Genomic DNA, 72,089 nt, shown 5'->3' on the forward strand with positions numbered 1-72,089 from the left:
ATTCCTCTAAGAACTTTAGAATGATTTTTTTCCAGGAATGTTCTAAGGAATTCATCCAAGGATTTTCTCAGGAATTTCTCTATAGATTTCTGAAAGAGTTCCTCCAGAAATTTCCGGAGGTATTTATCCAAGATTTTTCGAGGGAACTCCCCAAGGAATTTCCGAAGGAATTCCTCCACATATTTTCGAAGGAATTCCTTCAGGAATTTCCGAACGAAATCCTTCAGGAATTTCCGAAGGAATTCTTCCAGGAATTTGCAATGGGATTCCTCCAAGAGCTCTGAAATTTTTTAAGGAATTCCTCCAGGATTTTTTGAAGGAATTGCTTCAGGAATTTCCGAAGCAATTCCTCCCGGAATTTCCGAATGAATTCCTCCAGGAATCTCCAAAGGAATTCGTCCAGCAATTTCCGAAGAATTCCTCCCGGAATTTCTGAAAGAACTCCTCCAGAAATTTCCGAAAGTATTCATCCAAGATTTTTCGAAGGACCTCGCCAAGGAATTTTCGATGAAATTCCTCCAGTAATTTCCGAACGAAGTCCTTCACAAATTTCCGATGGAATTTCTCCAGAAATTTCAGAAGGAATTCTTCCAGGATTTTGCGAAGGGATTCCTCCAAGAATTTTGGAAAGAATTCCTCCAGGAATTTCCAATGGAATTCCTCCAGCAATTTCCGATGGAATTCCTTCAGGAATTTCCGAAACAATTCCTCCAGGAATTCCTAAAGGAATTTCTCCTGGAATTTCCGAATGAATTCCTCCGGGCATCTCCAAAGGTATTCGTCCAGCAATTTCCGAAGGAATTACTCCCGAAATTTCTGAAAGAATTCCTCCAGGAATTTTTAAAGGAATTCTCAATGGAATTTCCGAAGGAATTCCTCCCGGAATTTCCGAAAGAATTCCTTCAGGATTTTGCGAAGGAATTCTGCTAGGAATTTCCGACGGTAATTCTCCAGGAATTTAAAAAAAATCTAAAAAGAATTTCCGAAAAAAATCCTCCAGGAATTTCTGAAGGAATTCCTCCAGGAATTTCCGAAGGAATTCCTCCAGGAATTTCCAAAAGAATTCGTCCAGCAATTTCCGAAGGAATTCGTCCAGTAATTGCCGAAGAAATTATTGCAGGAATTTCCGAAGGAATTCCTCCCGGAATTTCCAATGAAATTCGCCCAGCAATTTCCGAAAGAATTCCTTCAAGAGTTCTTAAAGGAATTCCTCCTGGAATCCCGAAGGAATTCGTCCAGCAATTTCCGAAGGAATTCCTCCCGAAATTTCTGAAAGAATTCCTCCAGGAATTTCCGATGGAATTCCTCCTGGAATTTCCGAAGAAATTCATCCAGAAATTCCGCTAGGAATTTCCGAAGGAATTCCTGCAAGAATTTCCAAAAAAAAATCCAAAAAGTATTTTCGAAAAAAATCCTCCACGACTTTCCGAAGGAATTCCTCCAGGACTTTCGGAAGGAATTCCTCCAGGAATTTTCAATGACATTCGTCCAGCAATTTCCAAAGGAATTCCTCCAGGAATTTCCAAAAGCATTCCTCCGGGAAGTTTGGAATTATTCTGTCCAGGAATTTCGTAAGGAATTCACCTAAGGATTTCCTCACGATTTTCTCTTTGGATTTCTGAAAGAATTCCTCCAGGAATCTCCGAAGATATTCATCCAAGATTTTCCCAAGAAACTGCCCAAGGAATTTCCAAAGGAAAAAAGGAATTCCTTCAGGAATTTCCGATGGAATTCTTCCAGGAATTTGCGAAGGGATTCTTCCAGGAATTTTGGATGGAATTCTTTCAGGAATTTCTAAACGAATTCCTCCAGGTATTTCCGAAGGAATACCCTCAGGAATTTTCGAAGGTATTCCTCCAAGAATTTCCGAAGGAATTCCTGCATACATTAAAAAAATACGAGGATGCAGGAGAATTTTATTTTTACTAGTCAAAAACAGCTCTGATCATCTAAGTTTTTCGGTTAAGTTAGAATATAGTTGATGGGTCAGGGGGGGGCCACGGCCCCCCCCTGCCCCCCCCTGGCTACGCCCTTGAATCCAGTCATGCTTCTTAAACTTAGGACTATGTACAACACACTTATCCACTTCCTTGGGCTTCGTCGAATGATGCTTAAAACTATTCTTTGGATGGATCAAATCCAACAGCGTCTTCGGCTTAAAACTCGGCATCTGTTCCAAACTTCATGTACTCAACTTCCAACCATTTAGAAAAACTGTCCACAATGACCAGGAAAACCTTGTTGTCGAAGTAGAAGAAGTCTGCATGAATACGTGTAAACGGTTTTGTTGTAGGAATCCAACTGGAACTTGGAACTGGCTTTGCAACTGCATTCATCTGGCAACACACACTACATGTTTTGATGAAACTTTCGATGTCACTGTTCATGCCATACCAGTAAACTGTCCTTCTTGCAATCTGCTTGATCTTGGTGATTCCTGAGTGATTCTTGTGCAACAGCTTCAACATCTGCTTTTGTAAACTAGCAGGAATAAACACACGATCCTGGTACAATAAACAACCTTCGACCAGTTCAAGATCTTGATGCTGTGCATAAACGTCCAAAAAACTACGCTCCAACTTCTTCGGCCAACCATGCTTCATGTAAAAAAACTATTGTCTGTATAAACTCATCCTGCTTTGACTCGCTGGCAATTAAAACATGGTCCAAAGGAAACTCATCGTAAACGTTCAAACTTTTGATAAACTCTCGTTGCAACGAAACTGGAACTTCATCTGGCAAAGGAAACCTTGAGCAAAAGTCTGCATTGCCCATCTTCGCTGACGGTCTGTAAACAATGTCGAAATCGTAGATATTCAGTTCCATTACATATCTCTGCAGACGCGTTACGAACAACGAATTTTTGCCTTCTTTACCAAATATGCCTATCAACGGTTTGTGATCTGTATACACAGTAAACTTTTTCCCAAACAAAAACTTGTGAAATTTCTTTATGGTACTCACAACGGCCAACGCTTCCAAGTGTAAAATTGGGTAGGACTTCTGCGAGTTAGTTAAACTGAAGGAGGTAAAACTAATGGGCCTCTCTTCTCCATTGATTTCGTGAGCAATCACGCCACCTAACCCATAACTGCTAGCATCTGTTACAACAACAACAGGCTTTTGTGGATCAAAAAACTCAAGTAGCTTTGAAGACAACAAACATTGCTTACTTTCGTTAAACACTCGATGACACTCATCGTTCCAGACAAACTTAACGTCTTTCTTTAGTAAACGATACAAACAGTTTAAACGTGAGGATAGATTTGGGATAAACTTACCGTAGTAATTTATCAAACCAAGAAAAGCTTTCAACTCGGTGACGTTATTCGGAACATTGGCATTCCGAATCGTTTCGACCTTTTCTGGACACGGCAACAAACCTCTATCGGTTAAAATGTGACCCAAAAATGGCAAACTTGTCACAAACCATTTGCATTTCTGCAAATTTACTTTAATGTTGGCTTTAGAAAGTCGCTCCAAAACCAAATAAAGCTTTCTTAAACAGTCCTCGTAATCCTCACCAGCTATTGAAACATCGTCTAAGTAGCAATAAACTCCGTCTATGCCTTGCAAAACTTGATCCATGACTCGCTGAAAAATAGCAGCACTTGAAGAAGCACCTTGTGGTAAACGATTATACGAAAACAAACCTTTAATCGTATTAATCACCATAATTTTCCTAGACTTTTTCGACAACATTAACTGTGTATACGCTCCGGCAAGATCTAAGGAACAAAAAACTTTAGCACCGGCTAGTGAAGCAAACATATCCTGTGTCAACGGTAGCGGATAGGTGTTCGGAATGATCACCTTGTTGATCGAAACCTTGCAGTCGATCACCATCCTGATATCACCGTCTTTCTTCACTACAACGATCACCGGCGATGCCCACTCGCTTGCATCGATCGGTGTTATGACGCCATCTTTCTCCAAACTGTCCAAATGTTCAACAACCTTGTCCTTTAAACGCAATGGAACGTCATACGCACGTTTGAAAATCGGTGATGCTCCTTTCTTCAACACTAGATCCGCCTCAAAACCTTTGATGGGAGTAAACAAAGACTTATCAAAAACATTGGCAAACTTACCCTTGATATCGTCCACGACACGTTCCTCCGACATCGGCAACGACAGCTGATTCAGGTTTGAATTACTGCCAAACGCATTTCTCCATTCCGGAAAAAAGATGTCAAGCCAATCTCGACCAAGTAACGGTGTGAACGAGCTCCCACAGCGCAAAACAACCAGTTTGACGAACTTCCGACGTCCGTTCAACTCCACCTGCACTGGAATCTGTCCTTCGACCACCAAACGACTTCCGTTGATCACTGCTAACTTCTTGGTACACTTCTGCATCCGAATACAGTCATGACTCGCTGGTTGGGGGCTTAATAGTTGGGTGACTTTTTAGTTGGGGCCCCGTTAGTTGAGCTGTCAGCCAACTAAAAAGTACCTGGATGTCATAATTCAATGTCAAACTGAAAATGACAACCAATCTGTAATTCCGAGGGGCGAGCTAATGAGTTTTTGGTTTCTTAAACTTTAATGATAATCGAAAAGAATTTCTATTTCATATTTCTTTAAGAAAAAAAGGATATGTACAATTACTTCGAAATAAATGCAAAACATCGGTAATCTTTATTTTGTCGATCATTGAAAGCGTTTTGTGCTTGCTTTTGGTCCGGGTGGTTTCATAAACATCTATATTTTCACTTCACCGACTAAAAATGGGTGAAAATAATTATTTCTCGCATTGGCCATATATGTATCTTGCAAAACGTATCAGTTTTGCTCTAAATGTGAAATAAATTGAAAAATTTTGCTTTTTGCTTCCAACCTAAAAATGATTAAAAAAAAAAAAACAATGCTCACGCCCCTTGTGCTGCTGTCACTTCACCCAACTAGCGAATCGAATTCGTTGGTTGGGTGGAGGTTGTGGCTCAACGAGCGGGTTCCGACTGTATCGGCGAATTCTCCCTCGTAGGTGTTCTTGCTGACTACGGAAACTGCAGCTCCACAGTCTATCTCCATGTCCAGACGAATCCCCTCGACCAACACTGATCGGAAACACGGCTCGTTGATTTTGCCGATGGAAGAGATCATCAAGCACTCCATGTCCTCATCGTCCGAGACAGATCTGTTCAACCGCCGACGTAAACTCTTCGTGTACTCCGTCATCTTCGGTTTTTCTGCAGGAGAATCCACAAACTTCACTGATTTCTTCTCTTTGTTCTTCAGGTCGTACCAGAAGCGACGTGTGTGACCATCTCTGCCACAGAAACTACAGTGAAACTTCCGTGATCGGGATGATGAACGATTTCCACGGTTAGACGAAACTGGACTACGGCTCCTGTACCGCTTATTTGCTCCACGGCTCCGACTCCTACTGCGGTATCCACCACGTGAAACTGCTGACTCTGGTCGCTTTCCAAGCCTGTTCAAAACACTCACACGACCGGATTCACGAGAAACTAGCTTTCGGTTCGCTCCAGCTAACTCTCTGTTGATGATGATCTTCTCCGCCTTGGCTAGCGTCAAATCTTCCTCATCGAACAAACGCTGTTGTACATCCGGGTCGCGAATTCTACACACAAGCTTGTCGCGGATTGCGATGTCCTTTAACTCGCCAAACTCACACATCTCCGCTTGCAGCTTCACAGCTAGGATGAAATCCTCCGCACTTTCGGTAGAACCTTGGACTCGTTGATAAAACTTGTAACGTTGGATCATGTCGCTCTCTGTCTTGTCGTATCGCTTCTTCAACGCATCCGTAATCTCCTTGAATGACACTGTCTTCAAATCCTTTCCGGGAAACAGAAGCTTCAACTCGCTGTAAACTTCCTTGCCGCATGCCGCCAAAAACGATGCTTTTTGTTCATTCGGATCCGCCATCTTGTTGTCGATGAAGATCCATTCCATCTGCTCCAGGTACTGGCTAAACGGAATCGTACCGGGCACGTACGGCTCAACGTGATTCACTAACGGCATACTGACAGCAAATAACAAACGACGAAAACTAGAAAACGATTTGATGAATTATTACACAAAACCAAACTAGATTTTTTTCAGTGTAATAATCAAAAAAACTGATCAAAACAAACAGTTGATAAAACAAATGCAAAAACTTAAAAACTTTTTGTCCAATTTTTCAACAGTTTTGACCCACAGTGCAAACTATGTTGTTACTGTGTCAACATGAAAACTTTCAAACTGTTTTCAAATGATCGTACTCAACGACAAACTTTATCAACGAAACAAACAAACAATAAACAAACAAACCAAACTGTTGTCGTCGCTCAAAGCTAGCATAAACTATTTCTGCTTTTTCCTCTGAGCATAAACTATGCAACGATGTCGCACAACAATCTGAGAAACAATTTTTGTTGCGGGGAAACTTGACGCAACACTGTGTGACAAACTACAATGTTGGATGAAACAAACTATGTACTCGTACGTGACAAAAATGTTCGGCTGCGACTAAAGTCGATCGTGTTTACAACACACAAAGCCAGATCACTGTACGGAAACAAAATGAAACACAATTTCTTTGCTTGCTAGGCAGAAGAAAATGGTTCAGAAACTCACTTTGTGCATGCAATTAAAACTCAATTTCTCCGTATATTTCCACTTATCGTAGGGACTAAAGACACTATACGCAAAGACACGAAATGTTCCAATTGGAATTCCAAATATGCTGTCAATGTTATTCCAATCGAGCAGGAGACCTGTCAAACGCGCTTTAAAAGCATTGCTCGACAGCATCATCGTCATGACGCGACAATCATCATCAACAGCAACAATCATCAGATTTCGTGTCTTTAGCATACAGTGTCTTTAGTAGGGACAAACTTACGGTTTTTGCAGCAAACTTGGGTAAAGTGATAAAACAAACCAACTCCGGGGCAGTGTAGGTGCTGCACAAACTGTTGCTGTTCCCTCCGCCGTCGTCGTCGTCGCAAAAGGATGAATGGGGAATGGCTCGCTGTAAAACGCCCAACAGTGAAAACCACTAAATTCACTGCAAAACTAGCACTTTTCGCACTTCCCGGGTCGCGAAACTACTCCACTTCTCGTCGCCACTGTTATATACACGATTGGGAGTGTTGGGTTCGGTAAACTAATCGATTACTTAATTAATGAATTAGGACCGAGACTTGTGATTCGGATAAACGATAGTAAATGATAACGCGCGTCCGTCCGGGTGTGCAGTCAGTAAGTAAACTGATGTTTATTATTCTTTTGTATCACTGCTGTTCCAGACAGTCAGTGATGTAGCTAGGGGTGGATGCTACAAAAATGTATAAAAAATCAAATTTCAAAAAATCTCAATTTCTTCGTGTTTTTTGCCTCATAAACCTTCCTTGGGTGAAAACTAACCAGGGGCGGATCTAAGGGGGGGGGGGGCGGCGGGGCTAGGGCCCTGGGTCCCCACCTTTTTAGGGCCCCCCACAAAAACCTTTTTGCTTGCTTAACATTACCAAAAACAAAGCTCATGAGCCCAAATTTTGCTCATGGCATTTGTACCTCCGAGAGGCCTCCGCATCCATGTCGCACACTTCCATTATTCACCATTCCAAGCATTTCATGATGAAGAGCTGTAGAATATCCAAACTGCTGCTGGCCGATAGACTTTATGGGGGTTGTAGTATCAGAAGGCCGGCTCCAGAGACACGTTATCCTCCATTTGGGACATTTGTGCCATTAAATTTCGTTATATTTTTGTAAACGAAACAGCCTCAGCTTAAACATCAAATAGGTATTTATTTTGTGTTGCTATATGCTAATAATTTGACAGTCTCATTCCGCTTAGCCAAGTATGTATGTCTTTTACTATAGGTGAATTCGACGGAAGCTAACAATCACTCTTTTCTCTGGTGGCAGGAATGAGAACCCTATGAAACACGTGACTCCGCCAAAATTTACCATGGCGCAGCATAGGCAAAGTGCACTTTTTTCACTTTTTCATATCGTATTCCGCATCGTAGAGAAACAAAGGAGCACTTTTTGAAAAGAAAATTTGATTCTCTTTCAGATGCGCTTAGAGCAACATTAACGGCGGCTACTATTCGAGCAACCCGCGCAGCGCTACCATTTTGACTTAACCACCCTTTTCCACACCGGTAGCAATCAAATTAGTCACCCTGATTCGTATCGGGAGGGCTGCCATATTCCCATAGAATTTTTAGCAGCGCAACTGTCCCGCTACTATATTTGGTCACCCACCCATAGCGCTACTATTTTGCGAGCGAAATCCTCTACATAGAGATGAGCGGAAGTTACATACCGTCGATGGGGGTGACAATGGGTCTGGGGGGTGAGATTGGGTCAAAACGGAGAAACATAAAATTTGAAATAGCTCATCAACTATCGCTAATTTATATTGAAAACTTTATATTATTTCAAAGAGGAGATGTTTTTACACGTCATGATGCAGAATAATATGTTTTGCAATAATCGTTTTTTGTTAAATTTGTGGCTAAACTTACATGATGAAACTACTAGTAAATCACTCTGAAAAAATTTCTCCTTCGTAATGTTTAACACAAGTACCTAACCATAAATTTTCTTATAAGTGGTTAGCTGTAGGTATTACCTGGTTGATGTAATGAAATAAGCGGGCTTTCATTGCTCTTTTTATTTAAAAACTCAATATTTTCGACCCTATGTCTAAATATTAAGAATGGGGGTGAGATTGGGTCAAGCAAGTTATCGAGTGCATATAACCTTAACTAAAAATTCAACTTGTTATCCAGTCCCCATTTGACGTTAGAGTGGTGCCATGTTCACCGTATCTTCATAAAAGCACGCTTTCTTTCAAAAATATGTCGAGAAGTGTCAAACGAGTGTGTTAATACGTTTAGTGCCTAAAATTATTTATAACAATACACCCATGCGTTTGGAAAGCTCCTCTAATCATCAGCTAATCTTTAGTGTGCTGCAATATTGTAAGCTCACATAATAGACTTAACATAATATTTGAACGACCCTCTATCTTGAGATGGAGCGATTTGCTTTACCAATATAGAGGCCAATGATCATGTACATAAGAGTTTATAACGGAGGGTTTGGTTAAACATTTCTTATGCAGTATACTAAAACTATCATGTTTTTTGTTTTACAATCAATCTTTCTATGCGCCCCTCCCTCATTGTAATCTCCCCTCCTCTCATGGAGGTTGAACCTCTTAATGAGGATGATTATGATGGCTAAAAATGGTGATACAGTATACAAACGTTATTTTTTTCAAATTTCAACCATTTTTTCGGTTGTATTAGCCTTTTTAGGTGGATTAATCATCTTTTAAAATTACCTAAGCTTTAATTTGTCAAGATAACATTATGTTTTAAGTAGGTTTACTAGATATGATCAATAAAATTAATTTATATTCTTAGATAGGTGATCTCGAATACTTTGACCCATTCTCACCCCCTCTAAGGGGTGAGATTGGGTCAATTTTCAATCATTTGCAGTTTACTAAGCAATTCATATAACGTGATACTTTCTTGCTAAACTATCATTACCACATAGGAGAGTATACATTAGTATGGTACACGCTTGTATGGAAAAAATAAATCCTCGCTCCAGTCGACTTTTTAGATCCCATTTAGGTCCCATATGAACTGCGCAAAATTTCAGCGCAATCGGTGAAACTATAATTTAGCGCAAACGGTTCAAAGTTTTCATACACTGAGGATACTGCAACTCCGAAAATCAAACGAATCAACTATGATTTTTTGCCACAAGAATTTCTTGCGAAAATCATAGCTACGAACTATGATTTTAGATTCAAAGCGCCAACTATTATTGTCATACTGTTACTGTATAAATTTCATAGCACTCACGTATGAAAATCATACCGATAACGTATAAAAACTGAAACTATCTCGTATGATTATCATGCATATTTTTATGAAATATTTTGCACAAATTAAAAAAAAGCGCAACCTGGAATCGAACCAGGGACGACATGGTTGGTGAGTGCGTGCTTTACTCATACGCCCATCGACGCTTCGGAAGTTGAAGTGATTAGAAGCCAATAAAAGCTTTATTGTTTTTTAGCAATGGTGTTTCATAACACATCTCTCTCTCTTCTTGGCGTAACGTCCTCATTCGGACAAAGCCTGCTTCTCAGCTTAGTGTTCTATGAGCACTTCCACAGTTTTTAACTGAGAGCTTCCTCTGCCAATGACCATTTTGCATGTGTATATCGTGTGGCAGGCACGAAGATACTCTATGCCCAAGGAAGTCAAGGAAATTCCCTTTACGAAAAGATCCTGGACCGACCGGGAATCGAACCCGTCACCCTCAGCATGGTCATGCTAAATACCCGTGCGTTTACCGCCTCGGCTATATGGGCCAATTCATAACACATCTAATGATTTTCATACGATGCTTCTTATGAGATTTTTCATACGACAAATCTTATGGATTTCGCATTTCAAAGTATGAAACGCATACGAGAACTATGAAATGATGAAAAAAATAAAAAAATACTGGTTCATAAGATGTAAACTATGAAAAACATACGAACAGTATCCTCAGGATTTACTATGGGAAAAGTTACACTTTCAGATAAAAAATCCCAGAGGTCGTCCCTTGTCTCCTTAATTCAAATTGATCAATGTTTCTTGTAGAAAAATCAATTATGAAACTTTCCTTCGAAGACCGCATAACAATAGGGTCCTAAAATTAAAGACGAAATTTCGCTTATATTGAATAATACGATCAAGCATGGTATTCTAATCGGAATTGGCTTCTTTAGCGGTGTTGAGATAATTCCATATTCAGATTCTGCATGCAAAACTGAGCCGAAATCCAAATTTTCATGAATTTTGGTGCCCGGAAAACTTTTTAAAAATCAGTTTGAAGTTTGCATGGGAGCGATTTGTCGAATCACCCCTCGTCGCATTTTGTACTGGGCGGAGCTGTCAAGCAGTTGGCCAGCTGTCAAAAGGTGATTTAGAAAAATTCCTTCGAAATCGATTTTAGTTACCAAAATGAAGTTCTAAAAATCTGAAAAAAATCATGGTGGTTCAGAAAAAGGTGCTCTTTCGTATAAAATCAAAAAATCAATACATTTTTCTTAATTTAAAAACCCAATTGTACTTTACTCGAACTTGAAAAACAAAGGAATAATGAGAAAATTCGAAATAAGTAAAATGGTAAATAGTTCTACTTTGACATTTGAGGTCAACCTTGTGTGACTGAGCTCGACATTTTTCGCACTGGGATTTAAAAAATGTTCCTATTTGACATACACGGCGAAAAAAAATCACTCAAAGTATGTGTTATAAGCTAGGGAAGAGACAGAAGGCTAAAAAAATAAAAATTATATATTTTCAACTACGGTTAATAAAAACGTCAAAAAATGAGTAAATATGTACTCTTGAACCATATATTGTGGTTTAAAACAAGAATCCCGATAGGACTTTAGGAGCCTATTGGATGCTTGTGGAAAAAGTTATTGAATTATTACCGATTAGTGATCCAAAGAACGGCTTTTTATTTTGTTTTATCAGCAGCACTGCTGCTGCCGTTGTTGCATGGGGTGGCGGGAGGCATCACCACCCCTAAAGACACTGTATGCTAAAGACACGAAATCTGATGATTGTTGCTGTTGATGATGATTGTCGCGTCATGACGATGATGCTGTCGAGCAATGCTTTTAAAGCGCGTTTGACAGGTCTCCTGCTCGATTGGAATAACATTGACAGCATATTTGGAATTCCAATTGGAACATTTCGTGTCTTTGCGTATAGTGTCTTTAACCACCCCCAGAAACAGCAGCAGCCAAGGCAGCAGCTACAGTGCTGCTAATAAAACAAAACAAAAACCCGTTCATTGGATCACTAATCGGTAATAAATCAATAACTTTTTCCACAAGCATCCAATCGTTTTGCGGTCTTCGAAGGAAAGTTTTATAATTGATTTTTCTACAAGAACATTGATCAATTTGAATTAAGGAGACAAGGGACGACCTCTGGGATTTTTTATCTGAAAGTGTAACTTTTCCCATAGTAAATCCTATGAAAACTTTGAACCGCTTGCGCTAAATTATAGTTTCACCGATTGCGCTGAAATTTTGCGCAGTTCATATGGGACCTAAATGGGATCTAAAAAGTCGACTGGAGCGAGGATTTGATATTTGTCCCATACTAGTATACATACCAAATAAAAAGATATTCCGACTTCAATTTTATTTGTTATTTAACAAACAATCTTTGAGTATCCTTTTTTGACCCATTCTCACCCCCAACGACGGTACGTCGATTCGGCAACGCTGTTTGTTTTGTTTACAACAGCTGCCAACACTTGCTACAAAGCTAGATGTTCAAACTTTGTGCGTGACTTCGTTGTGGTTCAAGTTGTTTTGTTTACATTTTCTAACTATGGAAGATTTTTTTCCAAAATTTTGTTGAAATAGCGGAGCAATCGAAGAAATCTGAAATTCATTACAAAAGTGTTACGCTCATCATATCGGCAGAAGTGAAGCAAGAAGCAGCAATGGAAGTTTTTTCGACAAGTTCAACAACAAAAGTGTCGTCATAAGCATGAGCTTTTGAAAGCAGAATTAATAAATTTTTATCTTTTTACCAAACATACATATGCCGCCAATTTCTCGATATTAAAAACAAATAATTTTTATTTATTTAGTTCCGATTGCAATACCATTCAAACGACGCCTTCCTACGAACGATAAGCATGTTCATTTGGCTCACACTTTTAAAGTTCTCTCTGCACGATTGACTCACAATGGGCCTTTTCATTTGACGTCTTAAATCAGCTGATTGTTCGGGCGTTTGACAGTTCTTCTATGAAGATGACACGTTCTTGTTAGCAGCTGTTGTTCAAGCTTTGTAAACGAATGCATGCACGGATCTGTCACATGAAAAGGCCTATGGCCGCCTCCGCAGATTTCTATAATGTAGGATTACTGGTCATTCTCATACCATTAGACAGTGGAATCTCAACTCAGAATGTTCGAAATTCTTTAGGAATTTGGAAACTAAATTTGGATTTTTTCATCCCCCAAGAGTAAACAAAGCAACCACTTGCGCAATCTTCAGGCCAACACTAGAAGCTCATCCCCGTTTATTAGATCAAATTTAGATTAAAAATGGTTCAACTTAAGATAACATTCTCCAAGTAAGAATCCCTTAAATTTGATAATTTTATGACAAATAATGCGGAATATTATTCGGTTGGTCGATTCTACGATAAATAAGCTTTCATTTGACGTGTTCACATGTTGCGTGTGATACAATGCATGAGCTGTACGAGTGCACCGAAAATGTGCTTTCTCTTGGGGGAAATGGGTGAAATCACAGTGATTTTTAATTGCCTGTTTTCCATGACAAAAACGCTTTTTTCAATGCTTTTAAAGTCCATGTTATCAGGTTATATTACGGAAAGCTGTTTAACATCTTTTTCGGGACAATATTTGCCTGAAAAGTACGTCGTTTTAATCCCTGGGCTTGGATTATGTCTTCCAGGAAGCTTTGAATTCAGGCATGTGGTCGATGTGCTTTGCAATTGTGATTGGAATAGCTGAATGTATAATCAATGGCAAACAATTCTGTGAAAATCAGATCTTCAAGTCATCTGATATAGTTATACTGATCATGCTGCTGCATAGGATATCGAACATTTGTCAAAGTCATTTATGTGCCGGGAAAATATAATTCCAAGTTGGTGAGAATATTACAAACTGAGGGAGGGTAATCCGAGCAAAGTCTGACAGCAAATCGAAAACAAATTTTGATGTTGATATTGCAAATTATGATTACTCAGATTAATGTCGTTTTGGTCGTTTTAACGGTTAAAACATCAAAAATGAGAGCAGAAAAATGCTATCAGTGATTACAAATGGATTACTGTTTTTGCTATCAGTGCGAAAAAATGGAAAAATCGTTAAATGTAGTTTTTTTCGAATAATATGGAAACATAAACACAATACGTTAATTGCACTGATGGTATATCATTAGATGCTTTGTACAAGGTCACCTAGAAGTTTTGAAATGAATTAAAAACTTTAATATTTGTAATAATTTTAAATGACAGCAAAACGACATCAAAATTTGAAATCGAAATTAATCAAGACAATTTGATATCAATTTGCTGCTGATTACAAATCGTGTTTTCGACTTGCTATCATTTTGTTGTTAGACTTTGCTCGGGAAGAGGCCCAGTCAGACCCCTGAATGGGCAATGTGGGTTAGTGTATGGGAATGCCATTGAAGGTTTGTAATATTCTCCGAGGCTTTCGAAATCCAACAGGGCGCGTCCCCGGGTTGCGGATAGGGGGAAAAGGGAGATTTTTCGCATTTGTACTGTAATCAGCCAATGTGATATTATCTCCTATGGTGTTGTAGTGTGAATGAATGCTCTCATTCTATGGGAATTCGAACCTTGTAATGTATTGTTTATTAACTCCAATTTTCTAAGCTTGACAAGGTTTTGAAGACAAACATGAGATGAGTGAATTGCCTAATAGGAAAGTCACATCAGCAAAGCTTTTACATATGCAAATGCCAACCATGGGGTCATGTCTAGCATTTAATATGTATGGCAATGACTGGTTCTTACCTAGTAGGGGTACTACAAGACTACGCGAACAATTCGATTACAGGCTTAATTGGAGATAATATATTTTCCAGAACTGAAGAGACATTTTTTCCGGGGTGACTGGTGAGTCGGGGAGGGTAGAAGCTTCCGTTTGTTATAATTGACAAAACAAACAATCGGGCGCTTTTTCTTTCTATGACTTGTTTGGCATTTTGTGGATTTTTGTTTGTTTTTTGGTTTTGGAAGGTATGCGATTAACTATTGAGCCTTAAATTATTTTGCATCTGAATAGCATTGATATTGTCAGTTTGTACCAACACCCTTATCCCACACAAAAATACCCATTTCCTATCCCATGGCGTTTATGTGGTCAGCAAAGACAATTCAGCCATTACCCCTCCTTATCATCGGCTTTGGACTGACTTGCGCTTTCATTGCCCCACCAAATGATGCAAAATGAAAATGAAAATGAAAAGTACGTCGTTTTAATGAAATTTGAAATTGAACCATTTACAAATTAAATAGGTCAAAGTTTGATTTCTTACCCTATTTGTATTTTAAATAATTCATCTGACATGTTAGTCTTAATGAATAAAATTCATTAATATTACATACATACATTTAAACGACATTTAACACAGATTTTATACAATTTGCGAAAATTCTTGTCGGTTCATTAAAAACGAAGAATTTCGCCACATCTGTAAAAGCACGAATACACGCTGAGAAGGGCTCGTAGTAGCCATACACGGTCCGGTGGGAAGTTGGTTGCAGTAACGTCGAATTTCGAAGATGTATGGTCGGAACACGGAAGTTTAATGAAGAAAGCAACGCTGGAGCATCGATTTCACTATTAAGTAGTTTTGCTACAAGTAGCGATTGTTGTAATCCCAGCAAGCACAGTGGACACTTTCGCGGAACCGAGTTTCTACCGACTACCCGTCCCGAGATTGCGTGATACGAAAAAAATATGTACAACTGCTGCGTTTCAACGGACATCTATTTACAAGGGAGACATAGTACGGACTAAAAACAATAACAAACATACATATTCATATGCTTCGTCGCTCATCTGGTCTATCACACAAATACACTTATACGGCTACTTCATTTGACAGTTATGCTGACCTCTTACAGGGGGTTGTCACTACTCAATTATTCCATATATTACCAGGGGGCTGCCACTACTCCACTCCAAAAGCGACTGCTGTACTTTTCGCCGGTGCTCCAAGGTCTCCAACCCCAGTAGTCGGCATCTGTCTGGATAGGGTGGCAAGTTATCAGGATCTCTCCAAGGCAAACTTCTCAAGGCTAAGCGGATGAACCGTCTCTGAATTCGTTCAATTCTTAGGCTCCACGTGACTTGGTACGGATGCCATACGACGGAGGCATTTTCCAAAATTGGGCATACTAAAGAGTGCACAGTAAAGAGATTTCCAACAATGCGGGTCAGAAAAATCCTTGGCTATTTTGGAAATGAAGCCTAACTGACGCGATGCCTTCGATACTATTTCAGAGCGATGAAGATCGAAAGTCATTTTAGCATCCAAACGAACACCTAGGTCTGTCACACTAGTCACGCTGTTCAGGGGATCTCCTTCAATATGATATCGATAATCAATCGGATTTACTGTGCGGTGGAAAGTAATCAGTTGACATTTTTCCACGCTAAAAGTCAGCTTATTTCTACGGCACCAATCTACGAAAAGTGTCAGCGAATTCTGAAGATGTCTGCAATCATTTATACAAGCACCACAATATACAGCTTGAGGTCATCCGCATAGATCAGCTTCAATCCTTCGTCCAAAACCAAAGCAGCATCGTTGAAGAAAATAATGAAAAGCAACGGTCCAAGATGGCTTCCTTGCGGAACTCCGGACTTGTTGGAAAACGATGATGATACACAGCCGTCGATCTTCACTCGAAGCTCTCGTCCTGTAAGGTATGTCTCCAACCAAGACACCAAATGCGAAGCGACACCGAGGCAAGATAACTTTCGTAGAAGTATTCCGTGGTCAATTTTATCAAACGCTGCCTTCAAGTCGGTGTAAATAGCGTCCACCTGGGCATTTGCTTCCATTCCCCTCAAACACTTTGATGTGAAAGTCAGCAAGTTGGTAGTGACCGATCGATTAGACATGAACCCATGTTGTTCAGTGGAGATATAGCTTTTTGTGGCATCGAAGATGATTCCACATACTATTGTCTCAAACAGTTTGGAGATAGCTGACAAGCTAGTGATTCCCCGATAGTACGCGATATTATATGGCGGTCACCACGTTTGAAAACAGGTGTCATAAACGATTGTTTCCATATGCTTGGGAATTTGGCCTGCAGGAGTGAGCGATTGAAAATATCGCACAAAGGTTGTGCCAATGCAGAAATACAACGGCAGATGATAACTGCAGGTAATCCATCGGAACCGGGAACATATGATCGTTTTAGTTTTCTAGCCGCCATGTTCGGGTTTATAGTGAACATTCCTAGATAAACGATGTCGACGGGAACATCACGGACAGCGTCTGCAATCTCCCGTTCAGAAGCGGCGTTCAGGGAAAATACAGATTCGAAGTGTTTAGCAAATAAATGACTTGATCCTTGTGCAGACATCGCACATGCATCGTTCAAATGGACGTTTGTTGGGATAGCATCATTTTTCCTTTTGGAATTAACGAAACGCCAAAAGCCACGAGGAATTCTTCTTAGATCCATTTGAACACGCAAAACGTACGATTTGTATAGGGAGGCGTTATTGAAACGGTATGCATTGCTGGCACGACGGAAGTTGCGTTTATTGATAGGCGTTCGTTGGCGATGCAGCTTTCTTTGACACGCATTGCGCGCGCGTTTCAATTTTCGTAAATAGGGTGTGCTCCAAGCGGGAGAAACAGGTGGGCGAATCCAGTAATCCTACATTATAGAGATCTGCGGAGGCGGCCATTGTGAGCCAATCGTGCAGAGAGAACTGTCAAAGTGTGAGCCAAATGAACATGCTTATCGTTCGTAGGAAGGCGTCGTTTGAATGGTATTGCAATCGGAACTAAATAAATAAAAATTATTTATTTTTAATATCGAGAAATTGGCGGCATATGTATGTTTAGTAAAAAGATAATAGTCAGCAAATAGTCAGAAAGAGCTTCGAAATCAATCATACGAAAATTAAGGGGCCGTTTCCCTAAAGGGCGATCGATCTTATCATCCTGCGCCAAACATGCAGGTAGAGATATCTCGAGTGGAGGATGGTGAGGATCAACGGGTAATAATGGATCCGAAGAGGAGTTCACATCGGCCACACAATCCGGCAAGCAGAACCAAGTCAAGAATACGATCAAGATGATTATGCACAAGCAAGGGCGTAGCCAGCTTTTCGGCCAGGGGGGGGCGAGCACCCTTACACTGAAAACCACTTTAAATATTTCTCCAGGTTATTTTAATGTAGATATTCCAGCAGAAATTACCTTCGGAAAACTTGCAGTAATTCCGTTGGGAATACCTTCAGAAATTTCTTCAATTATTCCTCCAGAATTGCCAGATTGCCTTGAGGAATTTCTTTGAAATAGATTTAGAATATTTCTTGAGGAACTCCTTCGGAGTTTTCGTGAGGAATTCTTCCGAAAATTCCTTGAGAAATACCTTCAAAAATTCTTGGAGGAATACATCCGGAAATTTCTGTGAGAATTCCTTCCCAAATTCCTGAAGCAATTCTTTCGAAAATATAGAAAAAGTTCCACTAAAAATCTCATGAGATATCCCTTCTGAAATTCCATAAGGAATTTCTTTAAAAATCTTTCAAAACTTCCTTGAAAAAATATTTCGGAAATTCCTGAAGAAATGCTTTTCGTGATTTTTTTTATTTCCTAGAGGAACTCATTCGGAAATTCTTTGTAGAATTCTTTGTAAAATTCTTTAAAAAATGCCTTGATAAGGAAAATTCAGAAATTGTTAAAGGAGTTCGTTTGGAATTTTTTTTTTGACAAACATTCCTTCAGAAACACGTTTGGGGATTATGTGAGAAAATCCTAAGGAAATTTTTTTAAGACAACCGTCAAAAATTTTTGGAGGAATTCATTCGGAAATTTTTGGAGGTATTTCAAGGCAAATCCATAAGAAATTTCTTTGGAAATTTCGGGAGGGATTTCTTTGGAAATTCGTAGAGGAATTCCTTTGGAAATTCAGGAGAAAATCCTTTGAAAATTCCAGGAGAAATTTCTTTGAAAATTCCTGGAGGAATTCCTACGGAAATTCCTGGACAAACTCCTCCGGAAACTCATGGAGGAATTCTTCGGGAAAATCCTGGAGAAATTCCCTCGAAAATTCTTGGAGGAATTCCTTCGAGAATTCGTGGAGGATTTCGTTCGGGGATTCCTTGAGGAATTTCTTCGGAAATTCCTGGAGAAATTCTTTCCTGAAATTTCTGGAGGAATTCCTTCGGAAATTCATGGAGGAATTCCTTCAGAAAATCTTTGAGCGATTCCTTCGCAAAAGTCCTGGAGGAATTCCCTCTGAAATTTATGGAGGAACTTTTTCGGAAATTCGTGAAGGAATTCCTGGAGAAATTCTTTCGAAAATTCCTGGTGGAATTCCTTCGGACATTCATGAAAGAATTCCTTTGAAAATTCTGGCAGAAAATCCTTTGAAAATTCCAGGTGAAATTCCTTTGAAAATCCCTGGAGGAATTCCACCGAAAATTACAGCAGGAATTCTCTCGGAAATTCCAGGAGGAATTCCTTCGAAAATTACTGGAAGATATCCTTCGGAAATTCATGGAGGAATTTCTCAGGAAATTCCTGGAGGAATTCCTTTGAAAATTCGTGGAGCAATTTCTTCAGAAATTCGTGAATGAATTCTTTCGGAAAGTTTCTGGAGCAATTCCTTTGGAAATTCATGGAGGAACTCCTTCGGGAAATGCTTTAGGATTTCCTTCGCAAAATTCCTGGAGGAATCCCTTCGGAAATTCATGGGGAATTCCTTCGGTATTTTCTGGAGGAACTCCTCCCGAAATTCCTCGAGAATTTCTTCGGAAATTCGTGGAGGGATTCCGTCGAAAAATTTCTGGAGGAATTCCTTTGGAAATTCATGTAGGAATTCTTTCGGAAAATTCTTTAGAAATTCCTTCGTAAAATTCCTGGGGGATTCATTCAGAAATTCATGGAGGAATTCCTTCGGACATTTATGGAGGAATTCCTTCGGAAATTCCAGGAGGACATTCTTTAAAAATTCCAAGAGGAATTCCTTTGAAAATTCCTAGAAGAATTTCTTCGGAAATTCTTGGAGGAATTCCTCCGGAAATTTCTTCGGAAATTCGTAGAGGAATTCCGTCGGAAAATTTCTGGAGGAATTCCTTCGGAAATTCATGGAGGCATTCCTTCGGAAAATCTATTAGAAATTCCTTGGCTAAATTCCTGGAGGGATTTTTTCGGCAATTCAAGGAGGAATTCCTTCGAAAATTCATGGAGGGATTTCTTCGGACATTCATGAAGGAATTCTTTCGGAAATTCCAGGAGGAAATCATTTGAAAATTCCAAGAGGAATTCCCTTGAAAATTCCTGGAAGAATTCCTTCCGAAATTCCTGGAGGAATTCCTCCGGAAATTCCTGGAGGAATTCCTCCGGAAATTCCTAGAGTAATTCCTCCAGAAATTTATGGAGGATTTTTTTCCGAAATTTCCTGGAGGAATTTATCCGGAAGTTCCTGGAGGATTTCCTTCGGAAATTCCTGGAGGAATTGCCACGGAAATTCCTGGAAGAATTCTCTCGGAAATACATGGAGGAATTCATTCGGAAAATCCTGAAGGAATTCCTTCGCAAAATTCCTGGTGGAATTACATCAGAAATTCATGGAGAAATTCCTTTGGATATTTCCAAAGGAATTTCTCCAGGAATTTCCTGCAGAATTTCTCCTGGAATTTCTGAAGGAATTCTTCCTGGAATTTCAAAAAAAAAAATCCTTCAGGAATTTCCAAAAGAGTTTCCAATGGAATTTCTCCGGAAATTTTTAAAGAAATTCCTCCAAGAATTTCCGAAGGAATTCCTCCAGGAATTTCTGAAATAATTGCTCCACGAATTTCAGAAAGAATGCATCCAAGGGATTCCTGAGGGATTTCTCCGGGAATTTCCGAAGAAATTCCCCTAAGAATTCCCGAAAGAATTCCTGCAGGAATTTCCAAAGGAATTCCTCCATGAATTTTCAAACGAATTCGTCCAGCAATTTCCGAAGGAATTCCTCCCGGAATTTCCTAAAGAATTCCTCCAGATATTTTCGAGGGAATTCCTCTTGGAATTTCCAAAAATAAAATCCAAAAAGACTTTTCGAAAAATTTTCTCCAGGAATTTCCGAAGGAATACCTCCAGGAATTTCCGAAGGACTTCTTCCAGTAATTTCCGAAGAAATTATTCCAGCAATTTCCGAAGGAATTCTTCCTGGAATTTCCAAAGGAATTCGTCCAGTAATTTCCGAAGGAATTCCTCCAGGAATCATGAAAAGCATTTCTCTAAGAAGTTTAGAATGATTTTTTTTCCAGGAATGTCGTAAGGAATTCATCCAAAATTTTTCTCAGGAATTTCTCTATAGATTTCTGAAAGAATTCCTCCAGAAACATCCGGAGGTATTCATTCAAGATTTTTCGAGGGAACTCCCCAAGGAATTTCCGAAGGAATTCCTCCAGAAGTTTCCGAAGGAATTCCTTCAGGAATTTCCGAAGGAATTCCTTCAGGAATTTCCGAACGAATTTCTTCAGGAATTTCCGAAGGAATTCTTCCAGGAGTTTGCGAAGGGATTCCTCCAAGAATTTTGGAAGGAATTCCTTCTGGAATTTTTCAAGCAATTCCTCCCGGATTTTTTGAAGGAATTGCTTCAGGAATTTCCGAAGCAATTCCTCCCGGAATTTCCGAAAGAATGCCTCCAGGAATTCCTAAAGAAATTCCTTCTGGAATTTCCGAATGAATTTCTCCAGGAATCTCCAAAGGAATTCGTCCAACAATTTCCGAAGGAATTCCTCCCGGAATTTCTGAAAGAATTCCTCCAGAAATATCCGAAAGTATTCATCCAAGATTTTTCGAAGGACCTCGCCAAGGAATTTCCGATGGAATTCCTCCAGTAATTTCCGAACGAAGTCCTTCGGGAATTTCCGATGGAATTTCTCCAGAAATTTCCGAAGGAATTCTTTCAAGATTTTGCGAAGGGATTCCTCCAAGAATTTTGGAAGGAATTCCTCCAGGAATTTCTAATGGATCTCGTCCAGCCATTTCCGATGGAATTCCTTCTGGAGTTTCCGAAAGAATTCCTACAGGAATTTCTAAAGGAATTTCTCCTGTAATTTCCGGGTGAATTCCTCCGGGAATCCCCAAAAGAATTCGTCCAGCAATTTCCGAAGGAATTTCTCCCGAAATTTCTGAAAGAATTCCTCCAGGATTTTTTTGAAGGAATTCCTAATGGATATTCCGAAGGAATTCCTCCCGGAATTTCCGAAAGAATTCCTTCAGGATTTACCGAAGGAATTCTGCTAGGAATTTCCTACAGTATTCCTCCTACGGAATTCCAAAATAAAAATCTAAAAAGAATTTCCGAAAAAAAATCCTCCAGGAATTTCTGAAGGAATTCCTCCAGGAATTTCCGAAGGAATTCCTCCAGGAATTTCCAATAGAATTCGTCCAGCAATTTCCGAAGGAATTCCTCCAGTAATTGCCGAAGAAATTATTGCAGGAATTTCCGAAGGAATTCCTCCAAGAATTTCCAATGAAATTCGTCCAGCAATTTCCGAAGGAATTCCTCCCGGAATTTCCGAAAGAATTCCTCCAGGAGTTGCCAAAGGAATTCCTCCTGGAATTCCAAAGGAAATCGTCCAGCAATTTCCGAAGGAATTCCTCCCGAAATTTCTGAAAGAATTCCACCAGGAATTTCCGAAGGAATTCCTCCTGGAATTTCCGAAGGAATTCCTCCAAAAATCCAAAAAGTAGTTCCGAAAAAATTCCTCCACGACTTTCCGAAGGAATTCCTCCTGGAATTTCCGAAGGAATTCCTCCTGGAATTTCCGAAGGAATTCCTCCAGGAATTCCGCTAGGAATTTCCGAAGGAATTCCTGCAAGAATTTCCAAAAAAAAATCCAAAAAGTATTTCCGAAAAAATCCTCCACGAGTTTCCGAAGGAATTCCTCCAGGACTTTCCGAAGGAATTCCTCCAGGAATTTTCAATGACATTCGTCCAACAATTTCTGAAGGAATTCCTCCAGGAATTTCCAGAAGCATTCCTCCAGTAAGTTTGGAATTAGTTTGTCCAGGAATTTCGTAAGGAATTCACTAAGGATTTCCTCACGAATTTCTCTATGGATTTCTGAAAGAATTCCTCCAGGAATCTCCGAAGGTATTCATCCAAGATTTTCCCAAGGAGTTTTCGAAGGAATTTCTCCAGGAATTTCCGAAGGAATTGCTCCAGGAATTTCCGAAGGAATTTCAGGAATTTCCGATGGAATTCTTCCAGGAATTTGCGAAGGGATTCCTCCAGGAATTTTGGATAGAATTCCTTCAGGATTTTCCAAAGGAATTCCACCAGGTATTTCCGAAGGAATACCCTCAGGAATTTTCGAAGATATTCCTCCAAGAATTTCCGAGGGAATTCCTGCATACATTAAAAAAAATTCGAGGACGCAGGAGAATTTTATTTTTACTAGTCAAAAACAGCTCAGATCATCTAAGTTTTTCGGTTAAATTAGAATATAGTTGCTCGGTCAGGGGGGGGGGGGCACGCCCCCCCCCCTGTCCCCCCCTGGCTACGCCCTTGTGCACAAGATTTCTTTGGACCAGGTTTAAATAGTCCATCCCATCCAGAAGAGTGCTGCTAGCTACCGGTAGTTGAGAATTGCTGCATTGAATTGAATTTTCAGCTAGACACCAATTCATATGTGGCTGATTGTAATCGCCACACACAACTACAGCATCGTCGGGTGAACATTTTCCGCAAAGCTCATTCATTGAGCAAAGATGTTCATTGAGTATGCTCGCGCATTGGCTTTTGTCCGGTGGGATATAGATTGCGCAAAAAAAGATTTTCCTACCTTTAATTGATGCCGAATTTGTCATACAAGATGGATTGTTTGTTAGAATTTAGATCTAAACATTAATGGAATGAATTGACCGCGGCTTTTATTCTGCACCGGTGTTTCAGCATGGTCAATATGGCGTGAAAACTGTAGGCACCCACATTGGTACCTTAACTTTGGCGATTTCTGTGGCCCAAACATTTCAAATTTTGACCACAACATTTCCTATATTGACGCTGCAGTGAAATTTTCATGAAGCACTTAAATTTTTCACTGAAATACGGATTTTTAAAAAAAAAGTATGTCCAAAACTGGACTTTTTCATATACATTTATAATATATAATAAATATATAATTTCAATCAATTTGAAATTTTGACCATACATTATCAATATATTGATGATGAAGTAGTAAAATTTTCATCCAAAAATATTGATAATTGCCAAAGTTGCAGCAAATTGAACATGACGGATTTTGGGAGAAAAATTCAGCTCGGCTTTTTTTTTGCTACTGAGTGTATAATACATTCACAATAGAAAGCAATGTTAACATAATAATCTATTGTTTTTCAATTGTTGTGCCCATAGCCTTAATTGTTCGTTTTTTATACGGGTACGTAACTGCTGTCAGATTTTAAGTAGCATTCAAATTGCTATTATAGGGCAGTTAGCAATCCAACTGCTATGATATGGCAGTAAGCAGATCGAATGCAGATATGAAACAGAAATACAATTTATTGAAATGCTTATTGGTTACCTGGGTAGTGTTACATGATTTTCATCAATCTCACACAAAAATATATTCTGCTAATTGATGAAAGTTAGCTGTTCAGCTATTGATTTACACTTAAACGCTTGGTTCATTAAAACACAAGAGTCGCATGTTAATAAATTTCGTAATTTAAATGCTGTAAAACACTAAGTACATAATAAATCAAAAACAAATTCTGTTCATTGGTAGAAATTCATAACTGTCATTTTATACTGATTTTATTTGTCTTATCACAATTTTTAGGGCATATGGAGAATTCCTTCCTCGGATATCGATCGACCCGGGAGTTTTTCTGCACATTTGGCCAAATGTGTGGCGATCCTCATTGAAGCGTTGAAACACAGCAATGATCATGAAACGTTGCTTGAGTTAGCTATTCAACTACACCGAAGGCCAGATACTGACAAGTAAGTACCAAATTGGGTATTTTTTTTTTCATTCCTAACCGTTTAACGTAATTTATTTATTTAGTTATTTACAGCTCTATTGTACACTAGAGCAGCGTTTACCAAACTTGGCTTTTGCGGCACCACACCGTGTCGTACACTCGCTTTCACGGTGCTTCCCAGACCGTTATTATAAAGTAAAAATCTCCATCCAATCGGTGCCCACCATTCGTTTTCTATGACTACCCTGCATGTCTGGGCATAATTTGAAAAAAAAATCGTAGGGCATAAAGCCCTATATTCAAAGAAAAAATCGAAATATTTAAGTACTCAGCCATTTCTGAACAATTTTGATGAAATATTTTCACGAAGAATCGTTATGCATTAAGTACTGTAAATTTCCGCACTACAGATTCGGCCGATTGCCGCAAAATTGCCTCCAGCCTGTTTTGGATGACACGTGCTTGCTGCTCGGTTGCTGCGATGCGAAAGAGGGCGATCGTCGGCGGCGCGGACTCTCCTGACCGAGTCTTCGTGTCGCTGACGACCGACGACGTGCGCGTCGCGACGGAGCGCGAATATTGTTGTCGCGGTTGGGTCGCGGGGTTCGATGATGCGCGAATGCTGACGATTCGCATCTCTGCGCATAGGGTGTTAAACTGGTATGCCACATCTTCCTTCTCCTCTCGACAAAAAGAAAACACAAAAAAATACCATCTCCCAGCTACATATTGTATACGGCATATGAAGGCGTCTGGAATATTAGTTCGACAACTTATTGATTTACTTAAACACAGGGTAATTCAATTGATTCTAGGCAAACCCACTAAGCCAACAACAGAAACATTTCCTTGCCAGAATCTCAGACGATCTCATGATCGTAAGAGACGTGTGCCAGTTATATTCAAAAATTTTACTTCTTAGCTGTTAAAATTTGCTTCTTCGAGGTCCTCTACGTTTTTTGAATAAACCTGCACTTGTTTCTCACTTGCAGAACACCGGAAGGGCACGTTCGCATGGTTGGAACCGCATCTCGTCATTTAGAGACGACTTTGGTTTGACCAAATGCATTATACTCCTCCATTACTGCATTTCTATGTTGAATATAGGTTGAATATCGACTCTTCCTTCACTCTATATTAACATGCAATCATAACGTTACTCAGGATGCTTCTTCCACCTTCGCTTGTCCTCACGAACCATAGCTTTTAATTTAGCTTTGTGATCTCTCTAGTTGCTGTCATGGTTCTTCTTCTTCTTTTTCTTTGTGGCTCCACGTTCTCACTGGAACGACTGCTTCTCTCCAACTTTGTGTTCTTGGAGTTTTAAATTGAAAAGGAGTATTTATTAATACGAACAAAGCATTTATTTGAGAATCCTTAAATATGTCATTATTCCATGCACGGTTTTGTTTGAAACATAATTATTCTGCCGATTGTCCATGTTTCAAAATGCCCGTGTTAAGTGATTCATACCTAACAGGAATTTCGATGACATAATCTTTTGATCGATTTTAATTCGCGAATTTATACAAGTTGTTTTCAACATTGCCTTTTATTAAAAAAATGTTACTGAACATGTATTGGCAATCTAATTGCGGTGCATGTCTTAAAAGCTTCATATAATGGTACGTATGCCTTTGCGTGGCAGTATTTTGACAGATTCCCCATTGAAGAACTTTCAAAAATGCAAACTTAGACGTAATGAATGATGTGTTAACACTTATGTGGCCGGCAGGGTACCCGGGTACCTTTTTCAATTTCAAATCTCGACATTTTAATGGTTGTTGAGACTAGGATGTTGGAACTTTGTTAGATCTTAGAACTCGTGAATATACATCTATTAATGGGGTTGACCGAATTTTAAAGTAAGGAGGGGCAGGGGGAGGGGCTCCTGCATTTTTTTATTACGTGGAAGGCCGGCAGGGTACCCGGGTACCTACGAAATTAAAATGATCATATCTCCGTAAATTTTTCATTGATTTTGGAAATTTTTAGCTCATTCAACTCAGAAACTCATCATCTATCGGGAAAATATTTGGTTAGACCGATCTAATCACCGTGGTTTTCGGAAAATCCATATTTTTGGGAGCATGTCCTTATACCATATTGAAACCCACATTTAAGACTGGGATATCTTAAAGTGGTTATGGTCAACCATGGCCCCACGAGAAGCGTGTTCCGAAATCACAGTTTCAAAGTCAACACGTTTTATGATTCCAGGCCAGTCAGATACGATATGCCAAAGCAATTTTACGATGCTTGGTACCGAAATTGCTACTAACCTACCGAAAATCCCGTATATTGTATTGTATAAAAACATGGATCCGTAAATCCGGATTTTCCGGTACCCATGGTGATCGGACCGGTCCAACCAAATACGATCTCGATAGATAATGAGTTTCTGAGTTGAATGAGGCAAAACTTTTAAAATCGGTGGAAAAATCGCTGAGATATGATCATTTCCATTTCGTGGGTACCCGGGTACCCTGCCGGCCTTCTACGGGTGTTTTTTTTGCTGGCCACACTACGGTTAAAGCCTTTATATGTTGGTTCATATACTAGTTTTATGTCCGGTTGCTACCACATTTGATATGTTACTTTTCTTGATTTTTTTTCAACGAAATGTACCTTTCATCGTGAAACAAAACTCGCCCTAGAATACTAAATTGACATAAAATCTTTCCTAAGCGAAATCGTTCTCATTCAGACGGTTGTCCAATCGGTGAGGCATGTCGGACTTCGGATACAGAGATATATCTTCACAACGCGACTACTCGGTGTGGAGTTACGAATAGGAATGAATTTTATTTTACTTGACACTTAAGAACTAAGTTTTGAGTACAGCAGAAAATAGGAAGTAGGTAGGTTAAACAAGAATGGCAGAACGACGCGCTAGAGTTGTTTGGTAAACTACTCGAGTCTTGCATATGCGTGTAATTTATTGCGCGCATATGGAAGCACTTTAAGAAGGTTATGGAAACAAGGAAAAGGTTTCGTTACTGACTGCATGTTTTGGTAGGCAAAGAATTTGGATGGAGGTTTCGGGTTTTTTTGTGTCACGCTGAGAAAGTGTTTAATTTATGACGGAAAGTTATATTGTTTTATGATGAAGTCCGAGAAATGTTGAAACGAGATTTGTGGGAGAACTGTGCCACGACACCTCCCTCCTTAGGAAGAATGGTGTAACCATTCTAAATTTTGAGACCAATTATAGGCTTTATGCGGTCGTTTTAGCATTCTGTTATTCTTGATTTTTCAGGATTTTTGCTTAATTAATCTTGTTCGATGGACTTTCAAAATATTAGCAGTTGTTTGATGTTTTATAGTAGCATTTGATTCATCTAGATCTATTATTATATAGGGACCATCTTGTACAATATCTAATTTTCTTCTATTTTCCAATTTTAAATACACTTTATCTCCAATGCTCAATTTTGTTGGTGTTACATCTTTATTTGCTTCTTCTGTTCTTGATAGTTTGACATTCTCGATTTTTCTTAGGATTTCATTGTGTATAAACTGTAGTTTATATCTTATTTCATTTACGTATGAGTCGTGGTTATAAATAGGAGTGATTTGGTCTAGATTTATCTGATCAAATGTATTTACGGGCTTTCCAAATACTATTTCAAAAGGGCTGTAATTGTGTTCCGAGTTGGGAGTAGTATTATAACTAAAGCAGTAAAAAGATAACCATTCATCCCAATTATCTTTAAGATCGTTGACAAAGATTCTCAGATATTCGTTTAAACATCTGTGATTCCTTTCCAACGCTCCCAAAGTTTGTGGGTGATATGCTGTTGCTAGAATGCGATCGATATTGAGCAGTTTACAAACTGATTCAAAGATACCTTTGTACTCTGTACCTTGATCTGTTCGAATTGCTTTCATTGGTCCGTATATCAAAATACATCCTTCCACTACTGCTCTGGCAATCGTGTCAGCTGATTTATCCGGAACAGGTATAGCTATGACGTATTTACTCAGATCGCATTGTATAGTAACTGCGTATCTGTTTCCTTTGCTACTCATTGTGAATGGTCCAATCGTATCTATTGCAACTATGTCGAATGATTTGCATGGAGTTGAAGTTTTTATCATTTTACTTTGAACCGACGAAAAATGTTTGTTCCTTTTACAAATTTCGCAGGATTTGACATATTTAGTAACTAAATATTTCATATTTGACCAAATATATAAATTTTTCAATTTTTTGTACAATCGGTTAATACCAACATGACCTCCGATTGGTGTACTATGGTAATGTTGTAAAATAGCTTGAATTTCGTTTGGGTTGTTTATTTTTCTAGGAGGATGATAAATGATAATTTTAATATTTTTCAAAACTTGATTTCCTATTGTTTTGAAATCATTGATACTTATATAATTAAATATGGTATCGCTAGTCGAAATAGCAATACACTCATTTTCGATTTTATTTTGTTTCATTAATTGTAGGGTACCCTTTTCAATCAGCTTAAATATTTCTGGCAAGTTAACATTGTTAATTGTGAGACCTAACGCTAGAGTTAGACTCGTTTTGAAATTTTTTTCGAAAAGAATTGCCATAGTTGATTTATTTTTATTTTGATGTAATGAAAATTGCAATTTTTTTTGTTTATGTATTTGTTCATTGCTAACTGCTTCATACACGTGGAGTTGATCAGGCTCCGGTACTCTGCTTTGTATGTTATTGTTGACTAAACAAGGTTTGCGTAGCATTGACCTGGTCTGTACTTGTAAAATGTTAATTGACTTTAATTTATCTGATGTAATATTAATTCTAGACAATGCGTCAGCCACAACGTTACTTTTACCTGGGACGAACTCTACTTCAAAGTCGAATTCTTCGAGATCAATCCTCATTCGCGTCAACTTTGAAGAAGGGTTCTTCATTCCAAAGAGGTAAACTAACGGTCGGTGATCAGTACGCACCAAAAATTTACGACCTAATAAGTAGGGTTGATAATGCATGATAGCCCAGTGAATAGCGGCTAATTCTTTCTCAATGATGTGCTTATTTGCTTCGCCTTTTGTAAACGCGCGACTGGCGAAAGAAACAGGTAGATCATTGCTTCCATGCATTTGGGACAAAACTGCCCCGCAAGCGAAATCTGATGCGTCTGTAGTCAATATAAATGGTTTTTGATAATCTGGATACTGTAATATTTGTGGTGAAAGTAGCATAGTCTTTAATGTTTCAAAGGCGGACTTGCATTGTTCTGACCACACAAAAACTGTATTTTTTCTTAATAATTTGTTCAAAGGACAACAAATATTTGCAAAACCAGGAATAAATCTCCTGTAATAATTACACATGGCTACAAAACTTCGAACTTGGTCTGCGTTTTGAGGTTGTGGGTAATTTTTTATTACATCAAATTTTGAGTTATCAGGCAAGATACCTTTATCAGTGATTTTATGACCTAGAAATGTAACTTCTGCTTTGAAAAAATTACATTTTGAAGGGTTCAGTTTCAGGTTTCTTTGCCTGAAACATTCGAAAACATTCCTCAAGTTTTTCAGATGGTGTTCAATTGAACAACCTACGACAATAACATCGTCAATGTACAAGAATGCACACTCGGGACTCAAGCCACTGAGTGCTATTGACATCATTCGTTGGAAACTGTTTGGGCTTATATTTAGTCCAAACGGCAATCTTTTATACTGAAAATGTCCACGTTCCTGCAACGAGAACGCGGTGAACTCTCTGGAATTTTTCTCGATCTCAATCTGGTGAAAACCTGACATGAGATCAAGCGTCGAAAAATATTTGGCTCTGCCAAGTTGATCGAGAATATCGTCAATCCTTGGAAGAGGAAATTTATCCGCAAGCAATTTTTTGTTCAATTGACGAAAATCAACTACTAATCTCCATTTCTTTTCGGAAGTAGTTGACTTCTTGGGAACAAGTAATAATGGTGAGTTGTAACTAGACACCGAAGGTTCAATTATATCGTTTGCAATTAAATTATCTACTTGACGACAGATTTCTTCCTTGTGACACTGTGCATTCCGGTAGTTTTTAATGTATACCGGTGATTTATCTTTTAGGCTAATTTTTTGTTGATAAAAATTGTTACACGTTAATAAATCATCCTTTAAACTAAATATATCATTGTATTCGTGACATAATTGTTGTAAAGATTGTTTGGCGGATGCAGGTATATCGTTAAAATTTAGTTCTGCATTCAATTTTTCGATTCTATCTGTATTATTACAGTCAATTTTAGCTATGTAAAAGTCGTTAAGATTGGAAGTTTTTAAATTAAAATTTGCAAGTTGCACAGGATATTCATTAGTGTTTATAATTTTAGCATAAGGTGCGGAACTATTCACAATGGCGTTGGCACAAAACACGCCTGGTGCAAGCTCAGCGGAATTAATTATGACATCTCCATGAACATTAAAATTGTTTATCAATCTAAATACTTCAGATCTAGCTGGTATCCACGCAGACCCATTTAGATTATTGCAAATTGGGATTTCAAGTCGGATGTTATTTACGTATGCTGCTAAAATCCACGTATCGTAATTTATTTCACATCGGTATGTAGTAAGGAAATCTCTTCCCAGTATACCGTCAGTTGGTATCGGGAAATCGTCTTCTATCAGATGAAACAGGCTATTCACAGCTGTATTTTGTATATAAGAAAAACAATTGATTGTTCCTCTGCAAGTAGCTTCACCGGGTGTTATTCCGCGTAAAACGCAAGTATTATTTTGATTAATTGATATTGGACGTGAGATACATCGTGTTTTCAATAATGAAATGTCTGCTCCTGAATCTACCAGGAACGAACAGTTTTTATTAGATACGCTAATTGGCACATTAATGAAATTGGAGGCAGCTACATTGATTGTGTATACTGCCCTACTGTTCCAAAAAAAGGTTGATTTGGTTGAGTCATATTCGGTGGTTGTACTGTATTAGCGTTTGCGAAATGCTGACCTTGGCTTTGCACGCCCGGGGGCGGATTGGGAAAAACGTTTTGCATTGGTGAGCTCGATTGATTGTCAGCAAAATATATTCTGTTAAATTGTCGCGGATAACCGCGTGCATGACCACGGTTGTCTGTTCGGTAACGGTAGTTGTTGTTATTTGGGAACGGTCTACTTTGATTGTTATTAAAACGTATCGGGTATGATCCGTAACGCTGATTACTTTGATGGGAACCACGAGGAGCAACATTATAGTTCCCTCGGTTCTGCGTTTGTCGTTTTTGCATGATTCTTTTTGAATTTACGTGGAATACACGATTCATGCTGTTACTGGACTCGACACTATCCGGTAGCTCATTTACTTTCTGGATTGCCTCTTCGATTGTCGAAAATGTTCCTGCTTGCAGTATTATTTTTTCTGTCTCGTTAGATGTACTGTTAATCAAAGTTTCCAAACCTGCTTTGGTGGCTAACTTTTTAGCGGTCGCGTGAGGAACATTCTCTCTCACGTAAATATTGGTAAGCTTATTGCAAAGAATTTCCACTTCTTGACAATATTGTTGTTTTGACAATCCGCGTTTGACTGATTTAATTTTTGCCAATATCTGTTCTGCAGTAGTTTTACTTTCACAGGCAGATTTGATGAGATCAATCATCGCATCAATAGTAGTCTCTTGGATATTGTTAGGTAATGCATCTCGGGCTTTACCTGAAATTCTCGTTAAAAGGAATAGCTTTAACGTTTCGTGTTGTGCTTGGGTATACACCTTTTTCAAAAATTTTACGCCGTCAATGAAAGCGGAAAGTTTTTCGGCATCGCCGTCGAATGGCATCAAGACCGATGCAGCTAGCTTGGCATCAAAAGGATTTTCGGTGGCCATTTCCACTTGTTTTAAATTATTAATTTTGGTTACTTTCCTAACTCGGACACTTTCTTTAATATATTCTATTGCGTTTCTTGATTGTCTAGTAAAAGTAAAAAATTCTTTATCTGGAATTTCGTCTTGGTTTTCTAAAAGAAGCTCATCTATTTCAGCGAATAAAATGATAGCCTTATTAAAATGTGCGTCAAGAGTATTACTGGAAATATTTTGATTTATAGATTTTCTAAAATGCTGTTCTATTTTTAGTAGAATTCCTACTTTTTCGATAATGGCCCTTTTCGGCATAACATTAGGAGATTTATAAAGATTTGTTCTACTTATCGTTTACTGCCAGTGTCCATCGCCACCTGTTGTTTGGCTGCATGTGCTGGTTCTGGAAGAGCGGCGGTTTCAGCTGACATCGGCATAAGTCTGCTCTTGGTCAATGCTACCTTTCCGATGCTTCTCGAGCGGTTTGACACACACGCATTGCACTATGTTCGGGTTCTGGTTGTGTAAATGTTCAACATCGTAAGAGGTGAATGTCACTAAATTCTTCCTTTAGGAATACCCACAGAAAGTATCCCACTATTAAGGATGTTAGCAAAATTGCTACGCTTAGCCAGGTCTTCATCTTTTCACTCATTTCGTCTTATGTTGTCAGTTCACTTAAATCGTTCTTCTTCACTCTTCACTAATTTGACTCCCTCTATGTTTAGCGTCTAAATGTTCGCGTACTTTTGTCCACTGTCTGTTCTTGTTCTTCGATTAATGCGCTGGTGCCGTAGATGTGGTGACGTTATTTAGGCTTATTGCCCGATCAACGACCCTTTGATTTTTGATTCGCTCGTACTTGACGATGAGTCGATACACTAGGAACAAGGTGGCTACACATATCACCGTTAGTAGAATGTATGCGATTAATTCTACCGATTTGGCGGTTTTTTCACTATGCACTTTTTCTTTTACGTTGCTGGCGTTGATGATACTCACGATCTGCTCGTGAGTCACCGGTTTCGGGGTTGACGATTCGTTTCCCATAGCTTAAGCTGCACTTTGACGGTTATTATTTTTGGACGACGTTTGCACTTCTGTCGCATGGATTTTATACGAAGGCGCACTTTAATCACTTATCTCTCGTCACGGTCAGCCATGAGGCATGTCGGACTTCGGATACAGAGATATATCTTCACAACGCGACTACTCGGTGTGGAGTTACGAATAGGAATGAATTTTATTTTACTTGACACTTAAGAACTAAGTTTTGAGTACAGCAGAAAATAGGAAGTAGGTAGGTTAAACAAGAATGGCAGAACGACGCGCTAGAGTTGTTTGGTAAACTACTCGAGTCTTGCATATGCGTGTAATTTATTGCGCGCATATGGAAGCACTTTAAGAAGGTTATGGAAACAAGGAAAAGGTTTCGTTACTGACTGCATGTTTTGGTAGGCAAAGAATTTGGATGGAGGTTTCGGGTTTTTTTGTGTCACGCTGAGAAAGTGTTTAATTTATGACGGAAAGTTATATTGTTTTATGATGAAGTCCGAGAAATGTTGAAACGAGATTTGTGGGAGAACTGTGCCACGACATCGGTCCGCAATAGCACCTCATGATAACAACTCATGATAGAAACCACAACATGAAACTTCTGGTGGACCAGTTGAGTTTTTTACGTTTAACAAAAATTTTCCTTCATCTGCAGCGCGAATCGAGTCGTCTGGGACACTCACAATTCGCCAAAATTACTAATGTCGCTACCTGCACGACGGTTTTTCATTTTTTTTTTTGTTTTTTATGCATGAATTTCAACATTATAGGACACGTTCAACTTGTGAAAGAAGAGTTCAATGCTGTTCAAACAACTCCGTGATTTTCAAATCTATAAAAAATGTACGGTAACTTTTATATTTTCCATAGTTTCTCAATCCGAGATACTTCTTACTTCGGTGACTCTCCAAGCACATCACAAAGGCGGACGCATAACCACGTCCACTGGGTTTCTTTCTAAGCAGTCACAAAAAGCACTATTTGCTGTCGATTCTATAACATTCCCCAGAAAACCATTCCCCAGAAAACCAATCCCCAGAATTCCATTCCCCAGAATGTACCATTCCCCAGAAAACCATTTCCTAGAAACCCATTCCCCAGAATGTACCATTCCCCAGAAATCCATTCCCCAGAATGTACCATTCCCCAGAATTCCATTCCCCAGAATGTACCATTCCCCAGAAAGAAAATAAAACTATTGTTTTATTTCTGAATGGTTTATCTTCTTCTTCTTTATGATTCTACGTCCGCACTGGGACTTGGCCTGCCTCTCTTCAACTTAGTGTTCTTTGAGCACTTCCACAGTTATTAATTGTAGGGCTTTCTTTGCTTGCCATTGCATGACATTTTATTTTATGAGGCAAGTACAACAACATACAATTTTCAACATACATTTTTCCTTCTTTTCTGCATAGGTTGTTCTTTCGAATTGCACTTTTCAGTAAATTATCGACATCAAAATTTCTTACATTTTCTGTTGAAATATTTGGGCCAGCCTAATGTATGTTGCGATGTTTATCATCAATGCCCTGCGCCGACCCTGCTAAATGTATGTATGTTGATTGTTATTGTTTGTACATATATTGTTGTTGTAAAATAAACCGACCGCCGCGACGTGCACACGTACTTTGTGTTGCCTCCGTGTTCTCCGCCGTACGCGATCCGAAACATTCCCCCGGTAGTTTGTTGTCGGTCCCCTGGGTAGCTTTGTGGACAGTGTTGGCCTCAGTGAGTATTCCAACAGGCTATGGGCCCAGTTCTGGCGGCGGAACCGTAAAAGTGCTCGGACAGTCGCGAAGTGTGAAAAATCATCCCGCGGATGATTACTTCTCTGTGGTGCCGGTCGGTGGGGGAGTGAAATTAATTACTCGACTCGGCTTGTGTTCCATCAGCTGCTGTGTGGAAGAACAGCTGACAGTGACCGGGACAGACTTTGTGTGGAAAAAGTGGTCGGCAGAAATATTTCCCGTTTGGTTGGAGCGGCGCCCAGAACAAGTTAGAAAGTGCCGGTGGCTCCTAGTGCACCATTTTGTCCCGCAGCCGAGAAGAATACTTTGTGAGATTGTGCCATTTTGACCCGCGAATCGAACGAACTGTTGCCGTAGCCGGTGGTGTTCGATAGCGAAGAGACTCTGCCGGTGTACCGCCTTCGTGTGTGTTGATACGGCGGGTACGTTTTCGAGTGTTGTTGGTTGTGCCTTCGTGCGTACAGTGTGCGCCAACAGAAAACGAACAATTTTGAGATGGCTGAAAAAGTTTTTATTTCCCGTCTGGATAATAAAAATTACCAGACGTGGAAGGTGAAAATTCAGATGCTGCTGATTACTTTCGACCTGTGGCATGCGGTTTCGGAAGCGAAGCCAGCGCCAGTGACTGCGGCGTGGTCGAAAGAGGATCAAATGGCGAAAGCCATGATCATTCTGAATGTGGAAGACAATCAGTTGCCGCTAGTGAAAGACTTGAAGTCTGCGGCGGAAGTGTGGGAACGTTTGAAGAAGTACCACGAAAAGGCTACGGTGACGTCGCGAGTGTCGCTTCTGAAGAAACTTTGTGGTCTGAACTATGAAGATGGAACAGATATGGAGAAGCATCTGTTCGAGATCGAAGAACTTTTTGATCGGCTTTCGTGTGCGGGGCAGAAGATAGAAGAATCGCTACAAGTGGCGATGGTGTACCGGAGTCTGCCGGAATCCTACAACGGACTGGTGACGGCCTTGGAGAGCCGTCCGGATGCCGACCAGTCGCTAGAGTTCGTGAAGCAGCGACTGATGGACGAGTACCACCGACGGATGGAGAAGCGGCAAAGTGTGTCCGAGGAGCGCCACGACCGGGCGCTGAATGTGCGAAGCAGACGAAACGGACGAGTGCGGCAGCGAGTGTGCTATAACTGCCGGAAACCGGGCCACTTCCGGAGAGAGTGCCCAATGCGAAGTGAAAGTGGAAGAAAAGATCCGGAAGTGAAGAAAGCTGCAGTGAGGAAGGATCCCGGAATTTGTTTCGGAGTCGGAGGTGACCGGAAACGGAACAGCTGGTATGTGGATAGTGGCTGCTCGAGCCACATGACTAGTGACCGGAAGTTTTTCAAGAAAATCGACAACAGCGTGAAACAGGAAGTGAAGTTAGCGGACGGCTCCGTGATCAGGTCCGCCGGTGTTGGAGAAGGACTTCTGAAGTGCGTTGACGAAGAAGGAAGAACAAGCGAAGTCGCGGTGAGGAATGTGCTCTACGTCCCGGAGCTGGACTGCGGACTGCTGTCGGTCCGGAAGCTGGCACGGGAAGGACTAAAAGTGAACTTTGTGAAATCCAGGTGCCATATCGTCAGTCGCAGCGGAAGAGTGGAAGCCGTCGCGGATCTTTGTGGAGAGCTGTATGCCCTGAAGATAGCTGGAGGAGCGGAGATCGGCAACCGCCGGAAGAATACAGCTGGGCATCGTGTTGAGGAGGAGTTCCAAGAAGAAAATTTTTATGACTGTTTTGACGAGGGACTCCGATGCTAAGTGTTAAGAACTTTGTGATTCTTTGTGGTAATACTTGACGAAGCAGAAGTGTTCGGTGCAGAAGGAGGAACTTTGTGTAGGCTGTGTTGTCCAATGTGAACTTTGAAGACTTTGTGTAATTGTTAACTTTGTGGAACTTTGTGATAGTGATGACCAACATCGAGGAGGAGTGTTGAAATATTTGGGCCAGCCTAATGTATGTTGCGATGTTTATCATCAATGCCCTGCGCCGACCCTGCTAAATGTATGTATGTTGATTGTTATTGTTTGTACATATATTGTTGTTGTAAAATAAACCGACCGCCGCGACGTGCACACGTACTTTGTGTTGCCTCCGTGTTCTCCGCCGTACGCGATCCGAAACATTCCCCCGGTAGTTTGTTGTCGGTCCCCTGGGTAGCTTTGTGGACAGTGTTGGTACAGTAATTATCCAACATTTTCTACGTAGTTTTTCCTTCTTTTCTGCATAGGCTGTTCTTTCGAGTTACACTATTCAGGTAATTATCGGCACCACAAGCACAGGTATTTAGAAATTTGAAAAAAATATTAAATAAATATTTTAGCAATTTTAACACCGGTGGAGGCTGTAATGCCCATAATTTCCCGAAAAGTGCAATTCGAAAGAACAGCCTATGCAAAAAAGAAGGGAGAATCTATGTTAAAAAAGTATATACGCAGTTGCGATGCCGATAATTTCCTGAAAAGTGCAACTCGAAAGAACAGCCTATGCAAAAGAAGGGACAATTGTTGATGAACATATAAGCAATTGTAATGCCAACAATTCTTATAACGACTCAAACATTTTTTAACGAAGAAGGAAACGTAACACTCTGATAATTGCCATCGTACTTCGATTTAACGGTTTATTTGAGGGTTGACCAACTGCCAATCCGCGGCGCTCGCATCGTTTTTGTTCGAGTTTGACACTACTGCCACCTAGTTGATGGTTGGGTAAATTCAGTCCTTTTAGAATTAAGCGAATCTGTTTCCGAGACTAAAATTTGAATCGAAAAATGTTCGAAGTGTTACGTCTGTTTGTCTGTGGTGACATTGTTTTCCTTTCGGCATTCAAAAACCCAACACTGTTCCTTTTTTTAACAAGCTTTTTTTAGAATTTAGGCAATTGGTACAATTATAGGAATTATAACTGCTTTCATTTTAAACATAGATGTTTCCTTCTTTGTTGCATAGGCTGTTCTTTCGAATTCCACTTTTCAGGAAATTATCGGCATCACAACTGCTTACTTTTTCAACATAGATTTTCCCTTCTTTTCTACATGGGCTGTTCTTTCGAGTTGCAATGTTTAGGTAATTATCGGCACCACAAGCACAGGTGTTTAGAAATTTGAAAAAAAATATATAATAAATATAACATCAATTTAACACCGGTGGTTGCAATAATGCCCATAATTTCCTGAAAAGTGCAATTTGAAAGAACAGCCTATGTAGAAAAGAAGGGAGAATCTATGTTGAAAATGTAAGCAGTTATAATTCCAAAAAAATACTAATTGCCTTCATTCTAAGAAAAAAATTGTTTTAAAAGAAGGAACATTGTTGGGTTTTTGAAAGCCAAAAGGAAAACAATGATACCTTTTTCCTTCTTCATTAAAAATATTTAGAATTGCTGGCATTAAAACTGCTTATACCTATGATCACTTTTTCTATTCCATAGTATTGGAATAATGATAAAAGCCCTTCTCATACCGCATGAATGAAGGGCCTTTGAAGCAAATAATTAGGAACATCCATTGGGATGGATTCCTTCAACCATTTGCGTAGAAAAACGTGGTCAGTTGAGTCTTTCCGAGTAACTCAAAGTTTTCGACAGAAAAATCTTTTTAATATAAACCGACCATAAACTGGTCCATTAGCATCTTGTACACTGAACAACATCAAAAGAAAATGCATTTTCTCTATAAATTTTGCACATCACTTTTAAAACTTTATTCATCGTGAAACAAGTGCTGCACAATTTTCACAAATCTGTCAAAAACAAAACATTTTATAGCAACGCAACTGGAATGGACAGTTTGTGATCTTTCAAGATAGGTTTAAAGATCAACATGCAACTGTGTACAATGGTAATTAAACGTTTGAACCATTGTAGAATATTTTTATGGATATATCGTATAAGAAATAGATGTTTGCGCGTAATAACACTATAATGTTAAAATCCTTGCCTATAACATATCATTATGATCAACATTGTACTGTTTGTGTATCGAATTAATCTTTTTAGACGAGTATATTAAGCTTTTCTGGGGAATGGTACATTCTGGGGAATGGATTTCTGGGGAATGGTGCATTCTGGGTAATGGATTTCTGGGGAATGGATTTCTGGGAAATGGTACATTCTGGGGAATGGTACATTCTGGGAAATGGTTTTCTGGGGAATGAAATTCTGGGGATTGGTATTCTGGGGAATGGTTTTCTGGGGAATGTTATAGAATCTTTGCTGTCTTTGTCGCAAGTCGTACGAACATGAATACACGTGAGCATCCTGTAGCTTATCGTTAAAATCAAGAAATGAATTCCCTTACAATATCGACGGTAGTCCAAACGTGTCTGAAATTGCGCACACAAGTCCATGTATGCGGATTCATGAACATTGAGCTGCCACTTCTCGAGCTTCGATCTGCATCTTCTGACGGTAATCCACATGCATAAAATACTCTTCAATACGAGCACTCAATCAAAAGCACAACTACGTGCATAACGTCTGGATTTTTTTTTTAATTTACCGACAATACTTTAATCTCGTACGGATCTTCACACTCCGATGTCGCTGTTCGTGTGTGGCTTTTTCCATTTTCCCCCGGCGGAACTCCAATCGCGCCGGATCCTCACACAAGTCCGTGTGTAATTCTTTTCACTTCCACCCGGCGGAAGTCCAATCGCGCCGGATCCTCACACAAGTCCATGTGTGGTTCTTTTCACTTCCCCACGGCGGAAGTCCAATCGCGTCGGATCCTCACACAAGTCCATGTGTAATTCTTTTCACTTCCACCCGGCGGAAGTCCAATCGCGCCGGATCCTCACACAAGTCCATGTGTGGTTCTTTTCACTTCCCCACGGCGGAAGTCCAATCGCGCCGGATCCTCACACAAGTCCATGTGTAATTCTTTTCACTACCCCACGGCGGAAGTCCAATCGCGCCGGATCATCACACAAGTCCATGTGTGGATTTTTCCATTTCCCCCCGGTGGAACTCCAATCGCGTCGGATCCTCACACAAGTCCATGTGTGAATTTTTCCATTCCCCCCCGGCGGAACTCCAATCGCGCCGGATCCTCACACAAGTCCATGTGTGGTTCTTTTCACTTCCCTCCGGCGGAAGTCCAATCGCGCCAGATCCTCACGCAAGTCCATATGTGAATTTTTCCATTCCCCCCCGACGGAACTCCAATCGCGCCAGATCCTCACACAAGTCCATGTGTGGTTCTTTTTCATTTTTTTCAATCAGCACTCATAACCTCTCTTGCTCTTCAGCGTCATTGCACAATCAAATAGCATTACTTTGCGAGTATGAAAAAAAAATCACTTCCACCAAATATGCTTACCATTTAGCTTATATTGGAATATGTTTTCGGCCTTCGCAATTTATTTGCTCTTAAAACTTTAAGCAGCAAACCTGGCAGGATCACCAATGTAAATTTCCGCACTACAGATTCGGCCGATTGCCGCAAAATTGCCTCCAGCCTGTTTTGGATGACACGTGCTTGCGGCCCGGTTGCTGCGATGCGAAAGAGGGCGATCGTCGGCGGCGCGGACTCTCCTGCCCGAGTCTTCGTGTCGCTGACGACCGACGACGTGCGCGTTGCGACGGAGCGCGAATATTGTTGTCGCGGTTGGGTCGCGGGGTTCGAAGATGCGCGAATGCTGACGATTCGCATCTCTGCGCATAGGGTGCTAAACTGGTATGCCACAAGTACCAGTAGTGTCAAACATAGTTCTGGCAGATTGATTCGATGAAAATGTGAACATTTGAGTGTTATGATATTAATGAGTGAGTACTATTACTTGTATATTACAATAAAATATGAACATTTACGTTTGCTTCAAACATGATTAAAACGCGGACAAAAATTGAAAGAAAGGGCAAATTTTAAGAAATGATGTACCTAATACACGATAAAAGATGATGAGAAAATTAAAAAAAAAATGCAGGCCAGGGGGGCAGCGAAAGCCAAAATCCCCGTAGCTCACAACAAAAACACGTCCAAAATTGTTTGTGCTGTAAATCGATGCATTACACAATTTCTTACTGATTTATTTGCTATCTTCGCGTTGTCGTGTAATTTCGAACGATTGCACGCTAAAATTTTGATAACCTTTTGCTAGTTTTACACGTTTTACTTAAGTAATAACTTATGGTAATGACTAATTCGCAAATGTCGTTCACATCCCAGATCTGTCAGAGTGCCCAAAAGTGTCAATTTCCCAAACATGTCAAATTCATGTGGACTACGGCTCATCTATTCGTGGTTGACGTCCGCGCTGCCCCGCTGATGCAGGCATTAAGACCGGACGGGATAGTGGGGTCATCTCCATTACTCTGTGGATAGTTAGCTCAACTCAAATCTCAACTCCTACTTCATATTATTGACCATGAATTTGATTGTTTATTCGCTTCGCTTACTTGTCGCACAATCGAATTAAGTTTCAGCTGCATCAGTTCAGTAGAAATTAATATTTGCATCTTAAAACCGCGAGGAAAGAGAAAGAAGACAAGAAAAATCACACATCGTCCCGTGCGGTCATAAATGAGAAATTGTAGAAGAAAGTCAGAGCCTTGAAATTTATCCATATAAGTTAGATTTGAATTGAGAACAAAATAAATTCCTAGGAATGAGACAAGGCAGAGCCAAGGAAATGGGTTTAAAATTATTTTCCACAAGATATCAATCGTTTTTCTAGCGTTTCATGTCTCTCGAGTCTAATAACATTTAATCATTTTCAAGAGTTGAAAAAGTGATAGCCATCACGATATTTGGCCGTTCTGGTGTGAAGTTTATGTCTTTCAAGGCGAGATCTGGGGCCTGAATTCCACTTCTAATACAGGACAAAAAAGTAAGCCATTTGAACTAGAAATATTATTGAACTAGAAGCTATTTTAAACAGATGACAAGTTATTTTTAGGACACCATGTCAGAACGTCTGACACATTACAAAAAGTTTTTGTTTTGGTTAAAAAAATGGGATTTTAAAGTTATTAATAAATCGACCATCTGAAGGAATGAGTCCAATATTATTCCAATCCAATATTAACAGAACAGATATCCTACGTAGATTACGAACAGCACCTAAGTTAAAATGAGCTGCGCAAATTCATTGAGAAAATCATTGATATAAAATATGCAGGTGTCTCTATAAAAATAGATATAAACAGACTTGCTTCGGCATTTGAGTATTTTTATTTGTACTACATGTCCACATAGTGTCAACAATTCCATATTTATCATACTCATACGCTAAAAACTATTTGCGGTTAGTATTACTATTCTGCGGAATTTAACCTAATACTCAACGACATTGAATTTGAGCGGACTGCGTTTAGTTTCACTCCAAAAATTTAATCTTCTGTTACCATGGCACTTATCAAACTTGAAATAAAGATTCTGCGGCCTATCAGCTTCGAACAAAGCACCTAGTGGTTTCTTAATTAATTGCCAAAAGATAAAATAAACAATACGCTGTCTGGAAGCGTTTGTGGTGTGTTGATTATGTTTTCCCATAGTACATAAATTTAAACACATTTTTTGTGGTCTTTATCACAGTTAAGCGGGATTCAGTGTATATAAGTATTTTTATTTTTGGGCCCATATAACCGAGGCGGTAAACGCACGGGTATTCAGCATGACCATGCTGAGGATGACGGGTTCGATTCCCGGTCGGTCCAGGATCTTTTCGTAAAGGAAATTTTCTTGACTTCCTTGGGCATAGAGTATCTTCGTGGCTGCCACACGATATACACATGCAAAATGGTCATTGGCAGAGGAAGCTCTCAGTTAATAACTGTGGAAGTGCTCATAGAACACTAAGCTGAGAAGCAGGCTTTGTCCCAGTGAGGACGTTACGCCAAGAAGAAGAAGAAGAAGTATTTTTATTTATAATACGCTACATTCATATTCAAAATATTACGTTTCAGAATACAATATACATTTGATAGAAAGTAATTGTTATTCAAAATTTTTAAAACATCACATATTGGTATTCCTGAATTTATACAGAATTAGTTCGTATTTTTTTGTTTTCTTGTGCAAATAAAACCAGTATTGTACGTGGATTTGCTAACTGAACACGACGAATCAGAACCGTCGTTTTTGGAATCGCCTTTCGAATCGCCGCACTGAAATAAATTTTGTTGTAGTTTCTACCGAAACCATGATAAAATTAAGAACTGCACCAACAATTTTCAACCGAATGCAAAATTCTGTTAATTGTACTGAAACATTGTCAATATTGCCATGCGTGCGGTAACATTGACTGAAAGCATTCTTGATGCTACTATTTTGACGTTGTATTTTTAACCATGTTTATCCAAGACGCGCAACATTCAAGCCGACATGGTCGAAATTACAATGCCAAAATAGTAGCATCAAGAATGATTTCAGTCAACGGTACCGCACGCATGGCAATATTGACAATGTTTCAGTACAATTAACAGAATTTTGCATTCGGTTGAGAATTGTTGACGCAGTTCTTAATTTTACCACGGATTCGGTAGGAACAACAAAAATTTTTGGGGTGCGTTGGAATCGGCCCATATAGCCGAGGCGGTAAACGCACGGGTATTCAGCATGACCATGCTGAGGGTGACGGGTTCGATTCCCGGTCGGTCCAGGATCTTTTCGTAAAGGAAATTTCCTTGACTTCCTTGGGCATAAAGTATCTTCGTGCCTGCCACACGATATACGCATGCAAAATGGTCATTGGCAGAGGAAGCTCTCAGTTTATAACTGTGGAAGTGCTCATAGAACACTAAGCTGAGAAGCAGGCTTTGTCCCAGTGAGGACGTTACGCCAAGAAGAGAGAGAGGAACCATACGTAGAACAGGAAGCCTGATGTGGATCTACGGTCTCTAACATCCCCAGCCCAATCCGCGTCGACGTATCTTTGGAGCAGCTTACACTCACCACTTCGCCGAAACACCAGCTTCGCACCCAGTGTGCCTCGGATATAGCGCAGAACCCGTTTAAGGTGGCTCCAGTGCTCCTCCGAAGCGCAACTTTGGAAGCCACTAAAGTAGTTTACCGCAGCGCTCAAATCAGGTCGTGATGTAGTCGTAGCATACATTAAGCAACCGATCAACTCCCGGTACGGCTTATTAGTTTGGTCGGCCTTATCGGTATACTTCGTCAGCTTGAGTCCCGTTGCTGAGATGCAGGCTTTGTCCCAATGAGGACGTTATGCCAAGAAGAGAGAGAGTGGAATCGCCGTTCGATTGCAGAGCGAGACAGCAACCAAACTGACACATCGCTTTTACATATGTATTTAACGTAGGAGCAACATGTGCGTGAGATTCTCTCTCTCGGTTGGTGTGGTTTGTTTTGATTCAATCTGACATTGCTTTTATGCTGCTCATGCTGCTGATGCTGCCAGCTGATGGGGACAAGGATGGAGGAGCATAGTCGGAGGGGTGCTCCAATGCGTTTTCGGAAGAGTTCGTCGAGATAAAAAGTTTTCGTTATAAAAAATATGGAAAATTCTAGTTTAAAAGTTCAGCATTAAACTTTTCAATGCGTGTTACATATATTACTTTACAGAGAATCAGTCTAGAGGTCGTTTAACGTAATAAGAGCATTAACATAAAAGTCTATAGGGGGATTCACTTAACAGCGTAAAGGGCTATTCCCATAAACTAAACAGATTAAATTGCTGCGTAAGCCATGGTATTTTGCTTATTTGAAATGTTTCATGATTTTGCGAATGAAATAATCAAAGATTGCCTTGGTGATCGCGACGTTTAATCAGAATAAACTTTAATAAGCGGTTTAAGCGGTCTTCTCACTTTACCGTGCCGGGCCCCGGCCGTGCCCCGGTCATCGATTTCTTACATGCGATTACTATGGCGTGTTTCACATCACACCGTGCCGGGGCTCGGTCGGGCCCCGGCCGGGCTAGTGAGAAGCACGCCATAGATATCGCTAGAAAGAAATCGATGACCGGGGCACGGCCGGGGCCCGGCCCGGTAAAGTGAGAAGACCGCTTAAACCGCTTATTCAAGTTTATTCTGATTAAACGTCGCGATCACCAAGGCAATCTTTGATTATTTCATTCGCAAATTCATGAAATATTTCAAATAAGCAAAATACCATGGCTTACGCAGCAATTTAATCTGTTTAGTGAGTCCTCCTTATAATTTTACAAGAACGCATTGAAACGCCACTTGAAATTAAACGGCGATTCCCAACCAGCTCAAGCAAATTCCCTTGGAATTCATCTTCGAAGTAAAATCACAATAGCAAATCTCAGAATATTTCACTTACAAATACAAATGCGTGTAACCATTCGAGAGATTGTTAAGCATAAGTACTGTATTGTGAAATTTATATGTGATAGTGTGTTGCGCTACTGTGAGTACAGACCATTTGACTTGAGGTGATCCCATAGTGCCACCATTTCTCAATGGCTGTATTTGCATAATGTCAAACAATGTGCAAACAATATAACATACTGTTACTGATTGGCATACGTTGTCAAAGACGTTTTCTATGATGTAAAGCGTCCGGCTTCATATTGCAAAACAGAAAGTTAATTGCTTGTGTGGTACCCGAGTACGGGCCTGGTATAAATAGACGAGTAGTGCGTGAAGAGTACGGGCCTGGGGAGAAGTGTCAGATTGTTATGCAGAGAAGTACGGAATAAATGTGATTGAGATCGGTTGCTAAATAAGTAAATAATAAACGACGTATTTCTTGTAATAAGTATCACATTGGCGACTGAGGAAAACCGGAAAACATTGAAATATAGGTAAGAACTATTATTTTCACTGAAACAGTGTTTTTAAACTAAATTTTGAATGTGGAAAAAGTGTATCTTTATTATGTCGGAAAAAAGGTTATGTTTACATGTTTTACTCTTGCTTCAGGACTGCTATACTACGCAAAGGTAGTAGCTGCTGAGCAGCGGATTGAATGCTATGCTACCAAAGGGTAGCAGCTGATAAACAGCGGTTTCCGATTCAACTATACTACCGGCGGGTGGTGGCTGTGAAAACAGCGCTAGAGGAAGGCTGCCAAAGGGTAGCGGCTGTAGAACAGCGACTGTTAGGCCACAAAGGCGGCTCGAGAGCGATCGACAGGCTACGTAAAGTTAGCGGCTCTCGGAGCGGTATAACAAGCTTCGAAGGAGAAGCAGTTCTCGAACTTTGACGGTAAGGCAAATCATTTAAGAAAAATAACAAGTAGAAAACTGACTGCAAACCATTATTTTAGTTATAAACGAACCTATACGATGGACAAGTGGGACATCCCACAGTTTCAGTTCCGGACCCTTTCGAGGAACATGGTACGCAACGAGTGGATCAAATACAAAAGAAATTTTGATTTCATCGTTGCTGCCACTGGCGAAACTGATAAAGCCCGCATTCGAAACGTTTTCCTTGCGAAAGGTGGGCCTGATCTACAAGAAGTGTTTGCGTCTATTCCTGGAGCCGACGTGCTGAATGACGATGATGCAGGTATTGATTGCTATGCTGTATAGCGCATTTAGTTCACCACTGGACTATCGCACTAGTTTTCACGAGTGCGAAAACGCTAATAAAACTGCGCGATTGCATCAAATCAACTCGGTGTCTTCAGAGCACTTGTTCTCCATAGATTGAAGAAATAGTGCGCCGAAGACATCAACCTGATTTGATGCAATCGCGCACTTTTATTTACGTTTTCGCACTTATAAAGTCGCAGTTCGCAGTCCAGTAGTGAACTAAATGCGGTATAGCTATCGCCAAACTGGACGCCTGCTTTGCGCCCAAACAACACGATACGTTTGAACGCAACTTGTTCTGGACATTAAAACCGAATCCAGATGAGACTTTGGTCAAGTTCATGCTCCGGTGTCAAGAGCATTCAAACAAATGCGATTTCGGCAAATCCGCCGAGGAAAGCAGGTCGTTTAGTGTTATCGATAAGGTCATTCTTTTTGCTCCCAGCGACCTGAAAGAACAACTGCTACAAAAAGACAGTCTCAACATTGATGAAGTCACGAAAATGGTGAGCTCCTACGAATCCGTGAAGCACCAAGCTCGGACGATCGGCGGTATTTCCGAAAATATGGCTGGTCTAGAATCCACCAGCGGCGTCATCCTGTCCCGATGCAAGAGAGTGCACTCGTTGCGGAAGGAAAGGTCACTCGCGAACGACAAGAACTGCTCGGCAAGGAATAAGGAATGCAACAAATGTAAGCGCATTGGGCACTTTGCCAACCAGTGCCGGACAGCGGTTTCATTGAAGCGGAAATTCGAAGATTCAAACATCGGAAATAAACGTCTGAAGCCGGAACGTGTTCGCGAAATAAGAAACAACAATGAAAACCAAGGGGATGTAAAGGATCGAAGTTTCATATTCAACATAAGTGATGGTGACGAGTTGCTTTGGATGAAGGTTGGAGGTGTACTTCTGCAGCTGATGGTCGATTCAGGAAACAAGCGGAATATCATTGACGAAAAATCGTGGAATTACTTGAAAACAAATGGCATCAAAACGTGGAACCAGAAGAAAGAGTGCGATGAGGTTTTCCTTCCATATGGCGAGGATGCAAAACCTCTAACGGTACTTGGTTCGTTTGAGACTACGGTTGGAGTTGAAGATGTTGGAAAGGTTACTGAAACGGTAAACAATATTTTGTGTTATTGATGGTAAATAGGTAAAAGTAAGGAAATTGGTTCAGGTAGCAACGTTTTACGTAATCAGAGGAGGCCAACAGTGTCTTTTGGGCAGAATAACCGCTACCGAGTTAAGAGTTCTGTTTGTTGGCTTACCTAGTACGCATGGGGTAATGTCGGTAAAGGTAGGTGATAAACGTCCGTTCCCCAAAATCAAGGGTGTAAAGGTGACGATACCGATAGATAAAACCGTTCCGCCTGTATGTCAACATCCGCGGTGCCCACCGATTGCTTTGATGTCGAAAATCGAAGACAAACTGAACTCTCTTCTGGCTAACGATATAATTGAGCCGGTCGAGGGCGGTTGTCAATGGGTGTCACCTTTAGTTACGGTGATTAAAGACAACGGTGATTTGCGCCTTTGCGTAGATATGCGCCGGGCAAATGTTGCTATCTTAAGGGAAAGGCATCTGATGCCCACTATTGATGACTTTCTTCCACGATTCGCTGGTGCCAAGTACTTTAGCCGCCTCGACATTAAAGAAGCTTTGCACCTAGTGGAGCTTGATGAGGATAGTCGCTTGATTACGACGTTCATCACACACATGGGCCTTTTCCGTTACAAACGGCTTATGTACGGGATTGTGATTGCTCCAAAGATATTTCAGAGGATTCTCGAGCAAATTCTCAGCCGGTTCAGTGAATACACGGTAAATTTTATCGACGACATATTAATATTCGGCAATACCGAAAGCGAGCACGATGCTGCGCTTGAGTCGGTACTATCTACCCTGAAGGAGTATGGAGTTCTACTTAACCAGGAGAAATGTGTGTTCAAAGTCCAAAAACTGGATTTTTTGGGACACACTTTGTCCGCTGAAGGCATACAACCCGCTCAAGATAAGATTGCCGCCATTCAGCAGTTCCGTGCTTCTTCGAGTTCGGAGGAAGTTCGGAGTTTCTTAGGACTTGTGACGTACATCGGCCGGTCTTGCCGGATCTAGCTACCGTCACTGCTCCACTTCGAGAAATACTTGCGCTGGCGTTAAGTTCGAATGGGGTGAAGATCAGCAACAGTCGTTCTCCAAACTGAAAGAAATGATTTCCAATGTAAATCTGCTACGTTTCTTTGATAATTCGCTTCGGACGCGCGTCATTGCGGACGCTTCACCACTTGCGTTGGGTGGTGTTCTGCTACAGTTTGAAGGATCAACAGATGACAACCCTCTCCCAATTGCGTATGCTAGCAAAAGCCTCACTCGTACCGAGCGCAGGTACTGCCAAACAGAGAAGGAGGCTCTAGCTCTGGTTTGGTCAGTGGAGAGAATTTCTCCGTATCTTTTGGGTCGTATATTTGAACTTGAGACCGACCACAAGCCTCTTGAGGCAATCTTCAAGCCAACCTCACGCCCATGTCCTAGGATCGAAAGATGGGTCCTACGGCTCCAGTCTTTCACGTTCGTGGTAAAATATCGAAGAGGTAATAGCAACATTGCTGATCCGTTGTCTCGATTGGTTGCACCTGGTGTTCCGGAGGAATTTGATGCAGAGAACAAGTTCATGGTTTTGGCGGTGTTGGAGTCTGCGGCCATTGACGTCCAGAAACTAGAAGAATCGGCGTCAAGAGCTCCAGTTCTAAATTCGGTAAAAAGGTCCCTACAAACAGGAAAATGGGATGAGCCAGATGTGAAGCCGTATGTTCCGCTCAGCAATGAGTTAGGTATGGTTGGAGACACAATTGTTCGAGGAAATAAACTCGTTGTTCCAGCAAGTCTACGTGAACGAATGCTTGACTTGGCCCATGAAGGACATCCCGGGGAGTCAGTTATGAAGCGTCGCCTTCGAGATCGAGTCTGGTGGCCCGGCATGGACCGCGAAGTTACTCAGCGTGTAACATCCTGTGAGGGTTGCAGATTGGTAGGCTTGCCGAGTAAACCAGAGCCAATGTCGCGTCGTCCACTTCCAGCGAAGCCATGGGTGGACGTGGCAATTGATTTCCTCGGACCACTGCCGGATGGAACGTATTTGTTCGTTATAGTCGACTATTACAGTCGGTATAAGGAAGTCGAGCTGATGAATAAGATCACGGCAACAGATACGGTATCCAGACTGGATAAAATATTCACGCGGTTGGGTTATCCCCGAACAATCACGTTGGACAACGCCAAACAATTCATCGGCACTGAATTCGAGGACTACAGCAGGAAACGCGGGATTCACCTTAACCATTCCACTCCATACTGGCCTCAGGAGAACGGGCTCGTTGAGAGGCAGAATCGATCGCTGTTGAAGAGGCTCCAGATAAGCAACGCACTAGGCAGGGATTGGAAACAAGATCTCAACGACTACTTGGTAATGTATTACACTACTCCACATTCAGTAACAGGTCGTACGCCAACAGAGCTCTTGTACGGCCGAACGATAAGGTCCAAGATACCGGCATTGGACGACATCGAAACAGCTCCACCGAAAACAGATTTTGCGGACAAGGATTTGGAGTCAAAGAAAAGAGGAAAGGATCAAGAAGATATGCGACGGAAATCTAAACGGTCTTCTATCGAATCGGGTGATTCGGTTTTGATGCAGAATCTCCTACCAGGTAACAAACTTCAGACAACGTACAATCCCAAGAAATACGTCGTGGTATCTCGTTCTGGTCCTCGTGTTACCGTTGAAGATCCCGTTAGTGGCAAATCGTACGACCGAAATACTGCACACCTGAAGAAAGTCACGGAAACCGTTGAAGCGTCGTCATCTTTGTCTGGTGGGGGCTGTGAGGAGTCTTCAAAAGGGAACGATCAAGAGTTGACTGCTGTGTCATCTGAGGAAGATTTTTATGGATTTGAGGAGGATTCACCTATTGAATCGTCACATACGGTTGTTCAGAAGGGAAGACATCAGCGAACGAAGAAAATGCCAGAGAGATTTGCAGACTACAAGTTGAAATATCCAATTCATGATGAAGGGGGAGATGTGGTACCCGAGTACGGGCCTGGTATGAAATAGACGAGTAGTGCGTGAAGAGTACGGGCCTGGGGTGAAGTGTCAGATTGTTATGCTGAGAAGTACGGAATAAATGTGATTGAGATCGGTTGCTAAATAAGTATTTAATAAACGTTGTATTTCTTGTAATAAGTATCACAGTTTGTCTTTAAGTAACAGTAACAGTTAGAGCAAACTTACTGTTTGGAAAATATGACACACTGTATTTTGTTATGTGGGCTGTTGTTTTCTAATTTTCTGCAGGAGAGAAAGAGAGCAATTTCTGCATGACGTCACCGTACATTAGCCTGTGTATGCTGGCCAAATTCTTTTGTTCTTTGACTTTTACTGCAAACCTTGTTTTGGTGCTGTATTGCTCACTCTTACAAAAATTTTGAACACAGTACTCGCAGTAAAAGTCAAAATCTCACAGCATGCAGAGGCTAATTGGAGTATAGGGTAGGTAATCAAAATTTGAACCAAATTGCGGCTTTCTGAAGCAGTGCAAATTTTAAGTGATTTTTTCTCCCACATGGAAATAATTTACTACGGCAAAATCGTATGTATATGAAAGCCACGGGTATAAGCTTTCTGTTAAATGGTAAAAAGTTTGTATTTGCACCGAATTTCATTGAAATATTTGATTTTTCATCAACAATGATTTTAATCTTAATTTGAACCATCGTAATCATAATTTGAACCAATTTTAATCTTAATTTGAACTACTGGCGGCAGCAGCTCGAGCAACTCACAAAACAGCCAATTCCATACTAAACAATGAAAGATCACATGAATCTTCTAATTCTCATACCTATTTTTCATTGGGCAGTGGAATCTCAACTCTGAATGTTCAAAATTCTTTAGGAATTTGGAAACTAAATTTGGATTTTTTCATCCCCCAAGAGTAAACAAAACAACCACTAGCGCAATCTACAGGCCAACACTAGAAGCTCACCCCCGTTTACTAGTTCAAATTTAGATTACAAATGGTTCAACTTAAGATAACATTCTCCAAGTAAGAATCACTTAGATTTGATAATTTTATGACAAATAATGCGGAATATTATTCGGTTGGTCGATTCTACGATAAATAAGCTTTCATTTGACGTGTTCACATATTGCGTGTGATACAATGCATGAGCTGTACGAGTGCACCGAAAATGTGCTTTCTCTGGGGGGAAATGGGAGAAATCACAGTGATTTTTCAATTGCCTGTTTTCCATGACAAAAACGCTTTTTTCAATGCTTTTAAAGTTCATGTTATCAGGTAATATTACGGAAAGCTGTTTAACATCTGTTTCGGGACAATATTTGCCTAAAAAGTACGTCGTTTTAATGAATTTTGAAATGGTTCAAATTAAAATTACAATTTGACTAGTTCAAAGTTTGATTTCTTAAGCTAAGTTTCGTGTTGCCAAGTAGAGCGCTCAAGTAAAATTCCCTCTTTTTCCGCAAGTAATTTTGACAACTGATCCAATATGGGGAGAAACGTTACTATTCCTTACGGAATAATAGCGCGGACAATTTTTCCGCAAGGAAAAGTGACAGCTCCATTTGATTCGCACGGGAGGCGTTATGAGTGTTACACTTTTATCCTTACTTGCCATCTGCGAACCGCTCAAGTAATTTTGAAGCGGAATCATTACTTGATCATTACTTGTCCTATCTTTTTGCACAGTACGTACGAAGTGGAAACTAGCCATTACCCTACACATTTTGCAAGAGTTGTAAATATGGACCGTAGACTTTGGTCAGTCGACGTCTACGTAATTTATTTTTTAACCTAACGCAAACCACGTAAACTGCATCGTAACTGATTTGTAATTAGGCATTTTTAGCAACTTTTCTAACATTTGTGTTTATGTTTCGAAATTTGTTGATTTTTTTTTCGGTGCAAAATGCTTTCCAAATCGTTTTGGCGTAACGTTTCGTTTCGGCCTACTTCATTCAGCCATCATCAGATACAAAACGTTTGTTTTCCACCACTGTGGTCTATCAACTATGAAAAAGAAAAATTGTCTAACATTTGTTTTTTGTTGTTCCAGGGAATATCTAAATGATTACGATCGCAACCGATTGTCTCACCAAGCTGAATCTACTTGTATTATAGTATATCATCACATTTTAAAGAATACACAAACCCGTAAAGACGACAACGCAAATTTGGCACTTATGGTGGATATTTTCAAAGGATACAGAAGATGTGTCAAGCATATGCCGCAACGAGAAATACATTTTTCCGATGCACTGGTGGAAGCGTACAGAATATACATACAGGATAAGACAAAGCTTCCTGATTCCGCAAATTTGCTTGATCTTGCTATAAAATTGTGCACTTACGAGATAAATTACCGCAAGTCTATGGAAAAAAGTTTTGGAAAACAACCAGAGAAGACAATCAAAATTTCTAACATGTGCACCGATGCACCTTCGACGATAGTTACTCCAATGCAACCAATATCTGCAGTAAGTATTATATTTGTAATTCACCGTGTTTGTTTTCATAATACTATTTTTACCTTTCTTTCACACATAAGAAGTGTACAAATAGGTACACTGAGAGAATTTTCCATATTTGATTTATGTGTCACCTGATATAGATTTTTGCAATTTGACTCTAAACATGAACACCATTATAGTGCGACACATATTTGACGATGAACTTCACGCTTATTGAAAATATGTGTCAAGTATATAACATTTAAAAATGATCAAGCATAAATTTTATGATTTTTTTTTTTTTTGTAAAAGAGTAATTACAGACACAAGATATATTATTTTTATTCTTCCATAGACATTTTTTTCTTTAAACGGTACATATGATTGAGATAAATCTTCGGATGGTTCACCTCATACCCATACACATTTTTTGTAGCATGTAGCAAGTTTATGAGCAGATATCTTTTGATAATATTTTACAACAGCTTCAGAGAGTTTTCTTTAATCGTACTCTACTTCCGTGTATGCCCATCCAGTTCTCTCTATTCTATTGGTCTCATTTTAACAAATTCTGAGCAGAGTCTTTTGAAGTGTCGTAGGTTGTTGGTACGTTGTGCATCTTCAGGCAATTGGTTGAATAAACTATATCCTTTGTAAAGCAACGAATTTTGCGTGCATGTTTTTCTGTAGTTCGGTAGTCTGAGGCTTCCAGCATATCTTGTTTCATATCGATGCATATCCCATCCATAACACACATTACTCGTTAAATATTGAGGTGCCATTCCATTGACAACTCGGAAAATGAACACTAACGTATTGAATTCGATCCGTTGACGTATTGACATCCATTGAAGACAGTTCAACATAATTACGCGTGGAGTCAGCCGTTCGCATTGCAGAATTAGCCGCATTACTTTGTTTTGTAGAATTTGCATTCGTTTTAATTGTGTTTTTGAAGCCAGAAACTGGATAGAAGCACAATACAATACTGTAGTCGAAATGGGGAGCGATGATCGTCTTATACAATGTCACTTTAGCATCAAATGGGAGATAACGGCTAACTCGGCATAAAACTCCAAATTTTTGGGCAGCTTTTTTAATCGAATAGTTAATGTGTTCACAGAAATTCAGTTTTTTATCCAGCATTACTCCAAGATACTTCATCGATTTTACCCGTTCCACAACTTCTTCATCTATACGCACTTCACCTGTGCAACCCGTTTGTGACCTCGTTGTTACAATCATATATTTTGTCTTTGCTACATTAAGTTTCAACTTTTTTCCACTTCAACCATTCTGAAAAGTACCGTAGTTCTTCGTTCATAACTTGAAAGCACTCTGTATAGCTACTCCCTTCAAAAAACAATACTGTGTCGTCGGCAAAGAGATTCACCTCCACTCGATGTAGCACCCGCTTCAAATCGTTTATATACAGAATGAATAACAGTGGTCCAAGAACACTACCCTGAGGAACACCAAGGTCCACGGCTGTCTCAGATGATACCGATTTATTATATCTTGTCATTTGGGTGCGGTTCTCCAAATAGCTACTGAACCACTTCAATGCAATCCCTTGGATCCCATACCGCTTCAAGACATCTCTTAACTTTGATCGATCAATGGTTTCGAATGCTCTATTCAGATCAACAAACACTGCCATGACTATTTTCCCTCGTTCAATAGACTGCTTCCACTTCAACAACAGCAAATTCAACGCAGTTTCACATGAATGATGCTTCCTTAGGGTTACCATATTGTTCACACATGAAAAGAGTACATTCAAGAAATCTGATAAAAGAGTACAAAAGAGTACAGTAATCGAAAAAAAAATATATTTTTTATTTTTTTTTCGATTAAATACTGTTTGACACTCTTGGAGTTTTTGATATTTAAATTCTGTAAACCATACTTGACACCTAAATGTAAAAACTTAAGGTGAATGTATGACGAAGCCACAACTCGAATTGTCAAGAGCAGAAATCTGAAGAAGCGAATGTCGGTTTGCGTGTTAGTGACATGTTTTCAAATTCCTTTCGTTAAGAATTGGCGAGAACTGTCATTTTTTTGCTCTCTAATAGATGCAATAGGTTTCGTAAGACTTTTTTTTATTTTATTTTTTGTAAAACGAACCTAGTGTGATGGTTAAAACACGTGACGCTTACGCTGAGGACCTAGGATCGAATCCCAATCCCGACAAACTCGCAAAATGTGATTTCTTTTTTCGGAAGGGCTTAAATCTCGTTGATACAGATTACAAACATCTTTTAAGAACGCAATGGAAAATGTAACTCATTGCTTCGTTCAAGACAATTTAAAAAATTGAGCCTGCTTTCAAAAGCTAACATATTACAGAAACGAAATACTTTCGTTATTTCTTACCCTTCCGATTATTATGTTGGGAAGTATGGCGTTCAATCTTTGGAGGAATAACTCAAAAACGAATTCCGATTATTGCACGTCAAAGTGAAGCCATTTTTGCACAACAAATTAATAAACGACAGTTTTAACAACATTTTTCAGCAAGGAGCAAATCATAATCTGTATGAATTAGTGTGATTTCGATGGAAGAAAGGGAAAATAATGATGGCCTTTCTTCAGCAGACAAGACCTATCGATAAGTGATTCTAATTTGCAGCATACTGATTATTTTACTACTTGGAAGGTTATTTTTATTGATATGTATATTTTATCAGAAAAATGTAGTTTTGCAAAAAAGAGTACAATTGGGCCCATTTTACCAAAAAGAATAGTACTCCCAATTTTTTGCTGAAAAAGAGTACATGTACTCTAAAAAGAGTACGTCTGGTAACCCTATGCTTCCTGAATCCTGACTGCTCCTCGAGAATTATTCCATTGTTATCCACATAGTTCATTATCTGCTCCTTAGCCAATGTTTCCAGTATCTTCTTATATAGTGGCAACATATTTATTGGTCTGTAGTCTTCTGGTCGCGTAGATTTTGGAACTTTCGGAATAGGAATCACCAAGCTTTTTTTCCACGTAGCAGGAAAAACACCATTCTGCAAAGATCTATTAACAACTTCTAGCAGCAAAAGTTTAATCACATCAAATGAATTCAGTAACACTCGTTTCGTCACGTTCTCAACTCCTGCACACTTTTTCAGCGCATGAACTGTTTCCTGCAACTTAGCAACTGTAATCGGCTCAAACCTACAAAATCTCGTATTCATCTCGGTGTCCTCAGCTCTTTTGGCTTGTTCGCTTGTTGTAGATACGATACTACTATGTATTTCTCTTACACTTGCCACAAAGTAGTTGTTCAGTCTTATTGTGGTTTCGTCTTCCGATAGGGAACCTTCCATAATTATTTGCGTTGTCGGTCGTCCAGCTGGCAGGATAAGAGATTTTAAACATTTCCACATTCTTTTAGAGTCCCCTTGACAATCTCTGATTTCTTGAACAATTGATTCGTTTTTCGCCATCTGCAACTCACGTACATACGTAACAATTCCGAAGGATTTTATACCTTTTCCAGTCCTCATTACTTCTGCTCTCTTTAAATAATCGATACGCACGGTCTCTTTCGGACTTCATATTTCTCAAATTCGGACCATACCAAGGGTGTGATCTAGTTTGCTTAGTATCACAGACAGCTGGTTAACTGCAGAAATAAGTGCATTGCTAAGACGCTCGGCATCTTCGTCAACGGAACCTCCTCTTTCTATCAGCGTTGGATCGTTTCTATCTTTGGAATATCGCCTCCATGAGACTCTTGTTTTATTTTTCTCAGGTACAGAAATACGCACGGGTCCTCCAATGTTTATGCCGATTGTTTCATGATCAGAAATTTTCATCTCTTCTACAATGTTTGCCTCACAACACTCTGAATTGGTGAACACCAAATCGATCATTGTACTGCTTCTAGGACCAGTACGCGTAGCTTCTCTAACTTTCTGAACCAATCCAGCAGCGTCAGTTACATTTTTTAGCTCTGTTGCACAACCAGATTCATCCCATCGAATGTTGAAGTCGCCGACAATAACATTTGTTTTTTCATCTATCAACACATCGTTAAGCCAGATTTCAGAATCCTATATGAACTGCACGTCACTGGTACTCGGTGAGTGATAAACACCTCCAAAAAGTCCAGATATTGCTCCACTTTTCACTTCGACAGCTAAAAACCAATTATCGCCAAAAACAGTGTCTGAAACTACATCGTACTTCAGTTGTTCCTCTATGTACAATGTACATGTAAGTCTGGTTCTAATAGAGTATTTTGCATAGCATTATTTTTATTGGTATGTGAAATGCACTGCCATGTTTTCAATATAAAAGAGAGTTGAATCTCACATCAGTGGTATATTTTAGCTAGATTACCGTGCCATGCCCTAATACCGTGTACCTCCTAATACCGTGTATTTGACAAAAAACTAAAATATTTTACTAAGTGTATTATTTTTTTAACTAAGTAACTAATTCAATCATTAGCATATTAAACCTTCTTAAGTTAGGCGTAATAAATTTGGCACATATTTACAAAAACAAGCAATTAAAAATATTCACAAAATGTGAGTGCGAAGTACCAATACACGGTATTAGGGCATGGTTCCTTTTGTGTTCCAAATACCGTGTTTCGGCTAAAACTGCAAGCTGAAAATATTATTGATACTTTTTTACTTTATGAATCTATTGTACAAACCTCTAGGCAACGTTTAACGCACAGATTCTTTTAAGTATGAACTTAGTATGATTGATATAGTGATGATTCAAAGGACCACCAATGTACGCGGGTCACATACACGGTATTAGGCACAATGCTATGTTTTACCATTTTGTTTTTAACAATGGTTTAAACATTTGGAATATTATTAATTATATTTATTATACATAATATACAGAATAACCAATAATATAGCGTTTGAAAAATCAAGAAACACGAATAATTGATTTTTACAGGGCTCTTTGAAGTGAAGAGCATTCTTAAGGTCACGGTATTAGGGCATGGCACGGTACAATTTTGACAAACGCTGGCAAAAACTTCTTTCCGCCCCTGGGGCATCTTGTGAAAGGCAGATCATGTTTGTAATAAAATATTTATTGAGCACATATTTTGTGAATAACTTTTAGCGTTAAGCCATGTGCTCCCGTGACAGCCTATGACACCCTTTACGCGACAGCCGGCATGGTTAGCCGAAGATTGTCATCGCCATGCGGCCAACAATACTCACGACGTTTCCCACTCGGCTCGATACGACTCGAGTATGCACCTGTCAGGCAAGCAGCCGAAGCAGCGGCTGTTTCAATACATCTTTTGCTTATGCGTGTGCGTGCTGTTGGCGATACATTTCTCACTGATGGTGTTGCACACGGTAACGAGAGATGGTCTGCACACATAAGAGAGTGTCGATTCAGCCTTGCGCAGGCTGTTGTGAGAAGGATGTACATTTGGAAAGCCTGGTCGCAACAAATTCAGGTTGCGATATTGTCGTTATTGTTGCGCGAAGGTTGAATTTTGATTCATTGGTTATATTTATGATAATATTTTTACAAATCATGGAACATGGTGATTATTGTGAATTTCTTTGAAAATTTCTTTGGGGATTCCATCGGTGTTTACCGAGGTGTTTACTTCAGTGAATAATTAAAAATTTTGCCTACAATATTTATACTTGGAAGTTGATTTCTGTAAAATTCCTTTATAGTTGCTTCATAAATTTGTTATGTAATGCTATTGCATAAACTCCTTTGGGATAGTTTTGGATATACGATGGAATGAAATGAAATTTATTGGTAAATTCTATTGCAACTTTTTGATCATTTTCTTTGAGAATTTCTGTGGTAATTTATTTTGATATTGGTTTGGCAATTTCTTTGAGGTTTTTGTTTTTGACAAGTTTGTGGAACAATATCTGCGGTTGTTCTATTGACATTTGATCAGCAATATCATTGTAAACTTGTTCTAAAATTTAAACGGCGATTCCTCTGAAATGCCTTTTGCAGTTTCTTTGTAAATTTATTTGGCAGTATTATGATTTCATTTGAAATTCTATATAATTTCATTAACTTTATATTATTGCACCCGATTATTGGACCCGATAGAATCCCCGCTATTGTTTTGAAGAGTTGTATTGATGTCCTCGCTGTTCCCCTGTGCAGAATTTTCAATCTGTCGCTGCAGCAGAAGAAATTTCCTGAGCAGTGGAAAAAATCCTTCATGTTCCCAGTGTACAAAAATGGCGATAAGAGGGATGTACGAAACTATCGTGGAATTACGTCATTATGCGCTGGCTCAAAATTATTTGAGACTATTATCAATGATTGCCTTTTTGCCCAAACAAAAATGAATATTTCCACCGACCAGCATGGATTTTATCCTGGCAGGTCAGTAACGACCAACCTGCTCTCTTTTACTTCTAATTGCATCAACCATTTGGAAGACGGAAAACAGGTAGATGCAATTTATACGGATTTGAAGGCAGCCTTCGACAAAATCGATCATGGCATTCTCTTGTGCAAGTTGGCAAAATTGGGTGCCTCGACCGCTACTGTAAGTTGGCTAAAATCTTACTTATGTGGTAGGAGACTTTGCGTCAAGATTGGATCATATACCTCCTTTTGGTTCACGAACTCCTCGGGCGTACCACAAGGAAGTAACCTCGGGCCTCTTCTCTTCGCACTCTATTTCAACGACGTTGCTGCTTTGCTGGGTGTTGGCTGTAGGCTTATTTACGCCGATGACCTTAAGATCTACGTTGTCGTCGAAAGCCCGGCGGATTGCGTCAGATTGCAGAGTTTGCTAGACATATTTGCTAAATGGTGTGAGGAAAACCGCATGACACTTAGCATTAGCAAATGTCAAGTAATAACATTCCATCGCTCCGCGGCTCCTGTCCACATGGATTATAAAATCGGCGACACTAGTATTCAGCGCGTCAATCAAGTGAAAGACTTGGGTATACTGCTTGACATCAAACTAACATTCAACGACCACCGCGCAGAGATCATCGATCGCGCCAATCGACAGTTAGGCTTCATTATGAGGACGACCAAAGATTTCACCGATATCCACTGCCTCAAATCGCTGTACTGCTCGCTGGTTCGTTCAATCATAGAAACGTCTTCAGTTGTCTGGAGTCCATACCAAGCAAACTGGATCGATAGGTTCGAACGGATTCAGAAACGTTTTGTACGTTACGCCCTACGATTACTACCTTGGCGGGACCGCGCTAATCTCCCGCCCTACGTTGAGCGCTGCGGCTTGGTAGGCTTCGACACTCTGGAGCGTCGTCGGACTATCCAACAAGCAGTGACTGTTGCAAAAATCCTGAACTGCGATATAGATTGTCCAAACCTTCTGGCACAGTTGCCATTAATCGCTCCTACACGTATTCAACGTTGGACACTTGACCGGATGCTTGCGACGCCGTTTCACCGTTCACAATTTGGCTTTTATGAACCGATTTCCGCCATGGTGAGAGCCTTCAACGACGTGGCTAACTTATTCGAATTTGGAGTTTCTTCAGCAGAGTTTCGGAGCAGAATTATTGCTTCAGCACGTCCGGCAGTCGCTAGTTAGATTAGTACACATTCATTAAGACGTAAGTCAGATGGATTAAAATAAAATAATAATAAAATAATAATAATAATTCGAAAATTGCTTCGGCAATTTATTTGTACATTTTGTCAACACATTTTTGAAAATTAGTTCGGAAATTTCTTTGAGAGTTTCTTTGGCTATTTCATTGATAATTTCTTCGGTGGTCCTATTATGAATCACTTCGGTATTTAGAACTTTCCTTGTGAACTTCCTCTACAATTTGTTTGGAAAATTCTTCAGTAATTCCTTAAAATACTTCATCGAAAATTTTATAGGAAGCTTTTTCGGCAATTCTTCTGGAAACTCCTTAAGCCTTCGATTTACATATTTCTCAGACAATCATTTTAGGTACTCGTTTCACAATTTCTTAGACCTACGTGCTTTGAGAATTCTTTCACCTATTTCGTTGTAAGTTTCTTCGATCATGGAAATTCCCAGACTAGGGCAGGAATTTTAAAAATTCTCAATTGGGCTTGCTCAAAGAATTTACAAGGGAATGCGATTTTCTAAAGAATAGATTAAGAAATTTGAGAATGGAATTGCCGAATAAATTTGCAAAGGAATTCTCGGAAGGCTTATCAACTACAAATGCCAAGAAAATCCCGGAAAATTTTCTGGCAAATTTCCAAAGGAATTGCCGAATTAGTTTCCATCAAAATTACGGAAGAAGTTTCCAGAGGAGTTCCAAAACTTATTAAGGAAATTGTCTAAATCCAATTACAAAATAAATTGCCGACATGTAGGTGTTGCCGAAGAATTTTCCATAAATGTTTTCGCAAGTATACACAAAGAAATTTTCGAATGAATTCCGTAGAAGTTTCGAAAGGAATTCCCAACAGAATTGCTTAAAGAGTTTCCTAAGGAATTATCGTACGATTTCCTAAAAAAACATGCCAGAGATATGTTTAAAGAAATCGTTGGGGAAATTATCAAAATAAGTTCTGAAGGAATTTTTGAAAGAATTCCAAAATTTGAAGAATGACCGAAACAGTTATTGTGTAGAATCTTCCGAAGCATGAAGTTTCCCGCACAAATATCTAAAGGAATTACAGAAGAATTTCCCAGAGTTATAATTAGAGAGGTTTCCAAAACATTTGCCTAATGAATTTCCAAACGAATTGCTGATGAAATAGCCGAATAAATTTTCGAAGCAAGTTTTGTCGTAATTGCCGAAGGTATTCCGAAAGAATCTGCTGGAGGAATTCCCTAAATAATTTCTGAAGCAGTGACGAGGGAATTGCAGAATGAATTACACAAGTTTACAAAATAAAACGAAAGTCGTGAACTTCTGTCAACGACCAAAATTTTTGAAGCACAATTTAGTGCTGATTTCGAAACCGACCTTCAAAAAATTTAAAGTAGAACAGTTTTTGAGATTTAGCTCAATATCGAGTTTTGCAACTTTTCAAAATATGTAATTTACTAAAATTCAAATATATTGCGTTTTGTTCAACCAATTTTAAATCTTTTTCCATAAATTAAAAGCTGAATACAATACCATTCGATCATCTGAATACAGGTTTTGCGTTGGATTGATGAAATTCAAGATATTGGCGAGTTTTAGGGAAGATCTTCTTAAATTTTAGCAAAATTCCCTAATTTTTTTGAAGAAATGTATTTTTTTTAATAAGAAAAAAACAACTTAAAAATTCTTTCTCGACGTTTATTTGACATATCATATGTAGGCGAGTTACAGTAAAAAATTCAGCTCAATCGGAGCATTGATTACGGAGAATGAGGTGTGTGAAGTGAGCGACGTTGCTTAAAAATAGAACAAAAATCGATTTCAAATCATCAACCTTGTATGGAAAGTCGAAAAATTTTCTGCTCTACTGTAATTTTTTTCCTTCGCGTTTTCGAACTCAGGGCATGATTCTACACCAAAAATGATCATCAGCTTACCGAGTTCAAAAATGCTGTAAACTAGTGTTATTATAAGAATTATATAAAGGATTCATAAAGAAATTATCGAAGAAATACCGAGTACCATAGATAAAGAAATTTAAATATACCGACGAAAATCAGGATAAAAATGCAGAAAGAATTGCCTAAGACATTTCTAAAGAAACTTATAAGGATGCTCTCAGAGTCGTTATCGAATGAATTACCAAAAGAAGGTTGTTCTCAAAGAAATTGTTGGAAGCGTTTTTGAAGAAAATAAAAAAAAAACAAATACACTCAAATACCAAAAAATTGTTGACACAATAAAAAAAAACCATAAGAGACGGCCAGAAAAATTGGCGTAGGAACAAATTCCAAAAATATTTCCGAAAAAAATCTCTAGAAATTGCGGAAGGTGGTCCAAAGAAACTGCCGAAGAAATTCACCGGTTTCAAAGAATTACCTGAATAAATTGCCGGGAATATTCCCTAAGGAATTTCCGAAAGCATACATTTCTTGTAATAAAAAAATCTTGTAAATATCGGTCGGACTCAATTAATCAGAGTCGACATTCGGAGCCTCCCAGAACATTTGCAAACGAAATTCTTTACGAGCCTGAAATTTTGACTGATTGTAATTGCATTAAAGCAAATTTTACAAAAACTCAAAATTTCATTCGAATTAAATTTGAAAAAAAACACAAATCTCTTCTGAGCGATTCCAAGCAACAGCATCAAAATTAAGCAAATTTTTTAATTCATGATTTTCTATTGAACTGAAACTTTGCACAGTTTTTCAGTTCCATCTAAATCGCCATTTTCCGATATCAAATTTTTATTTTGAATCACGACTAATTTTTCAAAAGGGTGTATGTGAAAATGGTTCAAAAATATTCAAAAATCTGCACAGCCAAAATGGTTCGTTCGATTGCTATGAATTTTTCAGCAAAGTTAGATAACTAAATGGTGATTCGTAAGAAAATATACACTGTGAAAAAAAATCTTTTTTAACATTAAAAAATATCATTCTTGTCACAAAAACTCAAATATCTCAAAACCCTATCTTTTTACCAACGTAATTTTTTTAGGGAAGATGGTCCATTGTATTAGCAATCTACCATAAAAAATTGGTGATGGTAAACTAATAAACAAAAAAGTTATAACATTTCAAACATTTCACAATTTTCACATTTGGTAAATATTTTTTTCTGTGTAAATTATTTCGGTCAGAAATCGCAGTTTGATGCTGATTTTATTGTTCAGCAAAGTTAGATAACTAAATGGTGATTCCTAAGAAAATATACACTGTGAAAAAAATCTTTTTTAACATTAAAAAATATTATTTTTGTCACAAAAACTCAAATATCTCAAAACCCTATCTTTTTACCAACGTATTTTTTTAGGGAAAACTTGGTGATGATAAACTAATAAACAAAAAAGTTATGACAATTCAAACATTTCACAATTTTCACATTTAGTTATAATTTTTTTTAGTAAAAATTATTTCGTCCGGAAATCGCAGTTTGATGCTGATTTTATTGTTAATGGCCTTGCGTGAGTAAAACAAGCTGTTTTTATTATGTATTAATGTATATTATATGTACAGTAATGTTCCGATTTTATCACGCCCTCCGCGCATTAGTCGTTTATTCATTAGTTTGCTGTTACATTTGAGGACAAGTGTTTTCCCTCTCCTTCAAGATGAATGTTGAAAGCGTGTTTTGCAACGTTAAACATATTGAAATGGATATAGATGTTGAAGTATATTTCAAAGCATTTTTGAAAAGGGGCGTGATTAAATTGTTTAAACAGATGTCGCTGATGGTACGGTGGCATGACTCTCTGCACTTAGCACTTCTGGCAATTTCTCAGTTGTTGTCGTTTTCGAACTTCCTGCGCCCTGCTTTACCGATGATATACAGATGGCTCATTTGTCAAAGTCTAGACGGCAGGACGTGCCAGTCTCTTTCAGTTTATCTATGGTGCTTTCGATGAGATTTCGTAACTCTTTTGAACATTTTTTTTTCATCAGACGGTCTACAAGAGAGCGTTGAGTTGAAGACCTTTGAGAAAGCGACTCTTCATGTTGTTCGTTAGATTATAATAAACAAAATCACTTATTAGTTTTAACTGACTAGTTTGGTGTTGTTTGCTTGGCTGAAAAAAAAATTACTATACAATTTTTAATATCCATAGCGGTAGTATTTTTTTGCTTTTTCGTGAGCATTGTCATGGTATGTATACAGACAAACAAACGTAACACTGACGAAATTTTCATTGACCACGCCTTTAAGGCCGCACGGGACGACGTGTAATTTTTCCTATCTTCCCTCTCTTTCTAACAATTTGCCTCGCGATTTTGAAGAAGCAAATATCAATTTGTACTGCACTGACGTAGCTGAAACTTTAGTCGATTGTGCACCACAAGTGAGCAAATGAACGATCAAATTTCTAGTCAATAATATGAAGTAGAAGTTGAGATTTGCATCTTACTAGCAACAGAGCAATGGCGGACGATTCAACCACCGTCCCGTCCGGCCTTAACGATCATTTTAAATCTTGGTTGTGGCTTTCATAACCAGAAGAGTGCCCATCATTTCACACTAGCGCCTTCTAATGACGATATTGCACAACGCAGTGTTTCGTGAAACATTTCCACCAGGTGGTGGTAGTGTGAACTGGGCGATGGATTTTCACGAAAATTGTTCTAGGCGTTTCGTCTGTTTGTCTGTGGTATGTACCTCTCATGCATTTGTAGTTGTTGAAGTTACTCGCATTCTTCCGATCATAAAGTCTGTTCTCTAAGAGGTATTTTTTTTTTGCAGATCAACTAGACGTATACGCGTATATATTGCTGTGTGCGTTCAAGACGCAAACGGTGCCCAAATGCGCTTCAAACGCGGAAACACAGTGTTACCAAAGGCAACTTAGCAACCATAGCCAAAACCACCGCCAACCTAGGATCCAATTGCTCCCACTGACATCGGGTTACTTGTTGGAAAATCTTACCGCATTTGGTGTTCCCGCATTTGATATTTGCATTTCGAATGCACACAGCAATATAAAACTTTTAATATGCAGCTTTCGTCCTAAAAATAAGTTTAATTCCATTTTTCTTATGATCAACAGCTTTTCAACACTATTAAGGGATTTTTTCACCAGTAAGGTACAATAAAAAGTATGACACTCTCAATATTTTTGATCACAACACTGGATCGCGTCTAAGCTTCAAATAGATACTATAGTAATTATGAATTATCAAACAAAAATATCATGAAAACAACTTGTTTAATTCAGGCGGTAGCCTTTACAATAAAATCAGCATCAAAATATAATTCTCGAAATAATTTACACAGAAAAAATTTTTTTTTTGTTACTAAATGTAAAAATTGTGAAATGTTTGAAATGTCATAACTTTTTTGTTTATCAGTTTACCATCACCAAAATTTTACGGTAGATAGCTGATATAATGGGCCATTATCCCTAAAAAATTGACGTTGGTAAAAAGATAGGGTTTTGAGATATTTGAGTTTTTGTGACAAAGATCATATGTTTTTAAAGTAAAAAAAGAAATTTTGTGCTGTGTATATTTTCTAAGGAATCATCATTTAGTTATCTAACTTTGCTGAAAAATTCATAACAATCGAACAATCCGTTTTTGCTATACAGCTTTTAGAATATTTTTGAACTATTTTCGCATACACCCTTTTGAAAAGTTAGTCGTGAGTGAATATGAAGGTTTGATATCGAAAAATGGCGATTTAGATGAAATCGAAAAACTGTGCAAAGTTTCGGATATTTTTGAAATGGTCGCTCAGGATCGACTGACATGACTCCGTGGAATTCCTCTTCTATACCACGTTATGTTGTGGATATTTTGTAATTTCCAAGATTTACATTTCTTATAATTGCTCTGAAAATGTATACTTGAACATCTTCAACTATTCAATCAACAAAACAAAGGGGTTGTCGCGATGAAAGTTAAGCTCATTAAGTGTGGGAAGGCTAGTTTTTTCCGCAAGGCAGTAGTTTTGGAAGCCACTGGAACTGGCACCCTCTGGGCACCCCTTAGGAAAAAATCCTAGATACGCCAATGAAGCCTACGCATGCAAAATGATACCAGCGACTACATTCGTCACAGCTGACCATTTGACTGTTGTCCGGTAAGCAACATAGCGAACAGCTTTGCTCTATGCTGTCCCGGTCAACCATTTCACAAACTTCGTTAAAGATCTTTATCAAAATATAAAGATTAATGTCGACTATTCTTTACTGATTATAACGTTACATATATTCAAACAACTTCATCGATCGATAACCAAACATGAAATATGTCCTTCATCGGTGATAAGATATAAATCTATACCGAAACGTAACTTAATTTCATTAAATTCCATGTTGTCGCTGAAACTTTGGTTTTCTTCATGAACATTTATCGGAAAATATTCAATTTTCGATATCAACGTAACTTTGCCTATTGATATCGAAGCACAAAGATTAGTCACGATACTCCTTTATCGTTATTTTCGGATCGTTGGATGAAGCTGAGTAAAGGTGTTCTGATATCTCATATGACAGGAGCAATGTTTTGGTTTAGCTTGAATTAGAAAAAAATGAAACCCAGATTATAGCGAAACGGTTTCCCCTTGGATTTCTCCGAGCGCAAAAATAATTCCAAGGTCCGGATTAAGCCGTAGCGCGCTGGGTTGCCTCCCAGGATATTAGTATAAGCAGAAATTCATGCAATTGGTAGGTATTTTAGATATTTCGTTGGCCGTATGAAACCGGGAGTGTAGGTCCCCGGCTTCGTGATTTACGCCGTCAAGCGAAACTCACTCCTGCATCGGGAACTTTGTGATATGTTATGTGTTTACTTGCTAAATTATGATTTCTCAATATTGCTGAAATCCGTCAATGCCGGAGAGATTTTTAAACAATTCTGTTGTGCCTTTGGAAATTGCAGAAGGCTAGACTGAAGATTAGTTATTTGTTGGCTACATATTTGAATGCCTTTGGTCGCCCATAATTATTGTAATGGTGTGTGACTCAGTAAGCAAAGTATCCACATAAAAAATCTTAAGTTTCTAAAAATGTAAGTTCAATTCCCAATTTAGGAAATGATTGCAAAAAAATCATAATAAACATGAACAGTAAGGGTGGGGGGTGGTGAGGTGGCTGTTGTTTTTAGTTTTTTGGATGACTATGACGTGTCGATAAAGCAGAACCCACTATTTTTATATCGTTGTATCGTCAAAAATCTTTATCAATCGATAACGAAGAGACTTTGTTTTTATTTAAATTTCTTTAAGAAACGATGACGATCGCTATCGATTTTAGATATGAACGTCTTTAAAGATCGTTATAAAGAAATCTAGACTAACATTTGAAAAGGGCGGAACAACCATTGCAAATTCTCACTTGTTCCGTCCCTCCTGGGCGTATTTCAATATTTTTATGCAAACTTTTCCCGTTAACAGATATAGGGGAGTCAGATCTATTTGTTACTGGTAAAAGATTTCATGAATAATGGGGGGTAATCCTAGGAGGGACGGGAGAAGCAGAAATTGGAAATGGCTGTTACGCCCTTTTCAAATGTTGGTCTAGAAATGTAAAGATTTTTAAAGAAATGGTTGACCGGGGTCTTCCAGAATATTGGTTCGTCAAAGCATCGTTCGAATAAACTCCGTCCGGGTAAAAACGAAACTTTAAAATGTTGCTTGCGCAACGAGAAATACGACGATCCGAACTTTTAAACTGGTTTATTGGTTCCAACGATTAAAGTTTCCTGTAATATCTTTAGTTTCTAACCCGGAAAGTGTCTTAGAATAATCGCTTTTAGGAATATCGTATCAAATCATTACGAATCCAGATATTGATTCGATACATATAGCTATTGTGGATTCGATCTAGGTGTATAGAACTTAGTAAAAAATAGAATAACAAATTTAGAATTAAGCATAGTAAATAATGAGTTCATTAGGTATATCACTTCAAATAAACAGTTTTGGATATCATCACTTGCATCGTAGTCGAAGATAGCACATTTTCGATACTCCTTTTGTCCCTGCAATCCTTTGTCACTCGCTGACGTCAGCATGTTTGATCAGTCAACCAAAACGTCAATCTGTACTGGAACGTTGAGTGGAAGGTGTGCTCAAAAACGAGGGACGTTCGTGACAATAATAATAATGACTGCCGGATTTGAAGCGGCACAGAAGCCTTTTCGACCAAATACGAACGGATCCTTTCCCGTACCCCAGTCGTTCCGGTACGAAGCCGACTCCAATCCGGAAATCAAGCCTTACCGAACCATACCTCAAGTCCTTCCGAGTCCCAAGCGATCCTTGCTTCACAGAGAGATCCTTCCAATAAAACAACCGGTCCCGAAGTCCGCCGGTTCCAGTTCATCTTCCAACTGGACCTGTTGGTCGTCCGATGCCAGCCACGATGTCCCATGTCTATCAAGAAATAACAAAGCTAGCCACGCCACCAAAAGATACCGTCATCAGGATGCCAGTACTTCGACAGGAGTACCTTCCAACCCCGGGGCAGTATGTTCGCGCCCAAACCGCTCCGGTAGCCACGTGGTCAACAACTTCTTCAACCGATCACAGCAATCCCTATAATTGTGTCAAGGACACCGCACCACACACCACCGCATCGACGTCGTCACCATAGCAGCAGCTTCGGAAAGGTTCCAAACTGCTGTCATGGCCTATAAAAACCACCAGTTTCCTAACGTAGCCATACAGTCCATTTTGGCCTGGCCTGGCCTGGCCTGGTCAATATAGTAATAAACGTTATAGTAGTGAAAACCCGTTGTCTTTCTCCTACGAAAGACCACCCCGTTCACGTTATCTTTCTGAGGAAAGAGCGACGCCGTCCAATCTCTGACCATTTCCCTTGGGGCAACCAGGCGCCCCGACAGTGCAGTGTCTGATAAAATAGGCTTGTAACAAATAGTACATTGGAACCTCATAAATGCACATTTTATTTTCCGCATCGAGCCCCAGGTCTGGGAACTTAGATACGAAAAACAAAATGGAACATTACAAATGCACAAAACACAAACATGCAACACACAACATTAATTGTGCCCAGTTATCTAAATAGATAACGAAGTCCCAATCCAGGATGACGAGGTTTCATAATTGTTCTTGGTCCATCAGTCATCCTAGAATTGTATTTTGTTTGGCAGTTCGCCTTTTAGTTCGCAGCATCTGTTGCTGCATTCATAGCTTGTTTTGGTCTAGGAATTTTTAATCCTAAGGGGGCATCCTGATTTGGGCAACCACACAAGACCGTCTACAATTTGATGTCCGTGTTAGGGGACGGCTTGTGTGTTTTGTACTGGATCACTCCTAAAATGTTTGGAGCACTACAAATGCACATTAAAATTCAGGGACAGATGCACAAACCTTAGTATAACATACAAAATAAACTGACAAAATGTTCACAACAATTTACAAACGTAACACACTCCATGCAACAATCGAAGAATTTTCCAAGAATTGCATTCTCCAATTGGGTTTTTAAATTAAGAAAAATGTATCGATTTTTTTATTTTATACGAAAGAGCATCTTTTTCTGAGCCACTATGATTTTTTTCAGATTTTTAGAACTTTATTTTGGTACCTAGAATCAATTTCAAAGAGATTTTTTGAAATCACCTTTTGACAGCTGAGTAACTGTTTGACAGCTCCACCCAGTACAAAATGCGACGAGGGGTGATTCGACAAATCGCTCCCATACAAACTTCAAATTGATTTTAAAATAGGTTCCCGGGCACCAAAATTCATGAAAATTTGGATTTCGCCTCAGTTTCGCATGCAGATTCAGAATATGGAACTATCTCAACACTGCTAAAGAAGCCAATTCATGGAAAATTCTTAAAACTACATACGTCACGACTAATTTACAAACGTAACACAACACCAGCAACAGCGGAAGAATTTTTCAAGAATCGAAATCGCGATTTTTGAAAAATTCTTAAACATTCCTATTTACCATTCTTTCAAGTGATCGGTTGATGGCAGTGATGATCATTTTGTTTGGTGCTGAGCAGACCTCAGCGTGAAATTGTCACCAGACTAACCATATTACGTAAGCCAAACGCTTACCAGATAACTCCGCGAAGAAAATTGCCACCAGGCTAACTAAAGCTAATTGCCACCAGGCTAACTTAAAACCAATTGCCACCAGGCTAACTTAAAACTAATAACGCCAGCGAATCCTGGCAAAGGGTATGATCTAACGCCATTAACCAACAGCCAAAGAACTGTCATCAACCAAGCACTTAGCCTTTATCTATCTTTACTGTTGCATACACTCATATTTGATCTACTCTAAGTTTACCTAACCTAAACCAGATGGATCAACAAAGAAACAATAAACTGTGACTTGAACGTGGGTTTTTTAGTTGGGCGCCAATGTAACAAATAGTACATTGGAACCTTATAAATGCGCAAGGCCCCACGTTGGGCGCCAATGTAACGAAAACATTGGAGCCTTACAAATGCTCATTTTATTTTCCGTATCAGGCCCCAAGTCTGGGAACTTAGATACGGAAAACAAAATGGAACATTACAAATGCACAAAACACAAACATGCAACACACAACATTAATTGTGCCCAGTTATCTAAATAGATAACGAAGTCCCAATCCAGGATGACGAGGTTTCATAATTGTTCTTGGTCCATCAGTCATCCTAGAATTGGCTTCTTTAGCGGTATTGAGATAATACCATATTCTGAATCTGCATGCGTAACTGAGCCGAAATCCAAATTTTCATGAATTTTGGTGCTCGGGAACCTATTTAAAAATCAATTTGAAGTTTGTATGGGAGCGATTTGTCGAATCACCCCTCGTCGCATTTTGTACTGGGTGGAGCTGTCAAACAGTAACCCAACTGTCAAAAGGTGATTTCAAAAAATCTCTTTGAAATTGATTTTAGGTATCAAAATAAAGTTCTAAAAATCTGAAAAAAATCATAGTGGCTCAGAAAAAGGTGCTCTTTCGTATAAAATCAAAAAATCGATACATTTTTCTTAATTGAAAAACCCAATTGTATTTTGTTTGGCAGTTCGCCTTTTAGTTCGCAGCATCTGTTGCTGCATTCATAGCTTGTTTTGGTCTAGGAATTTTTAATCCTAAGGGGGCATCCTGATTTGGGCAACAACACAAGACCGTCTACAATTTGATGTCCGTGTTAGGGGACGGCTTGTGTGTTTTGTACTGGATCACTCCTAAAATGTTTGGAGCACTACAAATGCACATTAAAATTCAGGG

This window comes from Aedes albopictus, chromosome 3 (assembly GCF_035046485.1).
Source record: "Aedes albopictus strain Foshan chromosome 3, AalbF5, whole genome shotgun sequence".
NCBI lineage: Eukaryota > Metazoa > Arthropoda > Insecta > Diptera > Culicidae > Aedes > Aedes albopictus.